This window comes from Telopea speciosissima, chromosome 4 (genome assembly GCF_018873765.1).
Source record: "Telopea speciosissima isolate NSW1024214 ecotype Mountain lineage chromosome 4, Tspe_v1, whole genome shotgun sequence".
NCBI lineage: Eukaryota > Viridiplantae > Streptophyta > Magnoliopsida > Proteales > Proteaceae > Telopea > Telopea speciosissima.
Genome location: NC_057919.1, coordinates 5,806,545 through 5,878,633, shown reverse-complemented (window position 1 = coordinate 5,878,633; position 72,089 = coordinate 5,806,545). Strand labels below are relative to the sequence as shown.

At 39.0% G+C, this 72,089-nt stretch overlaps 4 protein-coding genes and 1 pseudogene across 5 annotated transcripts; 1 reads left to right on the top strand and 4 right to left on the bottom strand.

Moving 5' to 3' along the window:
- Nucleotides 1-1,322: 1,322 nt before the first annotated feature.
- Nucleotides 1,323-7,773, bottom strand: LOC122658214 (annotated as a pseudogene).
- Nucleotides 7,774-19,287: 11,514 nt separating this feature from the next.
- LOC122658213 lies at nt 19,288-25,556 on the bottom strand. The gene is made up of 3 exons (XM_043853127.1): nt 23,474-25,556; nt 23,176-23,281; nt 19,288-19,462 (listed from the first exon to the last, which is right to left on the bottom strand). Exons 1-3 carry the CDS (start codon nt 25,308-25,310, stop codon nt 19,288-19,290), a joined length of 2,118 nt encoding a protein of 705 aa, XP_043709062.1. The 5' UTR covers nt 25,311-25,556.
- Nucleotides 25,557-29,187: 3,631 nt separating this feature from the next.
- Nucleotides 29,188-59,725, bottom strand: LOC122657668. 2 transcript variants are annotated; one of them, XM_043852442.1, is made up of 4 exons: nt 59,719-59,725; nt 46,507-46,513; nt 39,533-39,840; nt 29,188-29,716 (listed from the first exon to the last, which is right to left on the bottom strand). In XM_043852442.1, exons 3-4 carry the CDS (start codon nt 39,833-39,835, stop codon nt 29,597-29,599), a joined length of 423 nt encoding a protein of 140 aa, XP_043708377.1. In that variant the 5' UTR covers nt 39,836-39,840; nt 46,507-46,513; nt 59,719-59,725; the 3' UTR covers nt 29,188-29,596. The 2 variants fall into 2 exon arrangements, with proteins under 2 accessions (XP_043708377.1, XP_043708376.1); XM_043852441.1 differs by lacking the exons at nt 46,507-46,513; nt 59,719-59,725 and having other exon boundaries at nt 39,533-39,988.
- On the top strand, nt 46,564-48,028 carry LOC122657667 (lysine-rich arabinogalactan protein 18-like). Its single transcript, XM_043852440.1, has 3 exons — nt 46,564-46,756; nt 46,802-47,313; nt 47,859-48,028. Exons 1-3 carry the CDS (start codon nt 46,621-46,623, stop codon nt 47,940-47,942), a joined length of 732 nt encoding a protein of 243 aa, XP_043708375.1. The 5' UTR covers nt 46,564-46,620; the 3' UTR covers nt 47,943-48,028.
- On the bottom strand, nt 54,674-57,590 carry LOC122657666. The gene is made up of 3 exons (XM_043852438.1): nt 56,961-57,590; nt 56,163-56,510; nt 54,674-56,057 (listed from the first exon to the last, which is right to left on the bottom strand). The coding sequence occupies exons 1-3, from the start codon at nt 57,399-57,401 to the stop codon at nt 55,476-55,478; spliced, it is 1,371 nt and encodes a 456-aa protein (XP_043708373.1). The 5' UTR covers nt 57,402-57,590; the 3' UTR covers nt 54,674-55,475.
- Nucleotides 59,726-72,089: the final 12,364 nt, after the last annotated feature.

Sequence of the window (72,089 nt, the reverse complement as noted above, 5' to 3'; positions counted from 1 at the left end):
AGCAAAACAAAATCTTTCATAAATGACACATGGAGAGACCAAGAAATGCGAATGGAAAGATATATTATTTGGGAAAAAGAACGTCGCCTGTGCCCATATAAGCTCTCTGAAATGATCACTCCACCCCTTACAAATTGAAAAATCCCCTGATCAATGCCCGTGTGCTCTGATTGGGCCTATACTGATGCAGGGGGCCACGTAACCTCTTTTCACCATGGTTCTAAGTACTGGTATCGTATTGACCATAGTACCGGTTTTGTTAGTCACAAATACTGTATCGATAGCATGGTACGAACAACAGGCAAAATGATCAGAAAACATTTTTTTTAAAAGGAAATTCAGGGGTAACCGGTTTTGCGTGTTGCTGATACCTGTTCCGATACCGTGAAACCATGCTTTTCACAGCCCCACAGCAAATTGAAACACTTTTTACATTTGTTTGGGGGTGGTTTTTGTTTTTGGTAGAATTGTTAGCTGCATTTTAAAAACACCTTAGAGATGTGTCAATAAGAAAATCCTAATTCTTTTTATTAGCACGAAATACAATTTTCATATTGATATGTCAATTTTAAATTATTTTTGAACTTTTTTATAAAATTTTTAGAAATAAAATAAGAGGCAATTAAATTAAGATGTCATATTTTAAATACACCAATAGATGTGTCATTCACACAGTCCCATGCTTAAATTTCTGATTCCCAAATAACCCCTCCATGAACCTACCTAAGTTTTTGAATTCCAAACTACCTTTAGAAATCTAGTCTTTCTCATTCCGTTTATAATTTCTTATCAATATGAAGTTAACCCAAAATGCAGCTGAAGTATGTCAAGCTCAAGCTCAGTCCCAGTGAAATGAATTCTCTGGATACAGCAACATGATCTCGTTTCTAGTCTTGTGCTTCCAATCCTTTGTACCATGGACATTTGTTTACTGAAACAAGACCCGCCGCTGTAACTAGAAACGGAACTTCAAAAAGCCCAAGTTCAAGACAGAGAACCAGCAATGCTATCACCCAAAATACATAAATTTCTTCCATTTTCATCACTTCTATCAGTTTCTCCAAGCCCCAACCCTTTCTTCTTTGAGTTTCTTGTTGATGATGGTTTGGTATTATGGTGTAGATTTTTAGACCATTTATCTCCGAACTCTTTCGTATAATACTTCTTTATTTCTGGATTTAACATTGATTGAATTGTATAAACATTCGTTCTTTCATGGACTCTATAGTAACAGCACCAGCACCGGCACCGGTATCAGCATCAGCACCAGCACCAGCAATTTACGAACTACAACAAGAACTGAAGAAGAAGAAGAAGAAAGCTCACTAACCCAACCCCTTCACATATTGACACTGATGAAGGAAACAAAAGCTAAAACCCAAATCCCTAGTCAAACTCAGGCTAATAAGGAACAAGCTTGGATGCCTTCATCTTGTCTATCCACGAAATAAATGACTTGGTGGTATTCCTGAAACCCAAGAAGCCATGTTCTTTACTCTTGTTCATGGAGTTCAACAACGAATCTTCAACCCCAAGAGCAAAATCTGCGAACCACCAAGCCCCTACTTCCTCCAATTTAGTGTGCAACAACTCGTTCTCCCTGACGATCTCGTCCCACACGGGTCCCTTGTCCTTCATCATCTCCGCCAACGGAGGAACACCCTCTTCATATTCGGGGCAATCCAACTCGAATTGCTCCGCCAATACCTTCTACAGTTGCTTCCACTTGAACAGATCTCCGTTTACGGAATTGAAGGCCTCGTTCTTGGCGTAGGGATCTACGGACACCCAAATGTGCTGCTCGGCGATTAGATCAGCATCGGAAGCATCCATGAAACTGTTCCAAGCGGCTCGAGTTCCCGGAAACCTCAGGGGCTTGCCCTCGTGCTTACAGATTACGGCGTAGGCGCAGAGGGTGCCGATGATGTTCATCAAGCTGAAGGGTGAGAAACCGAAGATGGTAGTAGGGCGGAGGACAGACCACGTCAAGCTGTCTTTCTTCTCGAACTCTTCGAAGAGAATGTCCTCCTGGGTGTAGTAGAAATTGGGTGTGGGAAGCCGAGGGAGATCCTCGTGGAAGGGAGGCTCGTGAGGGCGGGCGGTGCCGGATAGCAATTCCTCGAAAGAGCCTAGATAGTGCTTGGTCCCCGTCTGGAGGCAGATGTGTTGGAGATTTGGGGCATTGGGGATCACCGCTCTGAGAACGTTGCGTAACATAGCGCCGTTGATCTCGCAATTGGCGGACTTGGTGCCACGATCGGCCCAGGTGACGTAGAAGATGTGAGTGACGTCGGTGAGAGGGGAGAGCTTGGTGAGAGTTTCGTCGGTGTTGGAGACGTCACACTGGATGTACTCGACTGGGTAGTCGGCGTTCCAGGAGGGGCGGGGGCGACGTGCTACGCCGTAAACCTTCCAGGGACCGCCAGGGGTGTCGGGAAGGGGAAGAATCTCGGCCAGGCTGTTACCAACGATGCCTGTGACGCCGATAACCAGTCCCACGCTCTCGTAAAGTCCCTTTGGACGACCTTCATCGTCATCGGACCTTCTCTGTTGAAACAACCAATTAGGTATTCAATTCTGGCAATCAGAATCATCGAATAGTTCGTTTGGGAAGAAAGAGAACAACAATACAGAAGAAGGGGGAAGAAGAGAAAATTAAAGAAAAACGGAATTACCTTAACGGCGCCTATCGCTCCTGCCCACCACCAACTCATTTTCTATTCTTCCCCACTGAAATGCCAATGATGATATTGCGTTCAAAGAAAGAGAGAAAATATTTATGGAATGAGGAAGGGAGCGAAGGGAAGGTGAGATTGGGGGTTGGGTTGGGACTTCGGGATGAGGATTGGAGGACGGTGGATAAGAGAAGAAGAGGACTAGGATATGGATCCACATCTTCTACTTCCAAAATTCGTACTTTCATCTACTGTGGAGGCGAAGGGTGTCCTACCCTCTTTTATTTCAAACAACTATTACCCTTTCCTCCTCTTACAAACTAATAATTAACTGATCCCACCGTTACATACCCATAACGGAGAGGGTTAATCGTGAGAATATGCCGTTGTCACGAATTTTCTAGAACCAAAATATCCTTTTGGAGTGATAATTGTGATAATTGTAAAAAAAACCCCACCCCATCATCGTCCCTTCTCGTCCTCCTCCTCCTCCTACTTCTTCTTCTCCTTCTCCTTCTCCTTCTCCTTCTTCCTCCTCTGCAACCCCAACCGCCCCAATCTTTCTCTAGCTCTCTTTCCAAGACCTCCTTCTCTATACCCAAAAAACGGAAGACAGGTTTCTGCATTAATCCAGTGAGCAGCAATCGATTAGAGAAGAAATGACTCCATGCCTGTTCTTTACCTTGAACCTTCTCGTCCATTCACCGGAACAAAATTATAACAATCCAAAACATAATCCAGTCCACCGGAAATGCTTAAAAAGGTATCCAATACAAGGAACGGAGAAGCTCAAGAGAAAAAAAAATCACCAAACATACAATCGAAGAACAAAAGGTTTCCTCCTTTTTTTTAACTTCCCTTTCCAAACCAAAAATCACCGGATGGCAGACACCACTGACGAGCCAAGAAATTTTTAAATGAAAAGAAAATGCAGAGAAATAAATTAGGGAAACGCAATTCAAGGAGAAGTAAAGAGTAAAGAATTGATCATACCTTCAAGCTAAAAGAGACAAGGAAAGTAACAAAGTGGATCTGGAGAGCAAAAGAAGTGGAATTTCAAGCTTGCATTGGAAGAAAAGCTCTCGGATACTCAACCATCAATGGAGCAGAGCAATTAAGGTATTTGTTTTCTTTCTATATTTTCCCTCGCTTTTCACTTTTCTTGTTTAGTTCTCTCTTCAGTAGTCGTCTTCTTCAGTTGCAGAGAGAGCAAGAAAGAGAGAATGGAGGGAAAGTGAGAATGATGGAAGCAGGGGAGAAGAGAGTGTAGGAGTGAAAGAGGTGGAGATGGTGGGCGTTGGGTGGGTTAAAAACTATACGCGTTAGGTGTCACTTTAAAAGGTAAAGACGCTGGGAAAAGTAAAAACCTCTCTTTCGTTTTTTGGGTATAGAGGAGGTCTTGGAAAGTGAGTTAGAGAGAGATTGGGGCGGTCGGGGTTGCAGAGGAGGAAGAAGAAGAAGGAGAAGGAACGGTGATGGGGTGGGGTTTTTTTTTACAATTACCACTCCAAAATGGCATTTTGGTCTTAAAAAATTCATGACAACGGCACACTCTCACGACTAACCCTCTCCGTTACGGGTATGTAACGGTGGGGGTCAATTAGTTATTAGTATGCAACAGGGGAGGGTAATAGTTGTTTGAAAGTTTTTAGAAGGGTAATAATAGATATCAAAGTTTTTGGAGTGGTAATTGTAAAAAACCCTTTGTTTTTTGATGAAAGTATAATCACACAAATCACACACCAATCCCAAATAGTTAATCGACTTTTGGGACCGTGGAATGGAATGGCGGATATACACCACACACCACACACACCCGAACCTTGTACATACAAGCTCATTGTGGTTCTCAGCAAAAAAAAACCTTTTTATCGTGGTCCCCTTACACCCAATCCAAGATCGATATCCTAATCTAATGACTGAAAATGATAGTGCCATAGCAATCGGTGTGCAGCGATGGCCCATCCATGCGGAAAAAAAAATCCTCTGCAGTGCACTGTAGTTTGGGCTTGAGAGTTCGACCCATACACGATGCAACAGCCAACGGTGCCAAGCTCGAGAAGAAAAGAAAAGTAAATTGGGTTAATCTAATGACTGAAAAATGCACCGTTGGATGAAGCATCTTCCACGTGTCAAGCTCTCAAGCCCGAACTGTAGTGCACCACAAGATCAGTACACTGCAAAGGATTTTAATCCCATGCAATGGGAGATAGAGGTCTGATGGATAGGCTTCAAAATCTTAGATGCTAAGAATATGCTGATTTCAGGTTAATTCATATCAATCCAAGCAAAGACAGAGAAAGTAGGGACGTTTTCTTTGGGGGGTTGGGGGGTTAGGTGTTTAAAGGACTCACCCATCACCATAGAGTGTTTACTGCTGGTTACCCAATGTATTCCTGAACCTTTTTAATAAATGTAAATCATAAGACTCCTCCATAACACCAAATGATTTACATTTTCTAAAGAGTTAAGGAATTCATTGGGTAACTAGCACTAAACAATCTATGGTGATCATTTCTACCAGCAGTTATAATATATTTAGGGATGTCAATAGATCGGGGGCTTGGGCTTGATCGGTTTTAGTTGGATCAATTGGTCCCCATCAATTTAAGGTTTCACTCTTACCAAAAAAAAAAATTTAAGTTTTCACACAGTTTTTGTCCGTTCAAGTAATCAGGTCTCGTAGGTCATTGGGTATGGACATGTTTCTATTCAGTTGGTATGTTTTCAATTCATAATCGGCCTTTAAATTGGTTAATTGACTAATTAGACTATAAACGATCCTTAAACAGATAATAATCAAACTAAATTGACTGAAATGAGCTAATTGGTCTATAAACAACTAGTTATCGGTTAGTCACAGTATTCAATTGGTCTCAATCAGACAACCATTGGGTCATTGCCTTTGCATCGAAAACGCATGATTATTAATTTTTTGCTATTTCACTGACAAGAAAAATCAATAGCAAAAAATGAAGATCAAAGTATCAAACATGAATTACCTAGCAAAAAATGAAGATCTAAGTATCAAACATGAATAACCATTAATTCAAAAAATCAGCTCAAATTAGGTGTGGTGAATTAGGTTCTTCTAATGGAAAGGTGGATAGACATCAAGGTAGATAGTGAAAGAGGGTGTAATCTTCCAAGGGAGTGGACTCTTTCAAGAGAGTATAAGAAGGTGGATTTTCCAAAGGAATGAATAGTTCCAAGGGAAGTGATTTTTCAAAAGGTGGAATCTCTAAGAGATTAAAATCTTCCAAGAGCAAAAAATGAGTCCTAGAAAATGAGAGAGATGTCTACCATGATAGATAGTGAGAAACCAAAATATAAGAAAAGACCCAAGTTCAAGACAGGGAACCAGCAAGACAATCACCCTAAATACATAAGATTTTCATCTTTCATCACTTCTATCAATTTCTCCAAATCCCACCCCTTCCCTCAGTTTCTTTTTGATGATCGTTTGGTATTATGGTTTAGAGAGTAGAGAGTAGACCATTTATTTCCAAACCCTTTTATTTAACACTTATTTATTTCTGGATTTTACATTCATTGAATCGTATGCAACATTCGTTCTTTCATGCACTGGATAGGAACGACAGCACCAGCAGCAATTTACAAACAACAAGAAGAAGAAGATAAAAAACTCACCAATCCAACTCCTTCACATTTTGACACTAACGAAAGAAACAGAGGCAAAAACCCAAATCCCTCATCAAATTCAAGCTAAGGAACGAGCTTGGATGCCTTCATCTTGTCTACCCACGAAATAAATGACTTGGTGGTATTCCTGAAACCCAAGAAACCATGCTCTTTACTCTTGTTCATGGAGTTCAAAAACGAATCTTGAGCCCCAAGAATAACATCTGCGAACCACCAAACCCCTACTTCTTCCAGTTTAGTGGGTAACAGCTTGTTCTCCCGGACGATCTCGTCCCATACGGGTTCCTTGTCCTTCATCATCTCCGCTAACGGAGGAACACCCTCTTCATATTCGGGGCAATCCATCTCGAATTGCTCCGCCAACACCTTCCACAGGTGCTTCCACTTGAACACATCCCCGTTTACGCAATTGAAGGCTTCGTTCTTGGCGTAGGGATCTACGGACACCCAAATGTGCTGCTCGGCGATTAGATCAGCATCGGAAGCATCCATGAAACTGTTCCAAGCGGCTCGAGTTCCCGGAAACCTCAGGGGCTTGCCCTCGTGCTTACAGATTACGGCGTAGGCGCAGAGGGTGCCGATGATGTTCATCAAGCTGAAGGGTGAGAACCCGAAGATGGTAGTAGGGCGGAGGACAGACCACGTCAAGCTGTCTTTCTTCTCGACCTCTTCGAAGAGAATGTCCTCCTGGGTGTAGTAGAAATTGCGGGTGGGAAGCCGAGGGAGATCCTCGTGGAAGGGGGGCTCGTGAGGGCGGGCGGTGCCGGATAGCAATTCCTCGAAAGAGCCTAGATAGTGCTTGGTCCCCGTCTGGAGGCAGATGTGTTGGAGATTTGGGGCATTGGGGATCACCGCTCTGAGAACGTTGCGTAACATAGCGCCGTTGATCTCGCAATTGGCGGACTCGGTGCCACGATCGGCCCAGGTGACGTAGAAGATGTGAGTGACGTCGGTGAGAGGGGAGAGCTTGGTGAGGGTTTCGTCGGTGTTGGAGACGTCGCATTGGATGTACTCAACGGGGTAGTCGGCGTTCCAGGAGGGGCGGGGGCGACGGGCTGCGCCGTAAACCTTCCAGGGACCGCCAGGGGTGTCGGGGAGGGGAAGAATCTCGGCCAGGCTGTTGCCGACGATGCCGGTGACGCCAATAACCAGCCCCACGCTCTCGTAAATTCCCTTTGGACGACCTTCATCGTCATCGGACCTTCTCTGTTCAAACAACCAATTTGGTATTCAATTCCGACGATCAGAACTTATAAATTTCAATAAAACAAAATCAGAATCATCGAATAATTCGTTTGGGAAGAAAGAAAACAAAATTAATCATTATTTAAGAAAGGAAAAATAAAAGAAGAAATGAGAAAGAAAACGAAATTGCCTTAACAGCGCCGATCGCTCCTGCCCACCACCAACTCATTTTCTATTCTTCTTGATTGCAATGCCAACTGCGATCAAAGAAAGAAAAAATGTGTTTATCGAAACGCATAAGAGAAACGAGGAGAGAGAGAGAGAGACGAGGAGGTCGAGACTTGGAGTTGGGAATGGTGGATTGTGTGGATAAGGGACAAAGAAGACTACTATCTTTAATTATATAAACGTGTGTTCATATCTCACGTGTTAAGTGGGGGTACCGTTGTGTGGCAAAGGCTATGGCATAAAAATGTACAACTGTAACGGACGGAGATCCAGTGGCGGTGATTTGGCGGAGCTTTAAGCTGATCCATTCCATGTTCGCGTGGGGATTCCCTTTGTGGGATTTTGCCAAGCTGACGGTAGCCTTTTCCTTTATTTTATTTATTTGGCAAAAGGTTTTGTATACGGGTGTGCATGGTGTACAACCATGTCTACAATTGTTTGGATGGGGATGAGAGGCCGTGTATTATACATAATCATTTTCATCCAATGGTTATAGACACGATCGTGGATCATACAATGTACAAAAAATCTCCCCTATTTGATTAATTAACTCTTATTTTAGCTGGGCTACAAATCTCATCGTGGCCCTTTTCCCAGGAACAATATGGTCTGATGGATACGGTTCTTCACCATCAAATGTGTGGTATGTCCCCTCCGTAGGATAAGGACTGGAATGTCAAAAGTTGACCGATAGGACAGACCTAAACTGTTCAATTGAAGCCTAAGAATTAAACCCAATTATGGATCGATAGCTAATCGATCAAATAGAAATGTGTACAAACCTTGACCTATGAGGCCGATTACTTAAAACTGATGAAAACAATACAGGGCCTCAAATAAATTGGTGTGGACCAATTAAGCCCGACCGAAGCCTATTGGAACAGACCGATTGATAGCCCTAAGTAAGGGGGATTGAGTTGAAACTAACACACAAGCCACCAAGAAATAATAATGCAGGTGAAAACTCTAGTGAGTGGTGATTGTGTATTAGATTTTAACTCTTGGGCGGGGATTGATATGTCGTTGTTGGATGGAATTAGGGGTGAAATAGGGTACGGTTGGGCCTGATTTTTTAAAACCCTAGCCCAACCCTCAATCCAAGCCTAACCCTGGGTCCTCTTAACTCAACCTAAGCCCAACCCAACCCTAGGTCGAGCTGAGATATCTCAGTCCAGACCCAACCCTGTTGGGCTCAGCCCAGTCCAGCCCAGCCCGAATTTATCATGATCGGGCCAAGCTGGCTCGGGTTGGCCCTAATTGACTCTAATTTTTGTTAGGGCCTAGTTGACTTGCTCTACTTCATATGATTGTGAATTTGTTTGTTTCATACTCAATTGACTATTAGACTTTTCTTTGGGTTAAAAAACTTAACGTAATCTTGAAATTGTAAATATTTTTGTTCAATAGATAGTTATCTTTTTTTTCTTTTTGGATAAAATAATAGATAATTAGATACTAAACATAAATTATAAATTGTAAAGCATAACCTAACACAAGGTCGGGTCAGGCTGGGCTTAGCCCTAGACCTCAATCCTAGCCCAGCCCTACTCTGACCCAGGACATAAAAATTTTAACCCTAACCTACCCTCAGGGTTGAAAATTCTAGCTCAGGCCCTGTTCGAGCTCGGGTCGACATGGACAAACTTATGACCCTAAATGGAATCTTTACGTAAAGTCAATGAGAGCACAAGAGAAGGCATCGCACATATAAAGGAATCACAAAGTGTGAGAGGACAAATGATACCAATATATTTTCTCAAATCTTTTAGCTCATTTAATTCTATTTCATTTTTTGAAAAAGAATTTTTTGTCCGAGAGTGTGACTCATGCGCTAGCATTGGGGTCAATGGGAGTGCATGTGAAAGCATCAACAATGATGGAATTTCTGCATTTCATTAGGGACAAGGTGATCATTTTGTGGGAGAATGAGATTGAGCGCAGGAGCTACACTCCCAGACATGTGTCAACTTCAACAGGGCTATAGGATCTCCTTGTGGAAAAAGATTCTATACTTGGATTGGGGGATTTACAACTCAGGTTATATTGAGTTGAACATCATTGACAGTTTTTGGGCCGTGTTCAAGTTGACACATTGTAATCCAAAATGGTCTGAAAATATATTTGGATCCCATTTTTTTTAGGGGGTTGACATTTCTAATTTCATAGATTATGATATAAAATTAAGGGAAAATTAGTTCTCTTTAGCGAAAGAAAAATCAACAAAAACTCATTTTGAGAATGCTTCGATCCCTCCTCCTCTGCTCAGCCTTCTGTTTCTCCACTCCTTACTTTCACCCCTCAAAGAAGATGAACTCGTGGTTCATCAGTATTTGAGTATCATTGGCTCTATTTAACAGCCATTAAACTAAGGCTTCTATTGGAATGCATTCTACGCTGCTAATACAGCAATAATAATGTTTAGTATTATCGACTTAGAATGCATACCAATCGAAACCTAAATTAATGTGCTCAATCAACACTGTTTCAGCAATTTATTGATCCAAGTGGAATTAATGGAGGAGCTGAGCAGGAGGTAAAACAAAATTTCAATCCCTATTTTCTATCTATAAATATTTTTATTTTTCAATCTCAATAGATTTTAATTACCGCATTATTGATCCAATGTTTTTCTTTGATTGGATACTACCGCATTATAGAATCCAAACAAAGCATTAATTCTTTTGTCTTTAATTTTAATTGTGCAAGTAATCATTTTGTTCATGGCATGAATGAATTTTTTTTTTTTATTCATATTAATGTGACCAACACAGTTGACAAAATATACGACTCCATCAACCATAGAGTGGAATTAAGCCAAACTGTGTATGAAGTTGCAACGGTTAATTTAGTTACTAAATTATTAAATTTCTATTCTTACAAAAAAACCCCATATTGCAACTTTTTGAAAGTAAATGAATAAAAGGAAAAAGATTTAGTTTTTCTTGTAAACATTTGATGCTATAATTGGACTTCGGGTAGAGATGAAGAGTTGAAGGTCGATTTACCTTTATTCAATCCAAGAAGGGGGATCAGATCCTATGGATGAAGAAATTCTCTCTTCACCTGTTTGTTTCTTTATTTTTTTTAATAAGAAAAATAGAGTTGCAAACTGAATTATTTGATGCCTGTTCAGTGCACAGAAGTAAACACCGTATAAGTTTTTTGAGTTTTGTTCGAATGATCTGAAGGTCTAGTACTTAAAAGACAAAATTTTAAAAAAGGAATTTGAAATAGGTATCAGATTTGTTGATCCATCTAAATAATGAACTGCCTATCGACGTACTCTTCCTAAAAAACATTAGATCTTATACAGTGGTATCATGTCTATAATTTGCCCAAGGGAGAGGTTTCTCTAAGCAAACAGGGTACTCTCCAACCTTTTGTATAAATATTGGCTCTCCCCTTTGCACAATGTTATAGAGTTAAAATTTCACTCGAAAGCACAATGATCTTCATGAAAAAAAATATATATATTTTGAATCAATATGATTCATTGATTGACCAAATACACTTAATGAGCAATCATAACATTAAAGAATAAGGGTTATATATGTTATGGGAAGAAGAGTGTTGTCTGGTCGCATGGCCCCTGCAGTGTGGGGCCAATGAGTGGGGCACGTAGGGGTATCAACAGGAGTGGGACTATCATATCGCCCCTTGTGTGGGCACAGGAGGAGAATCTGGCACGGATATTATTCCTATATGTTATATGGAAAAATATTCTCTGTGGGGGGTGGGGGGCGGGGGGCAGGACACCCACACACAGTGCGAGGTGAAATGACCACCCTGCTGCATGCTCTCATTGGTTATCGTGTACGTGAGACCGCTGCACTCTCCCACAGAGAACACTCCCCCATGTTGTATATAAAGTTGCTCAATCAACACAAGCATTTGTGCTTGGCTTCACAATAGAAATTGTTTTGAGAAATATTTAACTTATATGCAACATACGCATACATTTTTTTAATACCAAACATTTTTCACCAAAATGATCAAAATATTTCATATCAGAAACCACACTGAAATAACCATCAAAATTAAATTTAGAAATAAATATTGGCAATCCTAGTTGGTACATAGAGATCGAGTTCTCTCTTCTGCCTGAGCCAAACCGCGTAATGCACAACCCTAGGCCCTAAGACTCTATCTTGGGCCCACCTAAGATAAAATAGGCCCAAATCCCATTTCCATCTCCGGGCGAAATCCAATTTGAACCCTTTCATTTCCGCATCTGTTTTCTAGACCCAACTATATCTCGATTCTGGACTCTGGACACTGGACACCCATTGATTCAATCCTCGATCTTGATCATTTTTGAGGTGATGACCTGGTGACAGCTGGCCCAGCTAGCCAGCCAGGCAGACCAGAGATTATTTTGTGGGCGCCAGCTTGTTTTATTTGACTTTAGCTTGTATTTAGTTTCTTTTTTTTCTTTTTTTATTTAAATCTAATTAATATCCTTTGCTTGCTGCCCAAGCATCATCATCACATGTAATATAAATTCTCTACATGTCTGATATTTTCTCTCTCTCTCTCTCTCTCTCTCCAAAAGAAAGATAAAAGATGAGCTTTTGTTTCAGAATTCGACTATCATTGCTCTATTTAGCAGCAGCCATTAAATGAAGGCTTCGTTCGGAATGCATTCTACTTTGATAATGCATATTAAGAAATAATAGAGCTTAGCATTATCAACTTAGAATGCATACCAAACGAAGCCTAAATTAATGTGCTCAATCAAGATGGTTTCAGCAATTTATTGATCAAAGTGGAATTAATGGAGGAGCCAAGGAGGTAAAACAAAATTTCAATTCCTATTTTTTTTTATCTATAAATGTTTTTCTTTTTCAATCTCAAATCTCAATAGATTTTAATTACCCTTTTTTATTATATTTTTTTTTGTGGGGGGTGGGAAGGGGAGGTGGTTGAAATCTCAATAGATCTTACAGTGCAAAAGAACGATTAGTGGCAAAAATTTATGGTTTCTAAATTCATCAGCAGTGAAATTAATTTCTACTTCTGTAGCTGATCATCGATCCTGAAATATTACTGATCACTGAGAAAATCTCTTTCCTCCTAAAAAAACCAAAGGGAAAAATCAAACCAAAATCTCCCTTAAAACTACCATATGATCACAAAGGAGATCGAAAAAGAGAAATAACATCCCTATGGAACCACATAACTCAAGTGCCTTTCTACCATTCTAAAAGTAAAGGATGGCCATCTCCTCTTCATTTCTCCAAATCAGTTTATACTTCTACCCAAAAATAAATAAGACCAGACATTCATCCGTTCAATATTAGAAATCACTACGAACACCAGTCATTTTAGTTGTGTAAATAATCATTTTGTTCATTGCAAGTGTGAGAAATTTTTTCTGTTTTTTTTTAGGTAGAAAACCAATTTATTCTTCAAATGCATGGGACCAACATAGTTGACAAATTATATAAGATTCCATCAACCATAGAGTGAAATTAGGTCAAATTATCGTATACACTTTTGACTGCATAACTCTTTAAAAATTGCAATGATTAATTTGGCAACTAAATTATTAAATTTCTATTCTAAAACCCCATATTGCAATTTTTTAGTGAAACTAAACGGATAAAAGGAAAGGAATTTAGTTTTTCTTGCGAACATTTGATGCTATATATGAAAGTATGAACGGACTTCAGGAGGAGATGAAGAGTGCTCATTATCGTTAACTCCCACACCCTATTGTTGATGGTTGAAATCCCCTTAATCAGTCCAATTAGATGGTCAGATCCTATTGATGGAGAGATTCTCTCCTCACCAAAGGAAAGTAATATATGCATATAAAATATATATATATTACTTCACATTTTATATATATAGAAAACCAGATGTTTAATGCTCTACTGATTGCTTCACATTTTAGTCATTTGGGATTATTAGAATTAATCCTATTGCTCTTTTGTAAAGAGGTGATGTAGGGTTGTCCCATACTCTATTTAAATTCGTAGTTAAACAAGGGATGGACAAGAGAAGCAATAACATTTATTGATCAAGGGTAGACTTGGAACAAACATTAAATGAACACTAGCATCATTTTAAACCCTTCTCTTGGTTGATTGCTCACCCAACCTTCTCTCCCTTTTTCTTTGCATTGGAGCGAGTTTTTTATATACTAATTTTTGTTGCTCATTTTTCCCCTATAGATATTTTGATAATAGGGCATAGGGGACTATTAGAATTAATCCTATTGCTCTTTTGTAAAGAGGTGATATAGGGCTGTCCCATACTCTATTTAAGTTCGTAGTTAAACAGGGGATGGACAAGAGAAGCAATAACATTTATTAATCAGGGTTAGACTTGGAACAAACATAAAATGAACACAAGCATCAATTTAGAAACTTCTCTTGGTTGATTTCTCACCCAACCCTCTCTCTCTCTTTTTCTTTGCATTGGAGTTAATTTTTTCTATACTAATTTTGTTGCTCATTTTTTCCTTACAGATATTTTGATAATAGAGCAAAATTTTCACCCGCATCAATTAGGATAGTATGTTCGGAGATAGCTCTCTCTGAGATCGCACAAACAGATTTGTGAGTTACCCTCTCTCTCCTTTTTGAATCCAGGCTATTGTTTCTTATTTTTTTCCTATTCGAGGAAGGATATGAGGTTTTATTTTTCTTCAATCTGAGGTTTTGTTTTCTGTTTTCTCTGTCCCATCAATTTTCACCCCAACCCCTCTCTCTCTCTCCTTTGTATTGAAGTGCATTTTTTATACTATATATTTTGTTGCTCATTTTCCCCTACAGATATTTTGTTTGGAGATTGCCAAAAAGACCAAACTAATTAAATTATATTTTTGGAGTCAACAGCTAATTTTAAACTTTCTTATTGTGCAATAGTTGCAGGTTATGCAAGTGAGGATACTCTTAAGGTACTTTTGATTTTGAAAGGTTGATCTTACACTTTTGTACTCAGAAATAAACACTTTTTAATCTGAAATAAGTATTCTATTAATGTTTTCAAGGGTGGAAAGTATTCAGAGGAAAATGCCAATGTTGTCATGATTCAGATTCTAAGAGTTGTTTCGTTCTGTAATCTCCAAGGCATGGTTCACCGTAACCTCAAGCCAGAGGTAACTGCCCATAGCTTGAATTTTTAGGGTATCCAAATAATTGTTCATAATATGTTCGTACTTGAGTTTCTTTTTCATGGTGGCTTTTAAATTGTGGATACAATTCAACCAAATGTGACCTAAGACTGTTTACGTCATAGAAGAAATCATTACAGCTTTTTTTATGCTTCTACAAAATTTTCTTTAGCTCCTGCCTCCTCCTGCTATTTTTCCTCTAATTAACGAAAATCAAATTTGTTTTGATTTGTATGGAGACAATCTAATTAATGTAAGAAAGGGAAGCTTCAACATAAATGATCGATAGTGATACCTGTATGATGATGGAATAATAGTATCACTGAACATCAATCTTGTAAATTTCTTTAGCCAAATCATTCAACCTAGGGATTGAGAATTCCCTTATAGATAGATGATCGCTTCTAAAAGTGCTAAAAGTGCTTGTTGTTGGTAGGATAGTAGTCTCCCGGCCCTTTTTCTCTTCTAGATGTCCAAGCTGTTGTGTTACTTATGTCACATTCAACATCCATTTCAATTTTTATCCCTTGAATGTGCACGTGCACGTGCATGTTTATTCTTGAGATTTTGGATGGTTTTGACCTTGACAAATTGAAAAGAATTTAGTTGATAATCTTAATTATATGATATAGATATTGCCATTTACATTTCATAGTTTTCTCTTATTTGTGGCATGTGAATTTGTCATAAATTTTCCTTTCAAGCATTATTTGCTATGCCGTGCTGTCTAACTTTCCCCCCTTCCCCGAGGAATTGTTGGTTTTTCACTCTTCTTTTCCATTTGTTCACTTGATTGACCTTACTATATTTCTTTATTTTCTTGTAGAATCTGAACAACAGAGAGCCTGCAGATTCTAGATGGAAATCAGGTGTGCAGGGGTGGTCGTGGAAGCTATTCTCCTCGTTATGTCTCTCATGGTATAAATCTAACTACAACTTTATGAAGCAATTCTAGCACTTTGGTACTGCTGATATGTAATCTATTTTTTCATCGTTTTTTCTAGCAATAGTCTTCAAGTCCATTCTTCTGTTTTGTTCTTTTGTTTTTGTTTTTGTTTTTGTTTTTAAAAATCTTCATCTTTATTGAAACTGCCAGTGTCTATTATCCTTCTTTATATATATGGTGCTTCTATAACACTATATTGAGGGCTGGGATTCAGACTTACATATTGCAGCTTGAGGTGGCAAGGAAATAATCGCATGTTTGTTGCACCATCCTCTATCCGTTTGAGTGGCTATTTGATTGGTGGTCTTAATATCAATCTGGAAGCTAGCTTTGAATGGAAGTGATTTGAGGAGATTTTGGTGGAGACCAACTTTTTGGTTTTCTGTTTTTTCTTATGGATGGTACTTACTCATTTTAAAAATGAGTACATTTATGTAAGTATATTATTAGTGTATCCTTGTATCAGCTTCCAAACAACATTTATATGGTTTTCAGTTAACACTTTGCATTGAATTGTATGGATAATTAGTTCTTTCTTTAACTTGGATTTTCTTTGTGTTTTTATTCAATTTATTTTTTTTTCAAACTTTCTAGGGAATCATTTTTAATCCTATGAATGAATATGATTCAATATTGATTTGATTCAACACCTCCTTGGGATTCTACAATTCAATTTGGTGTTGACAACAATGCACGTAAAATGAAAATTTCTAGGTAAAATTTGCATTAATCAACTCAACTCTACTAAGCCTTATACCAACTAAACGGGGCCAACTTCACAAATCATGTTTCAATATTCAACTTTAAACCGAGATACTGGTAAAATTTGCTTAAAAAATGGTTTATCTAGAAATTTTCCTTTTATCATTTTACCAGGAAACAAATGGAGCCTAAGGGAAAAAGACAAACCAATTAATTGGTTTAGAGGAAGTAAAGAAGAGGATAAGCAATTTAAGGATTAAATTCTCAATATACATCATAGTTGGGTACTTGGTTGACTGCTAATTCTGAGGTGGTACTTATATTCTTTTGATGGCTTTGACTAGCGTGGATCAAAGTCTTGTTCTCTTCCCTTATTTGCTAAAGATGGTCATCTTCTGATTGTATTTTGGCTTTCTGGATCAAGTAAAGTCTTTTGGAACAGAAGCTGCTCAATTCTAGCTTGGAGAAAGTGAAACAAATTTGATAATTTTTGTTTAACATCTGGTACTTGGTTGGTCAAGCATGACACTATACTTGTATAAATTTTTCTTGGCAATGGGCTTTAATTAACAAATCACCATAGTTGACATTTCTTCATTTCTCACCGATTGCCCCTAATTGGTTCTGCTGTTACATTCCAATGGAAGTATTACTTTACTTTTTGATTCTCCTTTTCAGTTTGCTATTCATCCTTTACAATATCTTTATTTCAGCTAATTAAGTTCAAGTTATATCCCTATTTTATGCTCCTTAAATGCAATGTTGGGCAAACAAAGGCCAAGAGGACATAAGTTGTTGAAGCCAATAGAGAAAGAAAACAGCCGGACTTACAAACTTGTTTCTCTTATTTGGTTCTATCAATCTTTTATTTGATAACAAAGAAACTACCTGACGTATCCAAATAGATCTGTGTGATAGTTGGTAAGTTGTTTTATGGACATACCCAATGGGGGATGCCACAAAACTTATTGATGAATAGTAATATAAATATTTCTTTTGCTAAATCTTAATATTCCTTATTAAGTAACTCCTCACTTCCCTCTTACTCTCGTCTTTTGATTAATAACTTGAATTTGTATAGTTTTTGGAATTATGATTACATTGATATTCATCTATGTAATCATACATGTGTAGGTAACACAGTGAAATGCTAATCCATCATTTTGTTATTAAGGTTTTATGCCCAATTACAATAATATTTTCTATCAAATAGGTCAAAAGTAAAAATAATTTGTCAACTTTACAAGTTCCCCTCCCTATCTAATCCCTCTCTCCCCTAGCCCTATCCTCTTCCCTTACGCCCTTCCATTCTCTCTATCTCTTGCCCACACTTGTATTTGTATGTGTATATTTATTAATATATATATATGAAAAAATTACTTGGACACCCCTTGTACTATGGCCTAATTATTTAGTCTTCCCAACGTTTTAAACAATTATTGGAACACCCCTTGGAGTTCACAATTTCTTTCAAGTAAGTCCTGTCCGTTAGTTTAATGATGATGTCATCGGTTAAATTTTTTGTAATGCCTAAATTACCCTTAAAGGGTAGTGAAGTGACCCTTTTGCCCTCTTCTTCTTCTTCCTACAATCCAATTTCAGATTCAAAACGTAATTGATTTCAGAAAAAAATTCTCTTTTCTTAAACATTCAAATCAAAATAATCCAAAACCATGAATCGATCTCAGATCAAAATCTCTTTCATGGTCGATTCAAGTAAAAAATAGGATTTCAGATTTAAATCCTAATTAGGGCGATTCCATTGGGGAAGACAAATTTCTGATTTTCGTCTTCCTCTTCTTCTTCTTTCTGTACTTTGAATTCCTCTTTCTTTTAAGAGAACCCACCCTATTGTTTCAATTTGGTGATTCTGTTCTTCATTGATTTTTCTGCAAATCAAAGAAAACATCAATCGTATTAACAAAGTGGACAAAAGTCTTGCCTTATAAATCTCTTTTCTTAAACAAATTTCATATCAAAAAAACCCAAAAGGCTTAATCGATTTCAGATTTAAACCGTCTTTCATGGCCGATTCATCAATAGTGATTCTGAACTTAAATTTGGGAAACAATCAATTCGTCCTTGTGTAGATTAAAATTAATATTACTTCCAATATAGAAAATCAGGTCAAATAGTTGTAGAAAAAAAACATCATTATTGAGTTTCAGTTGAGCGAAATGGTTTGCTTCTGTAATTACAGGTTGATTTACTTATATAAGTTATAGGAAACTCATGATTAGAGCGAAAGAGGTAAGAGAGCTGTATAATGAGTGGTGCAATACGCCTTCCACCGATTGAAAACAAAAATAAGAGAAGAAGAAGAGCAGAGAGGACGAGAAACCGAGAATCCCTTCCGATGTACCCATCATGCGTTGATGGTGCCGGTGGTGAGGTTTGGTCCTCCCTCTGCGTAGTTGCAGAAAAAAAGAAGAAGAAAAAGTTCAAGAAAAAAGGAGAAGGAGGAGGATAAGTTGGTCATTTAACTCCAGAAGTTTAAGTTAAATAACTCATATGGGTAAAATGGATATTTTCATTTAAACATTAATTAACAGTAGACTAACACCGTCAGGTTTCGAGGGATTGTTAAGTAATTGTTTCAAACGTTGGTAATCATAAGTAAAATGATCATAGTACAGGGGGTGTCCAAGTAATTTTATCTATATATATATATATATTTCTATCAAAAATCTAAACTCACATGCCTTGAAAAAAAATTGTATTGTCTCATTTTTGTTATAAGAATAATAGAAGAGTGGGAAACTGAATTATTAGCTGTCTTTTGACTCTGTTCTGTGTACAAATGTAAACCTTATAGGTTTTACGAGTTGGGTTCGAATGATCTGAAGTTCCAGTATTTCCCTACCCCCGTCCTCGACTTCTCTTGGCTCCTCAGCCTCCTTGCCAGCGTTTATTTTGATATCGAATGTGTTCTTCTCAGCCTTCCTAAAATTACAGAATACTTCGAGAAAGGGAGTAATCAATGAGCCAGTCAAGCCCAGGAGAAGTATAGTTGAAAGCGATTGAGTCGAGACCACTGAATGACTCGCAAGAAATGACTTAATGAGTAATCAAAAAAGAAAAGTACAAGGATTTTGTATGCTATATATATGTATATAAAGTTGCTCAATCACCGCAACCATGTATGCTTGGCTTGATAATAGAAATTCTTTAACTAACCCATTTAATTTAGGGGAAATTTCTTAGATCCTACACAAATCTGCCGGAACCCAACCGCGTAATGCACAACCCAAGGCCCTAACTCCATCTCTGGCCCAAGTTAGATAAAATAGGGCCAAATCCCATTTCCATCTCTAGCCCATAAAGATAAAATAGGCCCAAATCTCTTTTCCATCTCCAGCCCAAGTAAAGAAAAAACCAGGCCGAAACCCAATTTGAACCCTTTCATTTCCGCATCTTACTTAGCCTTCTGTTTTCCTTTTGCTAGACAGCCTAGACCCATGTCTGGGGTCTGGACTCTGGACACCCATTTAATCCTCTTCAGGTTGAGGTTTTGGTGTCTTGACTTCATTAAGGACTATATGGGTATTTTGATAAATTTTCTGTATAGGGTTTCGCTATAAATCTGTAGCGAGAGTTCCTTCTTTGTATTGAAAATCTGAGAGAGGTGTGAGGAACGAGTGACTGTAACCCTATTCTCCATTGATAGTGAAACAGATCTCATCTCACCGTGGACATAGGCAATCTTACCGAACCACGTAAATCTTTATGCGCAATTGTGTGATTGTGTTTGTGATTTCCATTCTTCTCTGCATCGTGTTAGGTTTTACACTTCATGCACCTGATGACCGATGACAACTGGCCCAGATAAGCCAAAGATTATTGTAGTAGGTCGTAGCCCCAGCCTAAGCTTGGCCTTTACAAGCCTTAGATATCCCACCTTGTAACGTATGTTAGAAATAGATATTATTTTTCTAGGGAGAGAGTTCTCCGCGGGGGAGTTTGGCCCCTATGGGCTTAGGGCCAATGGGAGCACGTGAAAATATATGAGAGCATTTCCACCTTTAATGAAGGATGGGACAATCATTTCACTAGACAATTATGTGTAGAAGATGAAGAACAACATCATATGATCATATCCACAGCCTTAATGTATTTCTATGGTGAAAGATTTGAAGTTATCTCTAGCTATCTTCTTGCTTTCTGATTGGGACAAAAGATTTGATGTTGTCTTCTTCCTCAATCTCACCGTATTTAAGCTTAAAGGCTGACCAACTGATTAAAATTTTTTTTTTTTTAAATAGTAAAGGAGAAAAGGAACCCTACCTTTTTGTCTGTAGTGTCATCTGCCTAACCTCATTTCCCCCTTTGTCTTACTTAGCCGTTTAAACAAATACCTTTAGTGTGATTAGGGGTTTCCTGACCAAATGGCAAATGCCCACCAGGCCACAAGAATGTTATAAAAGGATCAAACTTTCCTGATGGTTTTACCAATATTGTCCCAACACAGGAATCCCAAAAAAGATGAAATAGTAGCGCTATTGCTTTAGTCTAACTGGGGATGCAAATAGGATTTATTCCATTAAGGTTCTAGTTGGGTAGGTTAGGTGCGATTTCATTCTTTACCTACAAACAATGAAAGATTTGGTTAAACGTCATTAACCCACCTAATCAATTATTTATTGATGGAGAAAGGATAATACCATACATGGAAGTACGGAGTCCATAAAAACAGGTAAATGAAATAAAATAATTGTAACATTATTGATTTTGATGACATAAATGTGGGTAGGTCTCCTTCACAAGTCCGATTCTCTACAAAGAAATTTTTTTAGAAAAATTATGGTTTAAAGAACGCCACTCAATTGTGTAGGACATGCCACCCTTACGCTCAGACACATGGCATACGAAATGATCACCGCAACCCTAGTAGTATAATTGGCTTCAAAATTTTGTAAACTTAGTTATCCAAGTCATCATTTTCAACTCAACAACATTTTGCAGGTTACATATAATTTTTGTGAGCTGAATTAGAATGAATTTAAAAAATTTTATTCAACAACTGAAAATAAAGCAGAAAAAGGTGAATATATATAGTATGCTATATAATCCAAATGGACATGAAACTTGAAATGTGGCTAACCACAAAGGAATGTTATCAATTAAAAGGATAAATTTCAACTACAAATAATTAGGAATGAAAATGGATGGTCCAAAATTCGTATTTGATTCATGTTCGTATCTATTTAGGGGAATTTGTACTCAAAAAAATCGGATTCAAAAAACTATCTGAATCTGTTCAAAAACTAATTGGATACAGAGATAGATATTTCAAATTCAAACTGAATAATATGTGAGTTGATTAGGTCCGATTATAAGAATAGAATTAAATAATATTAAAATACCCTTTATCAAATTCACAAAGTATTACAAATAATCAAACAAGAAATTAAATGAAAAAAAAAAATCATGACGACATCTATGTAATTTTTTATATGACATTTCAACACAATCCTAGTGGGGTAGTGGATTTAACCCTCTCAAATTTTTGTCTTGTCCAATTCTCTTTCATTCAACTCAAACAGTGAAACCATAATGCCACTCTCTTTAGACTCACGATTCCACACTTCAATCTTCAAAAGGGAGGTAAATGAATAATACAAATTTATATTCAAGTCATATTTGAATCTGTTTAGAGGGAATCCGTATTCAAATAATTGATTTTGAAAACTATTCCAATGCCGACATGGATAGTGTTATATTTGATTTAAATTTGACATAATAGGAGATATATTCTTAAGGCTACAATCTTTCAATTAAAATGTACTGAAATAGACTGACGTGGGAGGAATAGTATACTCCTCCATTACAAAACTTACATATTTTTTGTTCTCTAGCTATTTGCGGCCATTTTAACATTAAAACAAATGGAACCCTGAAGAAAACCTTATTAATTATAAATGGGCTGTGTGAGGAATATTTACCACACTAAGGGCTTCGAAAAGATAAAAAATAAAATGATTAAAAATGCAAGACGGCAAATGGATTGGGTAAATGTCACCATCCGCAAATAGAAAATATAGAACAAAAATAATGGATGCGGATACAAAAGTACCAAATTATCAACTATTGATTTTATTTTTAAGAAGTGGAGCCTATGGTAAACCCCTTGTGGGTCTTCTCTTTGCCTTCTTGTGGGACTCTGATAGAGTTGATGGCCGATCGACCCTTGAATTACACCAAAAAATAAAAAAAACCCATGGTGGGACGTTAATTGTCCCTTAAAGAATGTGGGAAGCATGGTTTTATTGACGGCGACATTAATAGGATGGGATTGGTATCATAAACGAGTGAAAAGAATAATAATAACGATCAAATCGTCGGTTTTTCTTTTATAGGAGAGAGAAAAATCCCTTCACCACCAGTAACATTACCGTTCATTGATCTAGAGACCTTCAATTCATGCTGTTGTGTAGAAACGTAAAAATTCTCCAATGAATGGACAACCAAACGTGACCTGCTGCTGTTGGTGTTTGTTAAGTTTGCCTATCTAGGCTCTACACGTAAAAACTAACCAGATATGAAATTACAATCACTAATTAGATTCTGACCTACCAGAGATGCCATTACAACCACTAATCAGATTCTCCTATGTAATATCTCATCATTTTTCCTTTACCTCCCGAGTTTGAGTTTACCGAGCGGTGGAAGACTGCTTCTTCCTGCGCCTTATGGTTGTAGTTTCCAGCTTTGATCTCCACCGTCCTTTTTCAAGCAAAGGCTCCTCCAAGATTGTAGACAGACCTGAAGAGAAAATGTCAAAAAAATAAAGGTCAACCCTAGAGACAAGATCCAAATCCAACGATGTCAACATACAAAAACGGAGATTATTCTAAACTGAAATCTTTGATAGGTTGGGCCCTCCATTATTATCCAGAAACTGGGTTTAGGTTTATAAGAAACATAACAAAACGGCAGGTTTAACGACATTTCTACCTGTTGTAGTGGGGCCCATACTCCCCCTCATGATCATGTCATCATCATTGGAATGCTCACCCGCATCGCCGTTAGAGTACTCATGCACGCCATTACGGTGGCCTGGTTTGTTTGACTTTGATCTCTTAGAACGAGCTTCGGCAAAAAGCCACGTGGCATTCATTTGTTTGTTGATCAGGCGAACGGCGTAATACGGAACCTTGACCCGTTTCGTCTCCATCGACGTGATGCAGCAGCCGTTCACGAAGACAATGGAGTCTATCAAGCTCTCCTTCTCCAAACCTCCTTTCATGTCGTAAGCCTGAGACCTTCTCCATAGACTCTTACCATGAGAGTTTGCAGGCCTTGACAAGCAGAGAGCTCGAGTTGAATCGCTGATGGCTGTCTCAGGGTCTCTCAGTAGCAGATGACACTGTGCTCTGTTACTATAAAGAACGACTCTTTCCTTCCTCATCTTTAATGGGCAGAGCTCCAGAGCTTCTGAGTACTTGAGAACTGCTTTTTCGATGTCGCCACACCAGAACCTCTCGTTTCCTTGTTGCTTTAGTAAACCCACTAAAGCACTTCTCTTCTGCATTTCTGTATCCGAAAGCACTTTCTCTCTCTTTCTCCTCTCTACTTTCAAATCCCATATCTCCATCAATGCTTTTTTCACACCTCTGTTCTTCTTGAATTTTGATTTCTTCTCATTGTAGTCTAGCAGCAGTGTTTCTGTGACTGCGTCTCCTAGTTTTTCTCTTCCCCCAAGGCTTTCAAGCTCAACTAAATCGACCAGATATGGGGTCGCGATCTCCATGGCTTGGTACCTCGTAATTGGGTCCCTGAGAAGTAGCAGGAGACAGTCGATTCCCATGTACTGCCATTTATCCGATGATCTCGATAGATTACAGAGGCTCTCCATGACTTCTTTGGACTCTGAAACACTTTTTCTCCCTGTTTCGCTGTAACAGAGGATTCTTATCAGTCCAATTCCAGCGGGAGAGCTATGGTTTACAAGCCCACCCCACATTCCGCACAATTCCTTCAAGAACTCTGTTTTGCAGATCAGATTCAAAGATCTCTCTTTGCAAGCAAAGCAATTTAGGAGATAGAGACACCAGCACTGAAGCTGGCTTGCCCATTCCTCTGCTTTTCGATTCTCCATATCAAAATCACCAACGCCTCTTGTAAGCAAGTCGCGTTGGTACTTTGACCTCTTCTTCTCCTTGAGTCTGATGAAATTGGCGTACACAGAATCAAAGCAGGTGGAGGCTATGTTCATGGCGAGGTTCACAATCTCTTCTTCGCGTTCGGCAACTGCTTTGAAGGTCCTTTCGTAACTGGCGAGATGACCAAGCGCACGTACAGCGACCCTCTGTTCAACCCAACTGATCTTTCCTCTCAGCAGCCCAATCAATGGTGGAATTACTCCCGATTTCACTGCTTTCTCAGCGAATTCGGCCTTGTTCATGGTGTAGGAACCGATGACATGGGCGGAGTAGTAAGGAATGTAGATGTTCTGGTCCCTGAGAAGCCAATCATGGTTGTTGATGCCTTTGTTGATTAGGCTAGCCATGCATTCGAAGATACCGAGAGATGGGAATTCAGGATCGTTCGGTTGAGTCATGGCGAGATTCCAGAGCCCACTCAGAACCAGAACGTGTTCTTGGTCGTCTCTCTGGGGGATTTCTTTGAAGCATTTGGCGATTCCAGATGCTCTGAGAGATGGGTTTGGTTCCTTCATGGTGCAGAAGAAACAACAGGATTTAGTACATGGTAGTAGCTCCTTCCGCACGGAATTAGCATCCCTGTCGAAGGTGGTTTTCTTCTTGTTAATCTTTTCTTGCTGCAAATCCATGGCTGCTGGCTCTGGAAGTTTTTGAATATGGGTGGGGCTCTAGAATCTGTAGAACCTGTTAGAACTCTGAGTTTAGATTTTGAGCTTTAGGATAGAAAAAGGTAGAAAGACTGGATCTTGGTGGGATAGTGGAGAAGGTAGACTGGTGGACTGTGGAGATGGAGAAGCAATAACTAGGAACGTATGAGAGAGATTTCATGTCCTTATCATTTGTTGAACAATGAATGGACCTTTTATATATTTTAAAAGAAATAGTTGAGAGCTCTTGTTTAGTGTTAGGGGGGAGAGAATCACAATTGCTATCTAAGACTTTATGGACTCAGTGGTTTATGGCTTTATGGCTTTATGGCTTTATGCCCAGAGAAAAGAAACCCACGGGGAGAGAGAGAGAGAGATAGAGCCCCAAAGTCCTTTCCATTTCCATCCTTTTAGGTTTTCCTATCTATTGGTAAAGGACAAAAGCTTCAACCCAACTCAACCAGGTTGCTGTTTCACTCCTTTCTCTCAATCATGATGCCAAGAGGCTTAGAAAGCTTCAAAATTTCTAAGCTTAACAATGCTTCTTAAGTTCATCTTTACGGTTTTGAAGAAGACAAGGCTTGTCTGGCTTTTTACCTTCTTTTTTTTATCCTTGCATCTTTTGGGAGTGCTTCCCACATCACTAAGGTAAGAAAGCAGCAAACCAAGAGATGGTACAAAGGAGGTACTCACAGATCCTTTTATATTAATCCAATACTATCTCATTGGAGCTCTGATCAGGTCAAAAATGATCCCTCAAAAGAGATGGGAAGAGGGTAACAAATTTTTACACCCCATTAAAAAGATAAAAAGATGAAAGTAACAAGTTTATAAGTTGTTGAGGGGGTTTTTTTTTTTGGTAGAAGTTGTTGAGGGGGTTTGATGTCATGTATTTCGTTGTTGTAATAAGAGAGCTGATTCCAAAGGGCCATTAAGAGGCCATAAGGGTCAAAGGTATATCGACAAAATTCTTATATAGGATTTTGCAATAAATTTATAGTGAGGGTTCTTTCTTTGTAATTAATTGTAACCCTATTCTCCATTGATGATGTAACAGATCTCATCTCACTGTGGACGGACACAATCTCTGTGTTCAATTGTGTGATGTTTATTTGCATTTTTCCATTCTTTTCTCCTTCATTTTAGATTCATGTTTTTCAACAATAAATATTGGTATAGGTGTCCATATACCAATACAATACGTGAATACAGACTGGCGGGAATTTTAAAACTGACCCACTTTTTGGTATATATACACCTGATTCGTAACAGTATCGGGTTCCGACGATACTGATACTTAGAACCAGGGGGCTGGCTACACATTAAAGAGGAAAAAATGGAAACAAAATCTGAGGAAATGAATGCAGTCATGGAGAAATCAAATATGAAAATTATTAAAGTGTGTTTTTGAAATTTGGATGCCCCTTCTCCATCCGAAAAAAGAAAAAGTGGGAATTCCCTTATCTAATTGGTTTTTGTGCTAGAAAACAGCCCCCACTTAGATTTCTATTTTGAGTTCACCATCCACCTAGAGTTGTGTTGTTTCATCTTCAAACCAGAGGAGCTCCTCCCCAAAATCGTACAGAGAGGTGGCCCAATTCTTGGGTGAGAACCTGTTTCTTGTCGGATCTTGTCTCTGGAAATCAAAACCCTGCTGTGTAGACTCTACTCCCCTCTGCAATCTATCCAAACACTGAAACTCGTATTCAAATACCTTCTGTGCTCGAAGTGTTTACAATATATTAATGAGGTACACAACTCTACTCATGTTGCCTGCAAATTCCAACTCAGAGCAAAATATGAGAGATAGTTAGATATTCCGTACAGAGTGGGTTGGTCTCAAAAAATTGCGGCTACCAATACCATGGATACTAATGGCTCCGTACTAATATTAAAACAGGTTTTCAGGTCTTCTTTAGTAAAGCAAATGCATGCAATGTGGCCTCCCTGAACTGCTGTAACTTATTTACTTTCTATTTTCTAAAGTCAGGGATGATGATGATGATGATGATGATATACAGTTTAGTCACCATTTCTAAGCATGTTCTCGGGGGATGAGTATGGATTGTGATCATTTGAAAGAAAAACGAGAAAATCTCTTCTTAATCTCTCTGTTTCAACATACGAACTCAGTCTCAGATGCCTGATTTCCCCCTTTTTTTACTAAAAGTAGTCCATTTGCACTTGCAGCATGCGCAAAGAACCCGGAGTTCTCTTATTTTTTTAGGGATGAAAGTGACCCATGCGCCCAGGCTAACTACAGAGAGTGATGATGCATCACATGCTTGTATGCACTACACCCTTCCACCCCTGGTTCTTGTAATGCCTCCCGGTTGTAAGGTAGAGCCGCAATCCAAATAGTAAGGGTTCAATTTGACTAATTACAAGAAATTTCTGCAACTAAGGTCGAATACTGAATAGCCTACATAAAGCCCTGTTGATCATACCAAGTATATTTATGCTTTCTTTATATGCGTGGGAATTTTAAGAGCTATATAGATTAACTTTCACCAATTGCATCAGTTATCGTTCAAGAGCCCACAAAATATGACCTGGTTTAGAGCATATCTTGGGTTCCTCAACTGTCCAAGTGAGGGCAGCAACAGAGGCAAAGAGAATGAATAGATAGGTAAAAAGCTAGCTCTTGAAGTGCAAGCAATACCTCAGTAGGAGATTGAAGATTTCTTTTTATTAATATTATAGGGATGGTGAAAATTGATTTTATTAGCAAGCAGCAGAAGTATTACAGATGAACTGAGAAGTGAGAACCATGGACTCATTAAGTACTCACTAGAACAGACTTGTCAGACTTAACTCTAACAAAGAATTTGTAGAACTGACCCATGCATCACCCTTTGAAAAATCACAATGACCAACTAGAAAGGTTGTGAGCATCGACCAACATGACTGACCTAACACACAGGTGAAAATCTTGAATATCTAGCAACAGAGAGGAAAGATCCCCATGGCAAGTTTCCATAGACCCTTGATCAAGAAATTGACAAACGTTCTTTGAGTCTGTTTTTGCCTCCACTTCTTTAATACCCTGCGGCAAGGCCTGCTGAAATCTGAACTGAACTGAACTGCTACAGTTGCTGTTTAGATAGGTGTTCCACGGTTTCCGAGACAGGTTCCAGCTACCACAAAATTACTTGAGTTAATGTCAGCAGCAGGCAACGTCCCTGAGGTGGCTTCCAATGCGGCTGCTGTGGAATGTAATCTTGGCTACTCTGTTATAAAGTGTCTGAAGTGCTCTCGAGAAGGGTTGCAAACATCCTTGCTTCCCCACACAACTGATGAATGGCACCCATTATCTTGCACGGGTTGGTCTTTGGTGTAGCAAAAGAAGTTCTTTGCACTGGTTGTTATCTGCAAAGATTCTGGGGCAGCAACAGTAAAATGCTTTGTCCAAACTAGTGGGGCTCAGAGGCAATGAGGCCTTGGAGTGGAAACAGAGGATCTAGCAGTGAAAAGCAAAAGGTGTAAGGAAATAAAACTGTTAGTGAATACGATGTGCATGGGTCTGTTAGATTGAATTTTCTGTTCCAATATGATAAACACCACTCTGGTATACCTGTAGACCTGTTCCGATTATCCCTTTCTGTTTTCATTTATTCTAAATTATAATAATAAACACATATGCTCCATAACAATTCAACCTTTCAAACATTCAGTGCCTTTCCCAAAGTACTTCATATTAAACACCATTATTGGGGATCTGGACTGGTAGCACCGATTATTGAATATGTTTCACAAACACATCTCCCTAGAAAAAAACGTAGATCTGATCTATTCATTGCAAAACATTCCAGGAAAAAAAAAAACATTCTCTTGAATGATCAGAAGTGTAGGATCATCCCAGTGAAAAGCACTAATATTAAGCACAACAAATACATTATAATCTCTTCCCAGTAAACATAAAAGTATGGATACCTGATTCCTCCAAAGCTTGAGATTTTGAACAGATAATTCACAATGACAAAGCATGTTGTATTCCATGTTTGTTCCTAAAAAGGATGAAGAATAAACCTCAACATATTACCAAGCCTTGTATGCAAGTTTGAGATTAGCAATACTTACAACTCATTGACACTCAACTCTTCTACTTCCTAAAGACCTAGTGTTACTAGGCACATGTTTCTGAGCATATGATCAACTAAACACATACTTCAAATGTACAAAAACCAGTTTCCTGTTCCTGACTCCCTTCTCCCAGTGAAGATGACTTTCACCTTCTTTTTTCCATTTCCAGATTGACAAATCAAATCTCACTTGATGAAGTGAGGAGTGATCAATCCAGAGATCTCAAGAAACCCAACACGCTCCCTCCCTCCAAATATGTTCTTCAGCTTCTCATCACATACTATCACCTTCTTGTTCTCCGGATCCTAGAAAAACACAAGGGGGGGGGGGGGGGGAGTAAAGACACATCAGAAGTAAATTTTATGGAAGACTCATCATTATCAAGGCTACAGCATGAAATGTAAAACATGATATTTGAGCAATGCTGGGACCCAGGTTTTTTTATTCGGGGGAAATTCTGAATGTTAGGCAGACAGTGTATGGGTCTGCATTGACCATGTGTGAAACTTCACACCAAATACCTTCCCCAAAACCACGTATGGGGTGTTTCCCTTGCATTTTTTGCTGTCCTGTTTTCAGCTATTTTCCAAAACTTCAATTTCTCAGTGGATTCTCAAAGCTTTAATATGTCCTGTGGTGAACTCTGTTTTGGTTAAAACTTAATGTGAAAAGGGGACCTTAGGCCCTACCTATTCACAAAATTTGGGCCCCATATAAAATGCCACAAGGTAGATAGTAAAGAAATGCCTTAGTGAGCCAACAGGCCATTCAAGAAACAATGCTACAAGGTTTGTATTTGCTATTAGGTTTTCAAAAGAGTAACACATGAATAATTGAAGCTAATTTAGGAGTAGCTCCGATAAATGATAAGTTGTGAGAAAATCATTTGAGGTGGCATGGACCTGTGTGCAATGGAGGCCTTTGAATGCTCCGGTATGGAGGGGTGATTTGATTCAGATTGAAAGAGCTAAAAGAGCCGGGGGGTAAGCTTAAAATGACTCTAGGAGAAGTGGTGAGGAATGACATCCATAGCTTAGAACTAGTAACAAGTATGGCTTTGAATAGAGCTGATTAGAGGAAAATGATCCATGTAACCAACCTCATTTACTTGGGATAAGGCCGAGTTGAGTTGAGTTGAGTTGTTTTCAGAAGAGTAATACCCAAGGAGCATAAGAAGTTTCCCTACGTCTATAACAAAGAAGATGTTACAGGGTACAAGCATTTTGCCTTAGGTTTTTAGAATTAAGTCGTTTCTTCTTAAAGATGTGGTAGCAAGGAGTTAGTGCATTAAACAACTTCTTGGGGATTATAAGAATAATGAAAGGTCTTCTTATGCTATTTATTCTAAATTCCACTTTTATTAAACTTGAGTTCAAAAAATGGTTAGGCACAGAGATCATAGTCTTGTATAGCATCTAATTTCTTCAGACTTTTCATCTATAATATTGGGGCGATCATCCCATGGGGGAAAGACACATAGCTTTTCATGTATAATATTGGGGCGATCTAATTCACTGTTGATCCTAAAAATTGGAGAGAGACCAAGGGTTGGGAACAAGGTTTTAGGTATTGGTGTGGACCAACCAGGTTGGCATACTCGGTTAAACTTGTAATCAGCCAAAATAACCCAGGACCAGTAGAGTCCAATCCGGCTACTGATCTGACATTTTAAATTCTGGGTTGGGAATTGCATTGATAAAATCAGCCAAATCAACATAGACTGGTGGTCCTGGATATATGCCTCAGTGTACAAAAGGGTAGGAAGAGGGAATCTATACACCCTAAGATAAGGTGGTGGAGACTAAAAAGGGAATCCCTGTGGACATTTACTCATAATGTGGTCAAACAAGGAAAGTGAAACTTTAAGGGAGACACCAATGTGATGTGAAACAAGATGATGACTTGTATTAAGAGGGTTGCCAAAGATTTGCTAGGGGAAGCGAAGAGTAGTTGTCATGCCCCTAGAGAGACTTGGTGGTAGAGACATGAGGTCCAAGCAGCCATTAAGACCAAGAAAGAGTGTTTTAAGACATGGCAAAGGACTAAAGAAACAGAGGATAAAAAGAGGTATTATGATGCCAGAAACAAAGCTAGGAAGATTGTGGGGATGGCAAGGGCGAAGAAATATGAGGATCTCTATATCAACTTAATCACAAAGGAAGGGGAAAAAGATATATATATATATAAGATAGCAAAGATGAGAGAAAAGAAGAGTAAAGATTTCGACCAAGTGAGGTGTGTCAAGGGTGATGATGGAAGAGTGATGGTAAGAGATGAGGACGATGAGTATATTTGTAACCTACTAAATGGAGATAGGTCGAGAAGAAATGATCTGGATTACATTATTCAACAAGATATCACACATCATAGATATGTACGAAAGGTTGGTGTAGTGAAAGTTAAAGAAGCCTTAAGAAAGATGAAAACAGGCAAGACACCAGGCCCAGATGAGATTCCAATAGAAGTGTGGAAAACACTTGGAACTTGTGAGTATATTGGTTAACTAATCTGTTTAACCGGATTATGAACACAAGGAAGATGCTAGATGAATGGAAGAGAAGCATTGTAGTCCCGATCTACAAAAATAAAGGTGATATCCAAAGTTGCAATAACTATAGCAGCATAAAGCTTATGGGCCACGCTATGAAACTTTGGGAGAAGGTTATTGAAGCCCATTTGAGAAGAGAGACCCATATCTCGATGAACCAATTTGGCTTTATGCTATATAGATCCACGACAGAAGTTATCTACTTATTGAGGAGGCTCATGCAAACATATAGAGATAGAAATAAGGATCTCCATATGGTATTTATTGACCTGGAAAAAGCCTATGACCGAATCCCTGTGAAGAGAGAGGCATCGAGTAAATATGTGGATATAATAAAAGATATGTATGAGGGCGCGGTAACTAGTGTGAGATTTGCGGGAGGTCAAGGCAAGGAATTCTCAATTATTATTGGGTTACATCAGGGTTTAGCCTTAAGCCCTTACCTTTTCGCACTTATCATGGATGACTAACCAAGAGCATTCAAGAGGAGGTCATGTGGTGTATGCTCTACGCCGATGATATCATATTGGTGGATGAGACAAAAGCATGGTTTAACACTAAGCTAGAGCTTCGGAGATCAAGTAATGTAGCCTAGGTGAAATAAATCTCACTTAGGACCAGGTTCTGTCTTAGGGCTGGCCGAATGGACAGATTAGGGTTACTAGGGCAGAAGTTAGGGTTAGGAATGGGAGATTGAGTTAGGGTTTATTGGATAATGGTCTGCAGGTTTTTAGGAGTCTATTAGTGTAGGATCTAACTAGGTTTAAATAAGAAATAGAAATTCAGAATATTAGGGTTAGGGTTTTGGGTTTTAGGACTAAAGAGGATAAAGGGATCTAGGGTTTCTAGAGGGAATCAGGCCAAGAGCTTCTGGCCGAGTGTCACAGAGGTAGGGAATAGGGTTCGGCTGAAGTATGGGATGATTTGGATGGCTGGTTAGGTCTAGGCAGGTTTAGGGTTGTTGGGGTGTAATGGAGAAGAGAGGAAATTAGGGTTTAGTTGTTGAGATGAAGGCTGCAGATTAGGTCGAGTGGAAGGTCTGCTGTGAGGGATCTGTGGTTAGAAGTTTAATGAAAACTGATGGTCGGATCTGTAGTTACGAAGGAATCCTAGTTAAAATAGGAGTTGCAGATTTAATGGGGTTGAGGGTTATGGAAATTGAGAGGATGTAGGGCTGGGTTAGGGAATAAGAAGGAACTAATTAATTGCAGAATTCTGTAACAGCTTACTTGTAATAGAAGAACTTCAATGGCAGCAACTCGAAGAGCTTGATTGAAGAAGAAGAAGAACATCCCGATCTGCGAGATGCAAGGAGTCGCTGGATTTCTCCAACCCTAGCCCTTGATATAACTCACAAGGGGTCTTGATATGACACACAAGACAGAGAAGCAAAGAGATCATGGCGGCAAGCAAGAAGAAACAAAATTTCAAACATAATAGGAAGGGAGCCTCCCACGATTCTACTATTTATAATAATAAAGGGGGCCAAAAGGCCTTACAAATAATCAATCTAAAGCAATCCTAATCAGATTAGGAGTTGGGATTCCTAATCTGAATCCTAATTATAAAACATAGAATAGACTTATACTCTAAATAGGAGTATAAGTGTAAACAACTAAAACAAACAAAATAAAATACTAATCCCTCTAAAATCATGGACGGGACTAAGAAGATAAACCATGAAAAAGACTGTTTTAACCCTAGGCTAAAAGAACAAACAAATAAAACGGCTCCAACAAAAAATCAAAGAACAGCCAAATTAATCATGGTTTCGGCTTCTGCATCAACTCTCCCCGACTTAGAAACATTCATCTCCGATGAATGGGTGAAATCCATGCAACGCTCTGGCAACTTGGGGCTGAGCTTGTTGACTTCATGAATGGGAGTCCACGTACCATGCTTGTGTGAAGAAACTCGTCCACGAACCTTGTGATGAGGAGGAGGAAGTAACATGTGGGCAGCAGCTTCAACACTTCCCTGGCAGAATTCTGTTGAAGTTATAACAGTGGGAATATGGTCTTCAAGTCGTGGGGCCTTCTCTTCGAAGAACCAAGGGGGCATCACAACATCAATGTGTTCAACCTCCATAGGGTCTTCAATATTTATAACCTTCTCATTCAGCCCCACCTCTTCAAGAACAGCAACTTGCTTGATACTGTCTCCCTGTGAAATGTTCCCAATTACCTTGTCACAATCAACCGCATCATCCATGAGAACTGGAGCAATTGTATGGACACCTTGAGCACCACCATCTAGATCTTCAAGGTGACGGTCTAAGTCTTCATCACTATCAGGGGGTAGTGCATATATGCCATGCTCATCGTGCTCTTCAGAGGTTTCCTCTGCCTTGGCAGCTACATTAACAGGTCTATGTTTTTGTGGGCAATCTTTGGCATAGTGCCCAAGTTCATTGCAATGGAAACACTTGTGGGGTTCATTGCTGTCCATGGGAGCTTTACCTTTATAATCAGCACGTGGAGGACGGGAAGAACTACCAGCGGAGTAGCCTAATCGAGTAGGACCAGCAGTAGAATTTCCAGTTCGATTGTGACTAGTGGTAGTAGACTTGAATGCTGAAAAAGTTTTGACAGTACCCTCAGTGGAAGAATCAAATCCTCTATTCCCAACCAATAATTCTTCAGCCTTCAATGCCTTCTCAAAACAATCCTTGACGTCCAGAATATCCACAACACCAATAGCTCTGAGGATTTCAGATCTCAATCCCAACCGGAATTGGGACAACATCTGAGTAGCACTTTCTATTGTGTCAGTGCGAGATGAGAGAGAGTCAAACTTTTGCATGTACTCGGATACAATCATGTTCCCTTGACGAAGGGAGTTGAATTGATCTTGCATCTGAGCGGTGTAGTGTCTTGGTAAGTACTTCTCTTTCAAATCATACTTCATATCCTCCCAGTTGGTAGATGCTTTACCTTCACGTTCCATGTCCCGCTCTGCCTTGCGCCACCATTCTCGAGCAGAGCCAATTAGTTTAGTGCGTGCCAGTCTCATCTTTCGGTCTTCAGGCAAATCATACCAGTCAAAGTAGTCATCTAGGGCAGCAAGCCAGTCATAGAATTTTTGTGGATCACCATGCCCATCATACTCTTTCAATTCTAGTTTGACCTTCTGTGTATCGAACCGCCGGTTAGTAGCTTCATCTCCAGTGAAGTAGGACCTCAAAAATTCCTCAAAGTTAGGTCTTCGAGGTGCTTCAGTAGTTCTGTCTCTGTCTTCTCTATAGTCATCTCTGTCATACCTACGTCGATCCCTGTAGTCTCGGTCATGTCTAGACTGATCTCTGTGGTCCTTGTGACGTCTGGGATGACCTCAATGATATTCATCCCTTCCCAAAGTTCCATGTACTTCAGAATGAACTTGGAATCTGTCTTCCTCTACATATAGAGGGTTGCTTACAAGAGGCACAGCTTGCCTTTGTTCTATTGTTGTCATTCGATCACCAAGAGCTTGCTAGTCTGTGGAAATCTTCTGCAGCATAGTCATGATTGCAACAAGGGAATCGGGTGGGGGTGGTTGTGTGGGGTCCACAGCAGGGTTGCCATGTTCTTCCATGACTCTGATACCAATTTAATGAAGCCTAGGTGAAATAAATCTCACTTAGGACCAGGTTCTATCTTAGGGCTGGCCGAATGGACAGATTAGGGTTACTAGGGCAGAAGTTAGGGTTAGGAATGGGAGATTGAGTTAGGGTTTATTGGATATTGGTCTGCAGGTTTCTAGGAGTCTATTAGTATAGGATCTAACTAGGTTTAAATAAGAAATAGAAATTCAGAATATTAGGGTTAGGGTTTTGGGTTTTAGGACTAAAGAGGATAAAGGGATCTAGGGTTTCTAGAGGGAATCAGGCCAACAGCTTCTGGCCGAGTGTCACAGAGGTAGGGAATAGGGTTCGGCTGAAGTATGGGATGATTTGGATGGCTGGTTAGGTCTAGGCAGGTTTAGGGTTGTTGGGGTGTAATGGAGAAGAGAGGAAATTAGGGTTTAGTTGTTGAGATGAAGGCTGCAGGTTAGGTCGAGTGGAAGGTCTGCTGTGAGGGATCTGTGGTTAGAAGTTTAATGAAAACTGATGGTCAGATCTGTAGTTACGAAGGAATCCTAGTTAAAATAGGAGTTGCAAATTTAATGGGGTTGAGGGTTATGGAAATTGATAGAGGATGTAGGGCTGGGTTAGGGAATAAGAAGGAACTAATTAATTGCATAATTCTGTAACAGCTTACTTGTAATAGAAGAACTTCAATGGCAGCAACTCGAAGAGCTTGATTGAAGAAGAAGAAGAACATTCCGATCTGCGAGATGCAAGGAGTCGCTGGATTTCTCCAACCCTAGCCCTTGATATAACTCACAAGGGGTCTTGATATGACACAAAAAGACAAAGAAGCAGCGAGCAGTCATGGAAGCGAAGCAAGCAAGAAGAAACAAAATTTCAAACATAATAGGAGGGGGAGCCTCCCACGATTCTACTATTTATAATAATAAAGGGGGGCCAAAAGGCCTTACAAATAATCAATCTAAAGCAATCCTAATCAGATTAGGAGTTGGGATTCCTAATCTGAATCCTAATTATAAAACATAGAATAGACTTATACTCTAAATAGGAGTATAAGTATAAACAACTAAAACAAATAAAATAAAATACTAATCCCTCTAAAATCGTGGAGGGGAACTAAGAAGATAAACCATGAAAAAGACTGGTTTAACCCTAGGCTAAAAGAACAAACAAATAAAAAGGCTCCAACGAAAAATCAAAGAACAGCCAAATTAATCATGGTTTTGGCTTCTGCATCATCAAGCTGGAAACAAGTGGCTTTAAGATTAGTGTAACGAAGACGGAGTATATGATGTGTAATTTAAATCATACTTTGATGGATACCGACATGGTGCGAATTGTAAAAAGAGAGATACCACAAAGTAACTATTTTAAACATCTGGGGTCAATCTTAAATAAAGAAGGTGGCATAGAGGAGGATGTTTCACACAGAATTAAAGTGGGATGGATGAAGTGGAGAGGTGCGTCCAGAGTGATGTGTGACCAATGTATTCCTTTAACGCTTAAAAGGCAAATTCTATAGGACTATTGTATGACCGTTTATGATGTATGGGGCGAAATGATCAGCAGTTAAGAAGTATCTTATTGAGAAGCTCTCTGTAGCAGAGATGAGGATGATAAGATGGATGTGCGAAAAAACTAGGAAGGATAAAGTAAGGAATGATTGCATTAGAGCTTACTTGGGAGTTGCCCGATCAATGACATGCTCCGAGAGAGTCGTTTAAGGTGGTATGGTCATGTCCAACGGAGGCCTAAGGATGCCCCAGTAAGGAGGAGTGATATGATTCTAATTGAAGGAGCTAAAAAAGATAGGGGCAGGCCAAAAATGACCATAGGAGAAGTTGTAAGGAAGGACATGCATAGTCTAGGTCTTGTTCCAAGTATGACCTTGGATAGAGTATATTGGAGGGCAAGGATCCATGTAGGAGATCCCATTTAGCTGAGATTCTCCTGACTTGTTGGGTTGTGCCTTTTCCTCTTGCTATCATCTTCATCTTCCATCTTTCATTTTTTTCCTTTATTTCCCATCTTTCACTTGTCATTTTTCATTTTTCTTCTCTCTACTCTTTTCCCATCTCTTCATTTCCCTACCTTATTTTTTTTTTGGATCCATGTAGCCGACCCCATTAAGTTGGGATAAGGCTGAGTTTGTTGTTGTTGTATATATAATAGATGGAAATCAAATTAACTTGAGATGTATCTCAAGTAATTCTACTACAAACTTTCGTGTTAGAATTTTGGACTAAATTAACAACTATATTCTGTTAAAAACATTACTTTATTTTTTTAAAAAAATATTTGGGGCCAACAACTATCCCTATCTCTCTACCATCAGTAGTACTACCTAGGTTTCTTCATGTTTTAATTTTATCCTCCCTATTCTTGATACTTATCCACCTCAACATCCCACCTCAGCTACACCACTAGTCGCAAACCCCCTCACACCTCTGTCGCAAAAGGGGTGGGCCATCCTGCCCTCTCCCCCCCCCCACCCCTGCTCGCAAACCCCGCCCCCATCCCTATCGCAACACCCATCCCCTATGTCTCACTCCATTGAATGCAACCAGCAAGAGCTCTAAGTTCTTCTAGCCAGTATATTTAAGAAGGTAAAAGATGGGGGAGCAGAGAATTATATATGCCAGCATTTGCAGCTCTATCAGGAACTGGAACTGGAACTAGAGCAATTCAAGGCAGTTTTTATTTGGTGGACAGTGGTGCTGATAAGGTTATTAACGGTTGCCACCGACTCCAGGTTCAGCTTTGCAGATGGCAAGCTGCTCACAAGTATTTGAAATGTCTATGGTATCAGTGAACCACCTGACCTACTCCCTTGCATATTTGAGCTTGTTGATAGCCCTGCTCGGCTGCTCCTTCCCCTTGGTCTGGCCCGCAATCAGGAGAGATGGTGAACCCTGATGGAAGTAGGGTGATATGTGGTGTCTTCCCCACTCATTGCTATGTTGATTGCCAGGAAATCAGCAGGTGCTTAGATGACAAGCTATCCAGATGCGTCTGTACAGCTCTCTTGAAGTATCAACATGTTCTTCAGTTGTAGATAAGCTCAACCGAGAATGGCGGGAAATTGTTGGAGCGAGGCAAGAGTATAAGAGAGATCAGTTGCCACAGCTTCTCCCATTCTTCAGCCATAGATAAGCTCAACCAGGGGCACGGGCAGTTGGATTTCCCAAAATTTCATTCCTTCTTTCTTCTCTACCGAAGAATTTTCAGTTTCTTGACCAAAAACCCATTCATTGACTAATTTAAGAAATCAATATGAATGTGAAATTGAAATTGAACCCAAGAGAGCCTTAGTAGGTCCGGAGAGGCAATACTGACTTCCTTTTGTTGTAATTTCTATTTGGAAATAAAGATTTGTAGTCGCTGCCTGTCCACTGCTGCAGCAGTAGCCTGTACTTCGTTCAATCAGATAATTTTTGTAATATTTTACGCAGTTTCCTGGCTTTTTTTTTTCTTTTTTTTTTTGGAGGGTAAAAGTTTACTGGCAAACAATCCTCCATATTTAGTTATTTACCTCCATATGCATTGCAACACTGTGGGATATGTAATCATTGAAACGGACAGTTAGTTTTAGGGATGATGTCGAAAACCAGGTATGTGGTCGTTGCAGCAAGGGCCAATCCAAGACGAAAAAAAATGGCGCCTTGCAACATCAGAAATCTGACCAACAGATCAAAGATTGCATTCCCATTAAATAATATTCAGGAAACGGGGTTTAAGTTTTACTTGTTAAGGATTTGTAGCCCTCTGGATAAACAAGTAGTCGTGCACACATGAACCTTATCTAGTCATACCAAGATTTCACGGGAAAGATGCACCCCATTAAACAAACCAAACCATTGAACTGTAACAGGGAAAAAGAAGAAGCACCGAATAACATATAAGCATAAACGGTGTAAACCAAGCAGAAAGCCAACTAAGATTATTGAAGAAGGAATTTTATACTGGGAGATAGATAGAGAAGATAAGAGGGGGGGGTGGATGAACCTGGAGGTTGTGCTTCTTGATGTAAGCCCAAATCTGCTTGAGAGCTTGGGTGCGAGGTATCTCAGGGACGCCGAGAAGCTCTTGCATTGCAGGAGAAATGGGCTTGGGCTTGGTGATGCCCCTAGGCTGTCTATTCCCCGTCGTGGAAGAAGCAGGCTTCGATGAAGCATCAGCGGAGGTAACAAGACGCACCATGCAGAGGGTAGCAGGGGGAGGAGGAGGAGGAAGAGCAGCGAGGCGGAGAGTGGAAGAGGACTTGGCCCCAACAAAGCTCGACCAACAACATCCCAACGACATTGCCATTTTCTCTTTTGTACACGCGGACTCGCCCTCCAACAGAAGCAGAAGAGGAAGAATCGATTTGGTGCCGCTACGGGAGAAAAAAGGTAGCGATGGAGGGAAGGATTGCGCTTGCGGATGAACGGATGAGTGTGAAACCCAAAGTGAGAGAACTGAGAACCCGCCTTCCTTCGGATATCCTTTCAAAGATAGGGAGAGAGGAATCAGGAAAGGATTTTACTTCTTTAGACGCTCAAGAGTCAAGAGTTCCCCAAGTCCGTTATAGAGAAGTAGCCAGGAAGAGAGCCATGAAACACTGTGGTGTGGTGGCACCTCATTGTGGTTCATGTAGAGGATGATGATGTTATATCATCAAACACAATCAATCGCCGTTCATGCTGTGTGTGATTCGTGATTTAGTCATATTTTTTTAAACCGGGCCATAGTAAGGGAGACGGGTTTGCAACTTGCAAGTTGCAACTCAGGAACCCTGGGATTTTTCATCTGTTCCATTACTGACATGCTTTATTTTGCTCCATTACATCCTTAGATTGCCAATCCATGGCATATTAAAATCATACGGTGATGACATTTATTCACTCAACACTAACCTAACCCGAGTTATCCATTCTCTCTCCTCTCTCACTCCTCCCTCCCTCTCTCTTTGCTGCGACTCTCCAAAAACGACGAGCAGCTCCGGCGGAAACTCTCCTGAGGCTTCTCATTTTTTTTATCTTTATTGTCTTGTTGAAATTTCTCTGTGTGCGCTTGCTTCTGTACCTATGAATTCTCTGTTTCCTCTCTTCTGGGCTATCCCTTCCTACTTTGAAGTTGGTTTTCCTCAGTGATCGTGCTATATACAGCTAACAGGTTGGAAGAAAATCCATGATTCGAGTGTGTTCGTGTGATTCTCTAAAAGACCCAATTAAAGAAAATAAACCATTAGAGCCCCATATATAACATAAATACAGGAAAGAAGGCAGAAAAAGAAAGCAGGGACGGGTGGTTGTTCTAACATGTAAATCGCCTGTGTTGCAGACCGTCCGCAGGGGCACGTTGCAGTTAGTGTTCTCAGGTGGAACCACAACTTGATTTGGGAAATTTGGGGACTCCTTTAAAGTACTGATGCGAGGATGGTACGAAAAAACCGGGTCTTTGGTCGAGATATTGGCTGTTGAAGCTCCTCTGAAACATTCCAGTTGGGTCCTTTAGGAAGAAGAGAAGATTCAAGATTCACATAACAACCTTCTGACATCAACCCAAGTGTGTCCATATACAAAGCAGACAAACATGTGAGCCCATCAGCAGAATTGAGTTCGGTAGGTTGAGATTGAGCCTGGGTCGTTGGCTCAAGCAACAAGTAACTCAATTTTTGGCTGGGTGGAGAACAAGAGAAGAGATTAACCGAGAGCATAGTTCAGTTTGGAGAATTGATGAAAGCCGTTTGGTTGGCCGTCAGAGAAATTATGGAGGATTTCAGTGGGCAGTGATGACGGATCAGTGAGAAAGGCAAAAGAGGGAAGTCGGCATCGGAGGAGACGATATCAAAGCCTCAAAGGTAGGGCGTCGAAAGAAAGAGCCATCTAAGAGAAAAAGATCGTATAACATTGAAAAACAAAGACGAAGAGTTGACTGAAATAAAAAGCAGAAAAGAAGAGTAAGAGAAAGATAGAAAGGAGAGGTTTGGTTTTATTTGCTTTGTGTTCTTTGATGGAAATACCTGAACAGATAGAGAGAGAGAGAGAGAATAATGGGCAAATGAATTATTTTATTGAGGCCTCTGCAAAGGTGAGACTTGGGAGGAAGAAGAAGACAAAGCAAAATGGCAACTTCAGGGCTGCTGAGTGACTCCTGTCGACCCAGTTTCTCTAATAAGTCTCTCAAAACTCTTAAAAAGCTGTGTCTCGGATTTTTATCAAAAGGGCTCTTGTTTTATTCCGTTCGCGTTTCTTCCTCCCAAATCTCTGCGCCCACGATTTGCTGGGCTTTGATATGTCCTGGGGAGAGTTTCCGCCGAAGCTGCTCGTCGTTGTTGGAGAGTCGCAGCAGAGAGAGAGAGAGGAGGAGGGAGGAGTGAGAGAGGGGAGAGAATGGGTAACTCGGGTTTGGTTAGTGTTGGGAATAAATGTCATTTTTTAAATCTGACCGTTGGATTTTAATATGCCATGTGTCGACAATGAAGTAAAATGGACCATGTCAGTAATGGAGCCGATAAAAATCCAAAAACTGGGCCGGACTTTTGAAAACCCAACCCATAGTCTCAAATCCAATCCTGAATCCGGAATATTCCTGATTCCTTGCCTCGGACTGAGATATGACAACCCTGATTTCATCCATTTAAGCTCGTGAATCGTGAGACTCAACCTGACAAAAGCTCTCTACTTCAGGCGAAACTGGGTTAAGTTGAGCCCAATGTTCAAGACAAACCATTAGGAAAAGTACATCCCCGGCAGCGTGGCTTCCACGCCCAGATACAATCCAATGTGAACCGTTAGGTTAGCCCTATGCTGGCGCAGGGGCCCTGCTGGCAAGCAACCATCTCCCTTCTGTAGTTATGTTAAATATCAATTTTGGAATTGGTCCGGTATTTTGATGATATAGATTTTAAAAATAAAAAATAAAAAAGAATTTTAAATTTTCAGTTGATGACAACAATACGTATCGATATTATATGACTAATACTGATGCAAATCGATACGGATAACTTAAAATCCCTAGGGTTGTCAATTAAATATGATTATATGAATTACTCAAGAATAACTGATTTTCTAGGAAGAATGGCAAGTATCACTTTAAAGTTTGGGAATTAGTGTCAAATAATTTGTAATCTTAATTTTTTTTTATCATTTTAGAGTAATTTATAATTTTTTTTCTTCAATTAGGGTAATAGTGATATTTCACATGCATACTTGAAAATATGCTACTTTTAAATCTTTTTATACTTTTATCTTAAAAAATCTTGGGAAAAGGCTGGCACACTGCTAAGTTGCCGGCATGTGTCATCCTCTCTTCTTGCTTGAAAAAGACCCCTTTACCCTTCTATGTTCAGCCCTATGATCCATAATATATTGAAAACTGTGTTATGTGCTTAGGTTTTTTCCTATTTTTTCTCTAAGTATTTCATTGTAATGTGTTGAGTGAGGGACGTGCAAGTGAACTTACAAAAGCTCATGAATGACATTAAAAATCTCACCCCTATGTTGTTCAAAGTCCCACAAAATACAAATGACTTTGGTTACTATTCATGGGAAAAATAAATATATCTCCCATGCTCCTCAACCCACAAAACCTAGTCCCACAACATCCACACTCCATTCTCCCCATCAAACAAACAGGGCCTGAGAATTAGTTATCGAAGGGAGGTAGGAATCTGTAAATTACCTATTGGATAATGTAATTGGTACTAAATATTTGAAATAAAAGCTTTGGCTTAGGATTACAATTGTTTTTCTAATTTAGCTTCATTGTTAGAGAAACAGGAACAAGGGAAAAAGAAAGTTACAATACTTGTCCGAGGAAAATATCCTTAACAGTTTGAGTTCATCTGCCTCATTTACACGCTCAGGAACTCGAAACATAACACATACCCAACCTTCTCCCAAAAATCTGTTGAGAATAAGATAAATGATAATTAAAAGAAGGTATTTAAGTTCTAAACACATCGACCCAGTTTTATCTGGTCACCACATACCTTTTTTTTTTCCCTAATCAAAGGCCCATGGCCAACTACAACTAAGAGAGAAACGGAAGGCTAAGACAAACCAACAGATCTACAACTACCAGGGGGAGGGGGAGCATGGCACAACTGTGATCAGGAGAGTCGAACCATGACCTTCTAGGGACAAACACTTCAATCGATAAACCTCCAATCAACCGATCTAGCAGGGCTGTTCACGAACGGATCATTATCATCTTAGGTTCTCTGCCCAGTACAGTTGTCTGGTTCCTCTCATACGGGGATGGAAATGATGACCTAACCCCTGCCCGAACACATTACTCGGGTGTGGTTAAGTTGTCATTTTCGCCCTCTATGAGAGGAATCGAACAACCGGACAGGACAAGGAACCTGAAAGGAAAAATTTCAACGTCGAATTTTTTTCCTGTCTGGTTCCCTACCCAGTATGATTGTCCAGTTCCTCTCATAGGAAGGCAAAAATGACAACTTAACCTCACTCGAACAGTGTATTTGAATAAGGGATTAGATCGTCATGTCTGACCAGGAACCGGACAACTGTACCGACAGGAAACTGAAGAGGATAATGATCCTTCAACGCCATAGACGTTGATGTCCATTGGGACCATGCCGCGACCAAGAAAAAACGACGGGATCTAAATAAGCTAACGGTCGGATTTTACCATATGTAAGGTCACCCCCTAAATTACATGAAGACGTGACCGTTAAACCAATTTTGGTTACCCCACCGTGGCAAAGTATATGAAAATGTGACCGTTAAACCGATTTTTGTTTACCCCACCGTGGCACCGTGCATAGATAGAGGGATTGCCATAAAAACAAAAGGAAAACAGAGTTTTTGGACCCTACCAGTCTACCACCACAAGGCACCAGCAGCGTTTGAGCTGTCATCCGTCGCTCTCAGACTTCCCAAATGATGATAATATAATGTCTTTGTCTACCGCCCGTTACTTTCCCCGTTATTACCCGAGAGTGTGAGATAATATGAAAGTCCTCTGTCGGGACTCGGGAGTAGTAGGGACCACTTTTATCACACCGAATCCCCTTCCTTTGCGTCTCGGATCGACCTGGCCCCACACGTGACGATGTTCTGCAAAACCCACACCTCAATTTTTTATTTCAGCCTTTCTTTTTATTTTCTCAACCAAAATATATTCACAAATAATTTTCTTAATCTCGCTCAACGGTTAAACTAGGAAACCACCATTGACGTTCTAAATCGACACCCTTATTTATTTATTTATATATATATATATATATATATATGGGCAAATGAGAAAATCCCTTTTGAAATTTGATAATTGGAGGGGAGGTATTTTTTGACGTATCATCCTTTTACATGAATAATGATATATAAGAAGGTGTGCAATCATTTTTTATATGGACCAGCCTTATTGGATTAAAGATCGGATCATTTTACCCTAAAAAGAATATCAATCCTATTAATTTTGGACCATTTTACCCTTCAATAATTTTAATCTATATCAATATTATATATACCAATGCCAATACAATATCAATACTTAAATGCATGTCAAAATACCAATACTACTAATTTTTGACCAATTTACCCTTCAACAATTTTAATCTTATACCAATATTATATATACACCAATATGATACCAATACCTAAATTAATGTGCTTGATGTACATCATTTCATAATTATTTATTATTTGCTCCATCCTCTTTGACCATTCTAACCTCTTTATTATCAAAGTCATTGCTACCACCATTGGTGTGATTAAGAGATTCCTCCTATTTCGGTAGCTTGGAGAATCCTTCTCCAAATAATAAATTTTGTCTAAAGGATGAAGTTCTTCCACTAATCAAGCAGTTTGGTAAAAAATTTAGGTTTTCATCTTCATAAATCACTAATCTTAAACCGTAGAAATGGTGACAAATAAGATGGCCATAGGTGACATTGGTTGACTCGATTATGCTTTTGATCAGACAAAGGGACAATAATTTACTACTAAGGATAGTAGCAAGAGAATAGTAGGCCACATTAATATAGATAGGAATAGAGAAATTTGGTCACAATAATACTATCAACATAATTGTGTACATTCTAGTAAGAACAAGGTTTTAGATTTCTGTATTGATGTCCATATCGGTCTTAGTTGATACAATGTAATATTGATACAGATTGGGGTTGTATCAAATATAAATTAAAAAAAATGATACACCTTTTGGCCAGTATATAAAAAACTCTTTTTTTTTAAGAATTAACTCAATGAAATTATTAATTGAATCTTGGAAGAAGCATCATAAGTTCAGTTGTTGTTGAACAGTATCCTTGAGTTGATTTGAAAAACTTTTAGTAGAAGTCTAACTTGCACGAGGACTCCATATACAGGGTTGAATTAAGTTTCGGTCTTTAGCAAAAATGATTGTATTGATTGATACATCAATAAATTTATGAATGCCTTAAATCATGTTTCAATTTGATTTTTTATTTTTGATTTTTGATTTTGAGTTTGCAATCACCTTGGTACAATCTAATCAAAGAGCTATACATTAAGTTTGAAATTCTGTTTTTGAAGTAGCTGTTTAAAGAAAATCTGCAATAAACAACATTGGCTTTTTTCCCATTAATTACATATGGTAATTAGATTTCATTTGATGCATTAATTATATGATAAACAGATGCAGTACTGGAGGAAGTTAATAAAATGGAAATAAAAAATGCTAAAAACAAAAAATTAAAAACTAAAAAGGAAATAAAATCACATCAAAAGGAACGTTTCTGCCGGGTGCCATAACGTGATTGGACATAGCAGCATCAACACCATTTAAGTGTGTCACATGGATCGGTGGGCCCGACAAAGGTAGACTGTGTATTAAGGGCGACAGATAAGCCCATATGCTCTCAATTCTCATGGCTCGTTGGCCTCTTTTGGTTGTTACTACCGCGTGGGGCCCAATACTGAAATTTCTTTACGTAATGCTCTCTCTCTATCTCACCCGTGCATTAACCAATTTTCTCTATTTATAGTCACTCACCCTCTCTATACTCTCATTGTCTCACAGTCATCTCTCTCTATCTCTCCATTTACTCCATTTTGTATTCTTGGCAACAAAAGCTATCAGGTAAAAGTTTACGAGAACAAAAAATGGAACGGAGCAGCATCTGCGCTCTGATCTTCATCTGCATTGCGGTGGCTGGGGTCGGCGGTCAAGCCCCTGCCGCAGCTCCCACTAAAACACCGGCAAAACCGACAACTCCAGCTGCACCAGTTTCATCACCACCCGCCGCTGCAACAGCGCCTCCAACTACACCAGTTTCATCACCATCCGCCGCTGCAACAGCGCCTTCCACGTCCAAAACCCCAGCCCCAGTGGCGACACCAACAGCGGCTCCACCGAAGGCAGTTTCATCTCCGCCAGCTGAAGCTCCCAAGGCAACTCCACCCAAACACGCGGTTCCAGCTCCAGTTGCAACACCTGCTTCGTCACCAGCGGCAGTGACCGCTCCACCAACTCCAGTTCCGGTGAGTTCTCCGACCTCTCCAGTCCCGGTGAGCTCTCCGCCATCTCCTACTCCTACATTGCCTTCTCCGGTGTCGGCGCCGACAACTTCTCCGGCAATTGCACCGGCAATTACCCCATCAGCACCTGTGTCGGCACCACCTGCGGAGGTACCTGCACCTGTACCGGCGCCGAGTAAAAAGAAGAAGAAGAAGACGAAGAAGCACCACGCACCGGCGCCGTCTCCCGTTCATGTGAGCCCTCCTGCACCGCCCACTGAGGCGCCTGGGCCAAGTTCTGACATTATGGCTCCCGGTCCAGCTGCGGACGAGAATGCGGTACGTTCCTTGTCCTTCCACACTTATGCTATGGGCTATGGCAAAAGGGCCAAAGCCTAAAAGTTAGAACTTAGAAAGTAGGTAACGGTCGACCAAGCGTAGGCCCCACATTTGGCTTTGTCAGCTGTCAAAACACTTTGCCAGCTGGGGGGGTTGGCCGGTCGGGGTAGAGGCTAAAATTTCTTTAAAGATGACACAAATCTCGAGGTGGGCAGAAGCAATAAATAGACACACGGACTCAGCACTGGGCCTACTTCTACCGTTTGCGGCCCCACACACCCTGTACGATATACTGTTTATCCCACCCCCCCCCCCCCCAAGTGCATGATAGCAGCTGTAGTTGCCTTGTTTATATGTGATTTTTTGTTTTTTTTGTTTTTCACTTTCAAATCTACAACGGTTCAAATATTCAACCACGGGGTCACATCTGATGATTGTATGTTTGGACCTGTTGGTCGGGGCCTGACCCTTGCACAGTTCGTTTTAGAACTAGTTCCATAATTTTTTTGCTTTATTAATAAAGTATATTTGCTGTGGTGTTGCAGAATGGAGTAGAGAAGATATGGGGCTTACAGAACATGTTGTTGACTCTGGGAGGAGCTGCTCTCCTCTGCGCTTTGTTTGTGTAGTAGGCGAGAGGCAGTAACGTACAGCAGAGCAGCCCGATCTTCTCAGTTCTCTCATATAATTCTCTTTATTTTTGGTTGTATATTTCCCACTTTTTTTTTCTGTTTCAAATTTGATTATTATTGATATTGATTGGGGGCGGCCACTGAGCTATTTTCAGATCATATGGTGGGTGGATCATTACACATTTGGATGGGATTCTTTCAGATAAAATTTATGTTTTCCCTGAAGCAAGGAAAAGTGGGAGCATTGCTTCGTAATTTATGTAAGAAGGAAATTATTTTTTGTTGGGTGTGATATATGTTATGTAAAATTTGAGTCAGATCTATCTCTCTCTCCTCCCCACCACCACCACAAGGCAGAAACAGGACTACAACAGGTTGGGGTTGGTTCGGGCTTGAGTTTAAGCTAGGCCCAGGCCCAATCCAACCCTGACCCACCCTCAATTTGGGTCAGGTTGACCCTGATTGATCCTGGCCTGAGAAAAGAAGAAGCACATAGATTGTTAGCAAACTAACATTTTCCATAGTGAACTGTGAAAGGTAACAACAGTTTAAGAAAATCAAAATATCAAAGTATTACCAGACTTCTTTAGTTCTAGAACCAAAAACATCTAATATGATGCATTCTTCTAATCATATTACAAAGGATTAAGGTCATTAGAGGCAGTGACATTGTCATTGATGTCATGACCATAATATGGATATAAATCTAATGTCTTTTTTGCATCAACTAATTTGATGAAAGTAACACAACTAGTTAAATACCTGTAAGAGTGTATTATGTGTAATTTGATTAGTGTTTCCATCTTTGTTTTTGGATTCTCACATTCTTGCACATAAATAGGAGGATGGAAGCATTTGCACAGATCTTACTTGATTGTTCAAAGACATATTCAATCCCATCAAATCTAACACAAGATTTAAAAATTTATCATTTCTATCAAACAAGAAGTATAGGTAGGGTCGAGCTCAGCCTAAGGCCTCAACCCTGACACGGCTTGGTTCTGACCCTAGAAATTCCCAACCCTGACCCACCCCTCAGAGCCAAGGTATCTCTGTCCAGGCCTTGTTTGGGCTTGGGCACAGCTCGAGTCAATGGGGCCAAACTTGCACCCCCAACCAAATCAATGAAAATAGACAGAAGATTCCTAGTGGTGTATCGGACCAGGTAATTTGGGATAAACATATCAGTGTTTAACGGTTTGATTTGATTCGGTTCAACATGTTTAGTGGTAGAAATCAAAATCAAATTGTTTAACTTAACGGTTTCAAAAATGAAACATTTTTTTTGGTAAACAGTTTTGATTTGAATGGCTTTATCAGCTTTTTTTGTAATTTTTTGTATTCTAATAATGATTTCTTGCTCTTCTAATAATATTTTATTGAAATGGATGAAAACTTAACATTGAATTGAAATGTTTATTGTTATATGTTTTCTTTATAATATTATAAGATTATAGCTGTTTATATGTTTTTAATAATTATATATGGTTATAATTGTTTATTGTATATTCTAATCATGAATGACTTAACTTACTATATATGTATGTATGTATTAATTGATTTTAAATGGTTACCATTGGTTTAAACGGTTTTAAAATGTTTTGATATGATTTAAACCATTTAATTAAATATTCAAAAAATTAAAATAAAAAATGAACCAGTTATTAAACTTTTTTTTACAGTTTTGAACGGCTTGATTTAGTTTCGATTTGATTTTGAAACCCTTAGATAAACCACATAAATAGTTGATAACAAAATGATCAAAGATTTTAATTAGAAAGAGGTGGCTCAACTATCATTAATCTCGATTATGATTTTTCAACTAACATTTTAAATAATGGAGAGAGTTTCCTACAAGAAGAAATTTATGCACTACAACCATTGAGGAGTTCGAAAACGATATCATTCATATGGGAGACCCCACATGGTTAGATTAGTAAAGAGGATGATAAAAAAAAGGATTCAAAATCATAGCTATGGCACAATTAACCCATAATTCTCGCGTGTGATTTATCTCTTTGAAAACCATTTTTATCAAATAAAGGGATATAACCCAGGAAATACCAGTTTGGGGTTCACATCAAAATCTTAATGCATTCGGCAAAGGATAGGCCAAACTCCAAAGGTATATTAGACACAATTAAGGTCCCAGATAACCGATGTTCAATCAAGTAGAGATAAATATAATATCAGTTTGATAAGAAGATAGGGTAGTAGTTCTCATACTCATCAAATTAAGGTCCATCATTATAGCACATAGGTAGCCTCAATTTTTTTTTATAAGTACAAGACAATGGGGAAAAAGAAATCTATTCGGGAGTGCGGAAAAGCCCAGATAGAGAGGGGAGGGGGTGGCGAAATGACTGCCCCACCCTACATGAAAGGCAAAAATGCCACACCTTTTAATGTTCCATGCACTCTCCTATTGGCTCATAGGCTGGTGCAAATATGACTAGGAGAGTCAAACCCATGACCTCCTGGGGGGCAAGCACTTCAACCGACAAGCCTCCGAATTAGCGTCTGTTCACATTTTTCATTGATTTCAATTGAGTTGTTTAATGAGATTTTATAGAAATTTTAAAATTTATGGGATGTAAATTTGGTTTATAGTTTTAACTATGGTTGAACGATGATGATGTGAATTTGGGGTGCAACTAGGCGAGGCTGGGGTTGGGTTTTTGAAAACCCAGGCCCATCCTTGCCGGGCTCAAGACAAGCAAGATTTATCCCATATAAGGCTTCAGCCCAGCCCAGGCTGGTCCAACTCCAGGCCTAGAAATCCAAACCCCTTCCCCAATCCAACCCCAGCCCAGATGTGGGATTGGGGAGGGAGGAGTTTTGAGTCCATGACAGGGAGCTCTCTTCTGATTGTGGGTTAGGCTTGTTCTGCACTGGCCAGCCCAATATTCAACAACAACAATTAGCTTGTTCGAAAACTCTCGTGGGTCGGCCGGGCCAGCCCGGGCTGTTTGGATCCTTGGGGCATGCAATTAAACAAGGACTGTGTTCTTTGGACCCAGGCCTCCTAGTGTGAGCTTTAAGGTTAGATTGTTGGATGAACTGGGCCTACCTCATCCAACCCTGACTCCAATTACTATGGGGCCGTCCTAAATATCTAGACCACAAGGGGAATTTGGGCATGACCCAAAACTGCTTTTCTTCATAGAATTACAGATAAGGACTTGAAATTCAACATTTTAGGGGGGGTGGGAGGTGGTGGTCCAAAGAGTTTTAAGATTAAAACTGAAAAATTGGGACTGGATCAGCCGGAGCAGCCGAGGTCAATTCTGATTCTGACCGATCCCTGTATAGATGTGTTTGGTATGTATTCTTAGAATACATTCTAAGTCGATTTTGCATTCTCGACTTGGAAATTGGAATGCATTTCATGAATGCATACCAAACACAGTCGTTCAAAAATTGGAAACGGATTGTAGTAAACCATGGCAGATCTTGATTTTAGACGTTCCAATGCAACCGATCCAGAGGTTTTTCTTCCTTGATTGCTGGGTTTTCATAAATAGAGGATCGATTCTAGGGTTTCTGAGGCCGATTCCAATCACATTGAGATCGAAATCAGCACTTACCAATTCAATCCCGGATTCCAATTTTCGTGTCCTTGATTTGGAGTCAACCATCCCTTTAGGTTACTCTCTTCTTGCTTTGGCCTTATCAAATTACCAAGGTAGGTGCTTGGAATTTACTACTGGCAGTGATCTATGACATAGTAATAAAAACACTATAAGTTATCTTTAATCAATGTTCATAGTTGTCACCAATTTTTTTCCCCAATCAGATCAAATCATTGTTGGAACTGCATAAATTGAAATAAGAATCACTCAAGGTGCTCTGATCCAATTTAACCCAATTGTTCAGAATTAATCAATTTTTTTGCAGAGAGAATCAAAAATTAAAAAAAAAATAGGAAGCTTCTTTGTGACTATCAGACTCATTCCCCAAAAAAGAAAAATTTCTCAATTTAACTCTCATTTCCCAAAGAACAGTGTATGTTCTACAAAAACAAAGATGGAAACGCAAAAACATGTCAAACAAAACTATTACAAAACTAGAACAAACAGACAATGGCTTCCCAAAGTCAACAAAAATTACCGAAAACCCTTCTCCAATGATATATAAAAATTGGGAAAATTAGATAAGAAACTATTTTTACAAAAGGATTCAACTCTTCCTAGTGGAGTTAGTATTTTTTTTTTTGGTGGGAAATTTATTAATAATTAATTTCAAACTCCTAAGTACCAAACAGTCCCTCAAAGTTAGGTCAAACTTAGATTATTAAGACACAGAATAATCTTTCCAAGTTCATCTAGAACTGATGCCTTTCATCATAGGAAAGGAGAAGGAGAAGGGCAGTTCCATAATTGCCAAAACGAAATATTGACATTCCCCATAATAACTATAAACAATAATCTAGATTGACTCATTGAATGATAACTCGTGCTATAATAAATTATATTACTATTAAGAAGAATTTCTCGAATTATTTTTCTTCTTCTTCGAAGCATTTAAAGGTTAACACCTACAACTCAAAGGCTTTAAATTCCCTTTCATGGTCCCCCTCTTTATAGTTCATAGCTTGTTTTAACTAGGCAGGAAGAGAGAAAAAAAATAAATAAATCATTGTGAAAAGTGTAAATTATAGAATGGATAGAGTTTCCATTGGATAGGGATAACCGGATAAGCCATGGGTTTGCTGAAGTTTAGGGCGTATTCTCATTGTATCCAATGGCTTTATGGGAAAAGGCATCATCACCAGAGTATTAGACACAATTATACCCTTGACTTTAAGGGTGTCAATAGGGACTGTTCTGGGTAACTGGGACGGTTTTTAATTGCTTCTGGTCCTTGGGGCTAATCTCAGAACCGTCTTATTTATTAAACGGTTTCAAAACTAGGATCCAATTCCGTTTAATAATGGGATGGTCCAAGTCTGGTTCATTAATGGTTCTTGGCACTTCGAAACACTCAAATAAGTCTAAAATTTATAAATACACAAATAACTTCCCAAAAACATACAAATAAATTATTTTTTGGGGGGTTAAACAAGGCATACAAATAATTGAATATAAACCATAAGCATACCAAAATCATGCTGTCTCATTTAGTAATTGGTCCCACACATAAACATGAATCATTTTATGGACTAGAAGTGAAAGAGAATTTTAGTAACAAAAGAATCTTATTACAATTGAATTTTGTAAAATCAGCTTCCAAAACCATCCCATATAATAATGGGACATATCAGTTCCATGAGTTAAAAGGTCAATTTTAAGACGGTTCCTTGTTCTGATCCCAAATTGTATCAATAAAAAAAAAAGCAACCCTTAATTTACACAGATGCCCTCAAGATGCTTTTTGATAAATGTCTGACAAATTAGGAGTGCATGCGTAATGCATTCATTTATAGGAAAGGATTTTCTAGGTGGGCTGATCCTAAGAGGGTTCTCTAGATAGGCCTTCGTTCTGCCATGTAGTATATTAGATGGAGCTATAATTTTATGGATAGATGGACCTCGGAGTCTCCTACTCGATCACATTTTAAGTTTCATCACAATCAACCATTTCTTTTTATATATGGAGTCTCCTACTCATATTTTCGTTCATATATGGAGTATAAAGACAAAACAAAAGTTTTCATGCATCGTAGGTGTTACAGTGCACGAAAAGTACACCCATATAAGGTGATAAATGCTCTGTCCCCTACTATATGAAATTAATAATACCCCCACCTTTTTCCAATACTTGTTCAACATCATCCAAATATTTCGATAAAAAATTCTCGCTTGACCATGGGTGAAGGAAAACAGCCTCCTAAAAATGAAGTATTCCAAAATGTAAATGACTGAAATACAAGGATGCATTAGCATATACATCAATACATTTCTCTAAGTGTCGAATGGTCAGAATTGCAACACTACTTCCCCACATGACCCGCCTAAAAAATCTCTCCAAGTGGAAACACTTTTTGCCTTTCATATTATGGACTTTATGGTCAACTTTCATCCATCTCGTTTGTACTACAAAAAATATGTAGTTTCCTCCATCTTGTCACCTTCACTCTTTCCTCCTCTTTCAGATTCCAAAACTTCGCTATTTGATATTTCATGCTTATGCTCTCTTTGATATTCACCAAAGAGTCAAGAAATAGGAAAAATAAAAGGGAATCCCTCTCTCTCTCGTCAGAAATTGGAAAAAGTAGGGACATCAAATCATTATGGAGAGGAAACTTCCTCGCTGCTGCCCCTAGTTATTGTATTCAATAACACACCACAAGCGGGCTCTTGAGGGTGTTTCACTGAGCTCTGCTGAAGCATGAAAATATATTTAGATTTAAGACTGCAGCAGCCGACGCATCAAAAGAAAGGTAAAGCTTCAGAGGGTCCCCCCCCCCCCCCCATCCCTCCCACACCCCAAGTGCCCTTTTACCCCGTGCCTTCCCCTCCTGCTGCTGTGGTAATTCGCACACATCCATATACTTCAATGGGTTTAGGGAAACAAGAAAAAAATGGAGAGGGAAATCACAATTGTTGGACCTACCTTCACCACTGTCACTGAGCTTTCAAAAATTCTAAACCAGACATCAGAGCCTGTCATGCAAGTAAAAGAAATGGGGAGATTTCAACACTAGAAAGATGAAATAGAAATCTCAACATTCGATGAAGAAAGTTGGAATGAACAAATCTGCAAATGACCCAAGAAAGCCGATAAGGTGAATGGTATAACTATACTATATAAGCATTACTGTCTGATGGAAGACATAAAAGTTCTGTTTACATTTTCTTTCAACAGCATTGAACAATCCATGACTGAGATGCCCTGATCAACACCAACATTTCCGTTACAGTAGGTAAGAAAAATTAGGTTTCTATCTTCATCATCTGAGAGCTCTGGGATCCAGAATAATCCCTTCCCCCTCCTTTACCCAAACCAAAAACTTCTACATCAATCAAACAAACACACTAACAAGACACAAACCCAAGCACATAAACAAATCTTAAGAACCAAAGGACATCAAGTAAGGAGCCACAACAGCCAGCAGCTGAATTCTTTATCGCCACCACCATCAGTAACATTCCGGCACGAAAAATTAGAACTATTGAAGGATAGTGATTCCTCTCTGAGCCATCAAAGCATCACCACGATCCTCTGTTGCATGGAAGGTACATTGAAAAAACAAACCTCCATCTGTTCTGTCCCCCCCCCCCCCCCCAGGTGGAAAACAAAGAGCCCCAAATCCTACCCTGTATAGAGTATAAAGATTCACCCAAGCTGTGAATGTGTGAATAATTATGCTCTATTTACAGATTTACACATCCCCCAACTCGAAAAATTTTCAATCAGCTTCGTTTCCTACTCTACTACCATTTTACCACCCACCCCCACCTCCTAAAGTCAGTCTAGGTCTGTCAAAGCTAACTAACTACTCAGTATTGTATGAACAAACTGCCATGAAGAGTCCCTACATCCAATTAGACGATTTCCATCTTCCACCTGATGTTCTCATGGTTGCTATCATGAGATATCTCCAAAAGCAGCAACTTTGGCTCGATGAGCAGCTGCCACCAAGGCCTTCCCCCTCTCACTCTGAGGGAGCTCACAAGTCTCACTCACAGATCCGCCTCTAATATCAGCGGGAGGAATGAAACAGTCCATTGACAGGCCGGGGACATTAAAAGCCACTTCTTCAATAGTCCATGCCTCTTCCATCCTCGTCTTGGTATGACTCATTGCCATCTCCCCAAACCTAAATAGGGTCACCACCGAACGGCCTGAGTGGGCAATCATGATACCTTCGACAGGTCTGTAATCATCAAGGAAGGTATTGAAGGTAGTCTCCCAGTACACAGCATCACCTCCATTGGACTGAATGCGGGTGAGATGAGAGTCTTCCATGTGTATGAGGAGACCCGTTTTCTGGCTGAAGTATCCAAACAAGACATGCCTTATGATCTCTGCTGGCCCTTCACTCCTTGCTTTCAGTGTCTGCGGATCTGCGCATAGTTTGAGGATGAAGCAATCCTCCCCATTAACATTCTTCTCTCCAATACACCGAGCATCCGCAAACATGCTAGCCGTGGTCATGGGATCAAGACCCTGAAAAAAATGAAGCCACATGGGTAAATGATCAAACGGCTATCACCAAAATCAAACTACATCTGAAGCAGAAGAGATGAAGCAATAGAGAGTCCCAGGCTTCACCTGTAGTGCACGACGCAGAGGTCTCACAGGGCCTTTGGCCGCATGCGCTCCGAGCCATGGGGTGTGCCTCCAGACGAACTTGCCATTGCAGCCAGCATGAACCTTGCTACCACCAACAGCTAGCTCCACATACCACATGTCAGGGTTCATCTGCCACAGCACAAACCCACCAGATTCGGCTGCTCGGGATGTATTCCGGTTCTTTACAACCTTTGTGGCCGTCTCGAACTCAGAGGCCACCATCTTCAACTTTCCCATGGCATAGGCATTGCGGATTGAGCTCTGAAGCTTTTGGCCTCCAGATGCAGCCGTGTACTGCTGCAGTATGTACTGAGCCGACGAAGTTTCCTACAATATCCAGAAGGCCAGAGCACGAATCGAATCAATAGGACTTCAAAAAATTGCTGGGAAAGAGGAGAAAACCACAAATTCAACTAAAATTGTTCCAACAGAACAAACAAATACTGTCCTTCCCTTAAAACAGCTGCAAAGGGAGTAAGTAATAGACTACTTTGCAAATAAAGAGTAGTGAAGAAGGGAGGACAAAAAGAATGAATTGAGCACCAGTGTCTCAGGATGGCCGTTTCACCTAAGCAAAAACAGACATTCTTATACAAATCCAAACCCAAAAGCAAAAAATTTCGAACAATCAAACTAACCAGCAACACAACCACTCGGGGTCCCAAATAACCATTTCTGATTTTTTTTCTTTCGGGGTTATAGTAAAGAACCATTACTTTCTGTAAATTAAGGAGGACGAAAGATAAGTTTGAGACACAAACAGAGAGAGAGACTCACAATGGGAGTGTCTTTGATGCTAAGGTGAGGCAATGGGTCGGTAGTGCAAACGTGAACGGGCGCAAGAGGAGCACCCATGACGCCGAGCAGGAGCCTCAGATCGGAGTGCTTGTAAGCAGATGAAGAAACAGAGGGTGCACGAGAGAGCTGCCCTATCATCCAGTGGCCCCACCCTTCTCTCTTAGAATCCCCTCCTCCATCACGGCCGTCGGGATCAGGCCCCTCCATCAACGGCGTCAGCGTCTCCCCCACTGGCCTTAGGCTCCCGGATCTCGCCATCAGCGGTTCAGGAGGATGCGAAGTATGCTGCTTCCTCCGTCGGAGGAGCCCCGACATGGGCGAGCCACTCCTGGCGGGGCTCTTCGCCCTGGACCTCGCCGGGGACAACCCTCTCACCACCTCCTCCTTGAGCGCCGAGAAGAATCCTTGTTTTCTCTCCATCTCCCCCTAAAGCCCCCCAACCAACCCCCGAACAAAAAGAGAGAAAACCCACTAACCAAATAAGCAGCAGAAGAAGAAAATGAGGAAGAAACCCTTCTTTTACTTCTCTCTGTGTCTGCAACCACAGACGGAGAACCGAACACTCCTCATAGACGGATCTTCTCCGAAGGTTCGTGATGTTTCAGAAGAAAACCCTAATCGACAATAGAAGTTATAGCTGAAAATGGTGAAATTGTTTGCACAGTTTGAGTGGGAGAATGCGAGAGAAATGGAGGAAGACTACTACACTACTACTACTACTACTCAGAACTATCACTGCAAGAGCGAACGCTTTGAACTTTGAAGAAAGGGAACAACCAAAAAGGGTTTCGGCGAGAGCGATACCCATATTCTCGTGGGGTTAGATAATAAAAACAAGGGAAACAAAATTAACCATTAAAAATTAAAAATATATTTTTTTATTGGTATTTTTTAAGTACTTTTCTTATTTTTTTGGTAATTAGTAAATTAAATTAGAAAAGGCTTTAGCCGTTTGGCGAGTTACGACAAACAAACGCCAGAGAGAGAAGGAGGGCGTTATCTTTGTTGGAATAGACTCAGAGACAGCTGACAGCATATATTCTGCGCCGTTAGGGAGTGAGGCTGGATCCGCTGGGCTGGAGGCAGTTGAGACTGGAGAAGAATCACAAACGGCGTGGGATTTTTTTTTGATTTTTTCCTCTCCAGTTAAATACTAAGATACGGCAATCTTTTAGATCCGTCACAGGTATACCGTAAAAACGGTTTATTATTTATGGCCATGGTTCTGTACGCTTCGTACATGGGATGGTCGGACCACTTTAATTGCCCAGAGACATGTATGGACCCGGTCGATGCTTGTTATTCCTCCCTCCTTTCTTTCTCTCTTTAATCTCTTTGGGTATGAACCCGTTTTTTGGGTCACCAATATCTCTTCTCAACTGTGATAAGTTGTTGGGTTACCAAAAAAAAACTGTGATAAGTTGTTAGGTCCGGTTTCCTCACCATAGATTTAGTTAATGGTATCGGTTGCCATTGATATCGATACTGATTTCATACTAAAATATTTTTTTCTTCATAAAAAACTATAGGTAAGAGATCACTACTTGGTTGTGTGGCCCCTGCACCAGTGCGGGTGCCAAAAAAAAAACACACATGGACATCAACACGGATGATGCTTTTTATTTCAAGAGCAATTGGGTGATTTTCTCAAAACTATATTTATGCCATATTGATCGATCCATATCGGCAATGGCCAATACAACCAATGTGATATCGATTCCTAAAACCATATTTTCCACCAACCAAGAAATGAAACCAAATAAATGATATATTGAAAGCATTTATCTTATTAGACCATATCCAAATTTATTTGCATCTATGCTTTATGATCTTGGTAGCCCCCTTTTGCCAACATAATAGGTTTTAACGTTTAAAGAATTTTTTTTGGGTAACAAATAATACTTAAAGAATTAAGCCAATAGAACTAACTAGATTGATATTGTTGGGGTTAAAAAAAGAAGAGAATTAAGAATGAATGATTGCAATAAACACAACAATTGTTTACCCAAAAGTATAATAATAAACACAACTATTCTACTAAGACATTCGATTAACAGCCTCATTTCCACTTTTTCTTTAACTACTAGAGTGCAAATTAAGGTGCATCATTGAAAAATCTATAGAAGAGTTGATATGTGTAATAAAATTGTAGGAAGAGAATCTAAACACTAGCGTTGTGCAATAGAATTTTATACACTAATATTTTATTGACGTTTACCAAAAATAGAACCAAATTACACGTAAACTTATCCTCCTACATTACATTTTTTTTTCTTGTACCCAATTTTATAATTTGTGTTCCTTTTCTTATAGATTTGGTAGGGAATGACGTTCATGTTACGCTTATTTTCTACAGTTACTCCATCAATCAAAACCTTCCAAAAGAAGAACCTAAACTGCGGTTGAATTTTAAATTTCCAAATCTCCTCAAAAAAACCTACTATCAACTTTATTTTTAATAAGAAAATTGATAACAATACGAGTGGTGAAAATACCATTCCTATATTAAGGGCAAATTGTATGACCACATGTTGTATTAAACTTTCTCTACATGATTTTGACATTTCAATGAATTTTCATTCTTTTATTTTATGACATGGTAATTTTTAGCTAAACTTCAACCTAACATGTGGATTAAGGATGGTATTAGATTGTTGTGCACCCACTTTGGCTAATTGCTATTAAAGTTACACTTTACATGTGGATTAAGGATGGTATTAGCTTGTTTTGCTCCCACTTTATTGCTATTAAAGTTACAGTTTCATAGTAAGATGCAACTTCTTGTCATTAAAGTGATGAACTAAAAGTTGTAACTTTCTTTTAATTGCCCCTTATCTTACTATCATAAGTTATTTAATGCAATAGTAATGTAAAATGACAGGATTTCCTTTATTGAAAAAGATGTGTCATCTCTTTAAAAGGTCAAAAAGTAAAGGCAATAGTTTTCATGCATAGCCATACTTACATTCAGTATGGTTGAAAGTGACTAAAGACAAGCTCGACCACACGTGCACCCGGGGGGGGATCATCTGTGCACGAGTCAAGTCCGTAAAAGTAAAATTACATTTTGTTAGTTCACTACTTTGGTTAGAATAAGATTTTTCCTTCATAATATTACTACCAAAAGTTTCTATTCCTCCACCCACAGTGAAAGATTCACCCACGAGTGGTATAATTAGTCCTTCTATTTGTTGGAGGTCCGAAATATCCTTTATTATTTTCACACCCATCCAAACACAATAATAACCATCTGCTTCACCGTGGCTTAAGCAAAACTAAGTCTCTAAAGACCTGATTGATTGATAGCATAGCAAACATGGACATTGTTATTGTAGACACTGAAATTGAACCGCGGTACTTACAATTATCCATAACTATCCTCGCTCTTAGCAACATAAATATATGTTCAAAGCGAAGCCCACCCATGCAATCCACCCTTTCTGCACTATCATGTATGATTGACCCAAGAGGTGGGCTGTTTTTTATTTTGAACCAAGAAATTAGGTTATTTGGTTTCACTACTCTCAAATTAAATTTAAAACATTTGGTGGGACAGGAGTGAGGAGACACAGATGGTTTTGCTTCAAGATGAAGACATCCTCAATCTCCTCTAATAATTAAAAAGACAAAAAAGGAGACAGGAAAAGTTGCCTATATAATTTGAATCTTTATTATAAATTAAAGTTCTTAGGTGATCAATAGAAAAAAAAAATTGATGTTTTACAAAAAATTTAATATTCAATTAAATATTCATATGGTAAGGTTATTCCATGTCAATCAAGTGGTGGCAGGTTCGAGTTGAGAAACAGTCTCTTCGAGAAATGGGGTAAAATTGCGTACGTTATAACTCTCTATAGAGATTGTAAGAAAACTTTCTCCTACTCATATGTATCATAGTGTTGGTGATGATTTCATTCGCCATTGGTATCGATGCCAATACATATCAGGCGTTTTAGTATCGACTTTAAATCAAAACAACCTTTTTTTTATAAAAAAAAATATCACATCCACAACATATCAATCAGGTATTAATATTGTTCATGGTCAATATCAATATGAATCAATCGATACAATCAAATCGATACTGATTCCTAAACCCGTGCTCAGAAAGGTAAAGAATGAAACAACCAGAAAAAGATACTAATATCATATACAAATGAAACATCTCAATTCCAAAATAAATAGTTTATTTTAGTTTTTTTTTTCTTTCTTAAATAGATTTAACTACGTAGTTCTGAAGTCTAATCTCTCTCTCTCTCTCTCTCTCTCTCTCTCTCTCTCTCTCTCTTTTTCTAGGTAAGATTTTAAAAGTCCAACCCATTTGGCGTTACTATGTTCTTCTTGTCTACCCAGTACCCACTCTTTTTTATGTTTGTTGACATTTATAGGAAAAGCTTGTCCCAGTTGCCAGAGGAGAGTGTTTCTCTCTCCCTCTATCTTCTATACGAAATTAGGGAAGTTGTTCTCTATCTGGGAATGTGGCCCTTGTGTTAGCGCGAGGAACTAATGAGAGTGCACATGAAAGCAGCATCAAAACAGAGACCGAATTTCCATTCTTCATTGGGGTTGGGGTGATTATTTCAATCCATCATGTGTTTGGACCTCTGGGCATAGGAACCACTTCCGAACATAATGCTTTTTCCAATGAAATAATCTTACAGTCTTCCTATATAAAGCCGAGGCATTAGATCCCTAGGTCGTGTGGGCCTTACAAGAGAGCATAGCCGACTTGGCAGCCACCCTTTGCTCTTTCTTTGAACTCTCACTCACGGGTTCTTATCGAGGGATCAATTAGGCTGAGAGACCCAAGGAGGAGACTTCACTGGACCGAGAATGAGCATCTGAAATACAAGCACGGGAGGATGGGCTAGGGCTACATTAGTGTGAGGGGCCAATGAAAGCGAGCGCAATAGCATCAATATGGATAGAATGTTAATTTCACATGGGGCAAGGTGGTAATTTCGTATGTTCATATAGATAGAAATTTTAATGGGTTCTTTGAAATCAATTTTTTTTTTTGGAGGAAAAACACTACTTGGTTGCGTGGCCTACGTGGTTCTTGTGCCTAGGGTCAGAAAAATACGAAAGTACTACGCTACCCCATGGAAAAGCAGAAATTTCACCCCAGATGATGCTTGCATTCATGCTTCCATTGGTCAAGGTGCTTTTAGCTCTAAAAGCCCTGGCAGCGATCTTTCTCTCTTTTTTTTTTTTTTAATAATAAGATATAAAGCGTTTATGTGTATTTTTGGACGGCCCTCGGACGATGGTCAATTTTTATCGTCTCCTGTTACGGCATGATGCTGTAATGCATCGTGTGGTAGCTGCAAAGACCATGTATACCATGTGAGAACCGCTGTGCTATATGACCTCTGCAACCACCGCATAATACGTTACAACACCGTACTGTAACAAAAGAGGATAACGATTCAACGATGATCCGTAGATGACGGCAGGCCCAGACCACCAACAACAACAACGTACATAACTTACAGTTTTAACGCGTTAACGCAAGTGCTGCCCCCGAAGCTGCCAATTTCTTTCTTTCTTTCCACCTTTAATCACGTACAAGTAGTAAAGTGGAAAAAAAAAGAGAAGATAAAGGGTCGAGAGAGAGAGAGAGAGAGAGAGAGAGAGAGAGAGAAAGAAAGAAGAGAAAGAAGTGGGGACCACATCTAGAATGAATAATGCTTTTGCTTCCGCCTTCCGTTGGTCCATATCTCGCATTGGCTTCTTTGTTGTTTGTTAGGCGGAAGAGTTCACAATACTTTTCCATCTTTTTTTTGACTTAGCTACCTATTAGCTAGTGCTTGCCTGGCTGGTTTACACTCCCCTCCTCCACAGGCCACAGCCCCTGCAGTCTCTTCTGATCACAAACTATGGCACGTGCCTCGTATGTAGGGGATCCCCTGGTTTAGGGGCCCACTAGGGAAAAGGATTGGTGGTCCCATCCTCTTTCTTGGCAAAAGATCAGATTTTTTTTTTACTAGGTTCACGTTTAACTGTCTGATCTTTTCTAGGTAAAATTTTTATTTTGTGGTCGGTTCATTCATGAGAGTTTTCCTACATTGTACAACCTATGTTTCATATGAAAGTATCATTTAGTAAATTCAACTGTTGAATTAGGAAGGACATGATCTGGATTAATCATGTGTTAAATTTTTTTTTTTTATATAAAGATTCAATTATTTATTATCTATCAATTGGCATATTCTTCTTGTATTTTTATTCATTTATTTATTTTTTTTAAGTATAATGAATAATTATAACTTTATATTACTACATTATTAAAGTATCAAGAAACCTATTTTGTACACAAAATTTGGGTTCTAATTGATCTTCCATGTGAAAAATATGAGGACAACCACTTAACACCTATTATCTGAAAGACCATTAGACTTGTACCATGATAATAATAATAATAATAATATTTAGAAAGAAGAACATTATCTGGTCACATGCGGCACATAGCTTCTGTGTCCAGACACAGAACTGTACGAAATGACCACCATGCCCCATGGAAAGACGGAAATTCTTGGGGATGCAGCGATCATTTCATGCGGCCTTGTGTCTAGAGCAGGGACCACACACTGCATGTGACCATATAGTGTTCTCTATCCCTAATATTTATGTGGATCTATTGTTACTATTATTTTTTCACCATTCAATCCAAACAATTAGGAAGGAATGTTCAAGATCAGCCAAACATGCTGGAATTTTTTTTTTCCTTTTGGAATTAAGGGTGAGTCTGAAATTCAGATAATGGTTCCCAAATCCGGCCCAATCATCTCTAATCTGTTTATGGAGTAAGGAGCAGCTACTTACTGGTAGTCCAAAATGACAGTGCTGACCTTTGAAAGTATAATAAACTAGATTAAGAGAAGTGACATAATACTAATTAATATTGGTTCCAGCACAGTTAGGTATCCAGGTCCCTGTGATGAAGAAGAGATTTTAGATAATCCGATTGCTTGAGGCATAAGGGTCCTTGATGAGTTAGAGGGAGTGTTAATTAATCACACTTTGAATCAAGAATAATATGCTTCAAATTTATAAGCTACATATAGCTTTCTATATTCTGCTCCAAAAAGCAATGACTCACCCAACTAACAGTAACAGTGATAATAATATATAGTATATATAGAGATCTATTCTGATTTATTATGGGGAGCAGATTCTGTGAGTCTGCAGAGTGTACAGCTTTTTAATGGCAAAGATGGGAGCCCACTTGGAGAAGAAGAAGAAGAAGTAGATAAGATACATCTTATTGGGTTCATGAAGACAAGAAAAAGGTGGAGAAGATTTGAAGAAGAAGAAGAATAACCTAATGCATGCTACTACCATTACTAGGGATGGCATGTCTTTACAACTTGGAGTGTCAGAGACCCAAACAGAGATAAATAAAAGCAAAGCCAATATCCATATTTATTTCGTAACTTTTACCCATTACAGAAAGCAAATCTGGCTCATTCTGTAATTCCGTTATTTTCCTTGTATTTGGAAATGGAGTTGTTGGTAGTGTAGTTTGGTGTGTCACTCATGTGTGATATAATTAACTTAGAAGAAACCGAGAGAGAGAGAGAGAGAGAGAGAGAGAGGGATTTTTCATATATCTTTTTCTTCTTTGTATCTTTGCTGTTGTCGTCGTTGGCAGTAGGGAGTATAATTTAACAATTAAAAACAGAGGAGTAAGGTTGGTACGGTGAAGAGAAAATGGTAAATCCTGTCTCCTGGCCTGCAGGTAACCAACCAACCGGGTTTTAAGTTGTTTCATGAGTAACGTATTGATTAAGCAACTCAACAGTAATGGTGTACGTTGGAGATCGAAAATATCTGATCGATAACAGAACTGGGACGACGTCTAACCCTATCTTTTATATCTCTATCTCTGAGGGGACCCTTCCTACCTTCCTCCCTCCCTTCCTTCCAAACAGGCAAAGATTAAAAGCTAAAAAACGAAAAACTACAGTGATCGAGCACACACAGTAATATCTCACAATTCACAATTCACAATTCACAATTCACAATTCACAATCACAAGGAAATTAAGAAAGAGAGGGAGAGAAGAGTAGATAACAGAAGTGAGATTTACATGTTTTATATATATATATTGGGGATCTAAAAAGGGAATCGTGAGGGAGTTTAGTTGCCTCCAGCTCGCACATATATATTTAATTTTGTTAAACTGAAAAAGTCTATTATTGATTATATATATAATGAGAGAGAGAGAGAGAGAGAGAGAGAGAGAGAGAGAGAGTCTTTTTCACCGACCCCAAACTGTGCCAAAACGGTAGGAGACACTAAGATTGTTCCTCTTATCCTCTTTTCTCTTGAGACCAGTTTCCCATATCTAACTCACCAGTCCTTCCCCTTTCACTCCTCCTTTCACTATTTTCTAATAATAAAGACCCTTTTCTAGAATCACAGTGTGTGTGTGTTTGAAGTGAAAAAAGATAAAATAAAATAAAAAGGGCAGAGAGAGAGAGAGAGGAAGAAATGTGAACTGAAATGAAATAATTAACCATTGTTTTGGTTTGTTTCGTTTCGTTGTGAGTACTAATATAATTATTAAGGTTTAAGTGAGAATTGGATTGGATTGGATTGGATTGAATGAATGGATGACCAGTCAAAGTCTAAGTCAAATCCACCCACCTCCAACGGTCCAAGAATTCAAACCTCAACTACCCCTGGGCAGGGCCAACCCCACATCTTAATTTCGAGTTCAAGTAAATATCAAATGGCAAACACAAATGGGAGGCGGAGGGCTTGCCATTATTAATTAGGAAGAGACAACGCTACGTGGTCGCGAGCAGCGCACAGTTCCTGTGCCCAGGCGTAGGGCCTTATAAAATAATCATCGTGTCTGGAGGAATTTTCGCCTATCCATGGGGTTGGACGGTCATTTCATGTGGCCTTGTGTCTAGGCGTATGAGCCATGCAGTGCATTCGATCATGTAGCTTTCTTTCTCCCTATTAATTATTAGAGAGAAAGAACCCTGTCTGGTAGTGTGGCGTTTGTTTCCAAACAAAAAGGGAAGCGAAATGGCCACCTACTCTGTGATAGCAAAAAACCCCACCCTTGTTTATACTCCTGTTCGTGCTATGATTGGCCCCCGCGTTGTTGTCACAAGGATCATGCTACCAGGCAATGAATCCTCTCCCTAATTATTATTAGCAAAAACTACTCTGTGATAGCAAAAAACTCCACCCTTGTTTATACTCCTGTTCGTGCTATGATTGGCCCCCACGTTGTTGTCACAAGGATCATGCTACCAGGCAATGAATCCTCTCCCTAATTATTATTAGCAAAAACTAATGTTGTTGGGTCGCATGGTCTTATACCCAAACATAGGAGTGCGTAAAATTATCCTCATTCCTGTAAAATAAAAAATCTCTTCTATGTTGATGCCTTAGCATAAGGGCCCAGGACCCCATGACTAGGCAACGGTCTCTTGCTCTTATTATGATTAGGGCAAGAGATCGTTGTTTGGTCGTGTAGGGTCCACACCAACATGGGATAATGAGAATGCAAATTGATGCATTAACATAGCTGCAGGTTTTTTTATTTTTAAAATTTATGGGAGCAGGGCTATACTTTCACGTGCTCCTATGTTTGGATGCAGAAATCACGCGACCAGATAATATTCTTTTTCCCTTATTATTGATTGATTGATTATAGTATCTCATCTTCTAGTTCTGTTCTTACGCAATGGCACAAATGTGGGAATATCCCATGCCAGATCACTATATCAATCATGAAGTGAAAATCAATTCCATCAATAGAAAACCCACATGCTCAGGCATGAGAGAGTGTCAATACACAACCACATAATCAAATGTGAGAAGGAGTTGGAAAGCATTCCCACACATCTGCATAGAAATCTTTTGTTTTTTGGTAATTCATATGGTGTTTGTTTTGTGAGAAAATGAATTTATTTTACTTTCATTTCTTGTCTTCCCAAGATTCAAACCCCATGGGCTTAAATTCTAAGATAATCGGACAAAGACAAAAAGATTATGGACGACCCAAAGTATCATTTTTCATACTTTCTCCTCTGGCTTATTAGGACCCACCATTCAAATTAGAATAGATTTGATTCTTAATTAAGCATTGGTTTATATTTGCTTATTTAAATAATTTAATGATCATCACAGATAATAATAATGCACTTCATACAGTATAATACATCAGGTAATCAGAAATTAGATTACATGATCTGGTCTTGTTGTTTCCTTTTACTGGCAACAACACATGGTTTTGGATCACATGAACTTTTGGTTTCAATAAGAAGGACTAGGTCTAGAACTAGATCTATTCTATTACTCTATAATAGAATAAATTAAAATTAAGTGAAAAATATATATTAAAAAAAAAAAAAACCCTAGAGAATCCATAGATTGCAATCTCATCTAACCTTTTTAAATAGGATTTTACTAAGCATGTCAGAAGGAAGCTTTAATCTGACTGGGGTGTTCCAGATTCCAATAGGAACCCATTGGAAGCTAGGAAGTTGGAAGCAAAATATAGTTATAGAGGTCCTTAGCCTTAGGTGGCTTTCAGCTTTTCGTCCTTAATTATAGGTCACAACCCTCATATCACCAACCAAATGTATTCTTTGTCTGTATTTGATATCGGATCCGTTTGGATCTCGTCCCAACCCCGCAATGCATGCTAAGATATTATCTAGACTTCCACCCAATAAACCAGGGGTGTTAAGACAGACCAGCTCGGTTAAACCGATCATAAACAGTTGGATCGAATTGAAATGATCAAATTCTTTATCAATTCGAAAAAAACTAATAAATTTTGACTGTTTTGCACTTTTTTGTCAAATATATCGGCTCAAAACCATACCAACCAATGTATTAAATAACAAAAAAGATCAAAATTAGACCAAACCCAGCATTTAACACCCTTTGCACTCACAGGATAATGAGGGGGCAATGGCCAGGTTTAATTATTTTAAAATAAGAATATGATGGGGGTAAAGTGACAGGTGTGGGGTTCATGGTCGGGCCGGGTTGGGTCAGGCTAAAGATTCAAGTTGCTGTCACAAAGCACAATTCACATGGGAAGTGTTAGTTATGGTCTAATGGAGCGGATCTAAGATGCTCTCCCAGTCTATATCCTCCACCGAAAACACATTTTAATACTTAGGCTTTATCAATTACCTTACCACCTACCTCATGGCTCATGGCTCATGGTCATCATCTCTCTTTCTCGCTGTTGGTGTCTTTCATATTAAATTTCTCTTCGTAGTCTATAAAACTTTGTTTGGTCATCGGTTTTAGCTATTTACCATATCTTTTGCAACGTGATGGAAAGAAAAAGAAACCCAATAAGAATCTCTACCACCACCACCACCGGAAATAAAGGAGCTTGGTTTGTTTGTTGGAATAGATCTGTCTTTGTCGGAATGAGACCTTGCAACTGTTTCATTCCAATTAATCAATCAATCAATCAAATAAGATCTTCTTTAGCTCCCCTCGTGTGGTGCCTCCTTCACTAACAAGTCTCTTCCTCTTCTACCTGCTATAGCTAAACTTTAATTTCAGGAGAGGATTGATTGGCAAGGCGATGTGTTATAACCCTGCACAAGGAGCACACCAATGAGGCATGACGGAATAGTTTCGTATGTAAAACGGCAAAATGATCATTTTGTATTTTGGGGGGTGTGGGGTGTAGTTTTTCATAGTGGCTCAGAGATTATTTTTCCCAAGATAAATTTTTTGATTATCTCATCAAAATATCTAAGGCTGTGTTTGGTATGCATTCATTCTAGGTCGATTTTGCATTCTCGGACAACAAAAACAACTATTTTTATTCCTCGAGAATGCAAAATCGACTTGAAATGCATATCAAACACTGTCTTAAGTTTTTATTTAAAAATTTATGTGAAATTTGAAAATATATATTTATCGAAACATAAAATTGTATACCTACCGAAGTAGCAGTTATTTACGAACTAGTGGCAACATAAATGTGTAAAATTTAGGGACTACAAGAAAGTTGGGGCATACATAGATGGCTGAAAAATATATAGATAGATGCAATACACGAGAGAGTATTTGATTGAATTAATATCTAAAATCTGGCATATGATTAATCAAAATTTAGATCTATCTATCCAATGGTCAGAACAATATCTTTTTTTTTTTTAAGAAAAAAGATATTTCTACATCTATGCACATACAAACATTTAAAATTACTTCCATACCCTTGTAGAATAAAGAATTCCACCCATATTGATACCCTACTCACACATTCATTAGCCTCCATATTGGTGCTACCTTTTTTATAGATAAAAATTATCACATCATTCCATCACATAACTAAAAACTAATGCCGCGTTGAAATATCTAAATGTAGTACACTTCAATCATCACCAAAAAAAAAAAAAAATGTGGAACGTACACGGTACACAACAGGTGACAGGTGATTGGTATCTCTGACGATGACCTAGAAAAAGGGAAAGGCGAAAGGGCCCATGGGCCCCCAATGGCCCAGTCCAATAAAGAAAATAAGGGAGACTACAAAGAGGAAGAAAAGTCCTAGTCAATCAGTCTTTGATATTTTATGAGCATATTTATGTACGTGTCACATCGCGCATGTTACGCATGTGCCCATGTGGTTGGTAGAGAGACTTACACCGATTAAAGAGAGAGAAAGAGAGAGAGTGAAAGCCCCAAGTAATTTAACCAGCATCTATCCATCTATCTATCTATCTGCCTTTGAATAACTAACTTTGTCACTCTTTATCTTATCTGCATCTAATCTTTGAGCCCATCATCACCCACTTTCCCTTCCATTGGCCTTTCCCACTACCCTCATAAGTCCTATCCAAGAAGGAAGGCCAAAGGAATCAGACCTAAGAGAGTGTTTGGTGGTGACACCGTAAACCTAGAGAGAGAGAGAGAGATTTGAATTGGTGGGCAAACCAGTGAGTGTTGGTGATTAGGTCCAAGCCCTTAGGAAAATTTCGTTCATGGTTCTAAGTATTGATGTATCGGTGATACATATGAGTATTCATGGAGAGCGATACCAATATGATATCGATATAAATCGAGGATGTATCGGTCAAAAAGTGGTCCATTTTGTTTTAATTTTTTGTCTGATACTTGCTTGATACGGCCTGATTTGTATCGGTATGATCATAACGGTATCAATTGAGACTGGTACAGACTACAGACATCAATACCGATTCTTATAACCTTGTTCTAGTTTTAACATACATGACCCACATTCAAATGAAGCACCTCTATTATAAGATAGTACTGAAGCAGTTCTTAAACAGAAGTTATGTAATCATAATTGTAATGTCTGCTAATCACCTCCGCTAATCACGCCATGACTTGCTTTTAATTTTTATTTATAACTCGAATTGCTGCATTGAGGGAGGTTTTTCAACGGAGACTTCCAAGCAACCAATCTTAAAATGTTATGGACAGTATTGTGAAAGGTTTTTTCAAACCCAAAATGCATTAAACTAACACAAAGTGGACTTTGGTGATGAAGTACTACCTAAATTTTTTTTAAAAAATTTGATAAGAGAAATGAATCGCCACGACGTCACAATATTATTTTCCTCTCATGTAGGGTATTTTATTATTTTCTCTTTCCTACTTTGATCGTATGCCTCCTATGTGGATGATACATAACTGCAACATAAGTGATAACCCAAAAATGTTGTAGGATAAAAAAAATTCTAGCAAAAGAGGATCTCGACAATCGATAACAAACAAAAATAAGAATTGGGTTTAATGGGTTAAATAGAATTCACCAAAGAAATGCAATATACAATAATGATCCACTCTTTCTCTAATGATCACAACCCTAAGCTTGAAGATGAAGAGACTATCTCTTTCACTTCTTAGGTATTAGTGTAATTAAGGTTTGATGTTAGTACTTATAAATAAACCTAAATGTAAGAGATTACAGTTTAACTGTTCAAGTGTTTGATTGTTCTTAATTGCACAAAAAAACAATCCTACAAAGATATAACCTGAAATCTCCTAAAATGGTAGAAAACTTTTATTACATTTTTTTCTTCACACAACTAACATCTACAATGAACTTTGCAGGCATGGATTTTAAGTCATCTCCTCAAACTATTAGCTGGTAAAATAGATTAAAAATACTTTTCAAACAATCGTTAATATAATAATAATGAAAAATATTTTTTTTTTGCAAATTCTTTACAAGCAAGAATTGAGCCCCGGATTCGTCCAGTTATAGTCTTATAACTCTTTTACTTAGATATTCTTCCTAATCGAAAAGTAAAAACCATATTAAGCATCACTTCCACTCATAGTTATACCCTGCACATTGAACAGACTGATATATAGCAAGTCCTATACAACTACCAAAGATTCTTATTGTGAACCATTCATGGATATCAAAAGATTAAGTTCAACACACATAAGTACCCACACTTATATTTTCAAACGAATCCCTATTGAGGAAATCTATTGTGAGGCAACCGTAGAACAGACTGCCCATGTCTGTCCACAGTTGTGAACAATTAAACGATAAACTTTTGAGTTGTTACACATAAAGTGGTAATAATAACAAACATTAAATCATAAGCTATAATTAATTAATTCAATCAAATTGAATTGGGTTTGATGGACACACGACATATGTCAAAATATCCAATAAATACCGTCATCTTCACCACCATTGGTGTGACGTGCAGATTCCTCCTTGCCCCTCCCCCCCCCCCCAAAGGCCTCCGAACGGACGCATCTTTTCCTTAATAACCTTGATCCTCTCTCTTTGAATGCATCTTAAGATTAAACATTTTCATTACAGGTGGGCCCCCTTCTCATTTACAATTTGACTTCCCATTGGATGATAGTGTTGGAGTATTAACTTGCCGAAAATTTACCTTAACCAGTGATTAGTTCTTGATTCAACTAACTCTTTTTTTAACCACAATTATTTTCATTATGCTCAATTCTCCAAGTCACAACAAAGACAAAGGGGAGGGGGGAGGGGGGAGGGGAGGGGGGTGGGGGAGAGACCCTACATAGGATGTGTTGTTTGAGGTTGGCCATCCTTAAGCTAAGGACCGAAATTGTAGTTAATTATGGACCCAGGGAGATGTT

Coding starts and splice junctions, on each gene's coding strand:
- LOC122658213 (XM_043853127.1), bottom strand. CDS start 25,310: ATGGATTTGCAGCAAGAAAAGATTAACAAGAAGAAAACCACCTTCGAC. Junction 23,282..23,473: donor TATGGGCCCCACTACAACAG/GTAGAAATGTCG, acceptor TTTTCTCTTCAG/GTCTGTCTACAATCTTGGAG. Junction 19,463..23,175: donor AAGCAGTCTTCCACCGCTCG/GTAAACTCAAAC, acceptor CTGTAATTTTAG/GAAGGCTGAGAAGAACACAT.
- LOC122657668 (XM_043852442.1), bottom strand. CDS start 39,835: ATGGCAATGTCGTTGGGATGTTGTTGGTCGAGCTTTGTTGGGGCCAAG. Junction 29,717..39,532: donor TCAAGAAGCACAACCTCCAG/GTTCATCCACCC, acceptor GTGTTTTTCTAG/GATCCGGAGAACAAGAAGGT.
- LOC122657667 (XM_043852440.1), top strand. CDS start 46,621: ATGGAACGGAGCAGCATCTGCGCTCTGATCTTCATCTGCATTGCGGTG. Junction 46,757..46,801: donor TGCACCAGTTTCATCACCAC/CCGCCGCTGCAA, acceptor TTTCATCACCAT/CCGCCGCTGCAACAGCGCCT. Junction 47,314..47,858: donor CAGCTGCGGACGAGAATGCG/GTACGTTCCTTG, acceptor GTGGTGTTGCAG/AATGGAGTAGAGAAGATATG.
- LOC122657666 (XM_043852438.1), bottom strand. CDS start 57,401: ATGGAGAGAAAACAAGGATTCTTCTCGGCGCTCAAGGAGGAGGTGGTG. Junction 56,511..56,960: donor GCATCAAAGACACTCCCATT/GTGAGTCTCTCT, acceptor TGGATATTGTAG/GAAACTTCGTCGGCTCAGTA. Junction 56,058..56,162: donor CTCTGCGTCGTGCACTACAG/GTGAAGCCTGGG, acceptor CATTTTTTTCAG/GGTCTTGATCCCATGACCAC.